Genomic DNA, 61107 nt, shown 5'->3' with positions numbered 1-61107 from the left:
GAAGTCTTTCCACAACTTGTCACCCTGTCACCCTTCCTTAGGCCCTTTTCAGGTGTAACTCCAGCCAGGTGGCAAAGATCCAGGAGGGAGAGTAGGCAAAGGCAAACAAAACTGCACATCACACCTGCAGCCATGCCTTCCTGCGATCTCCAAGAGCCCAAAGATGCCCAGCAGGGCCCATGAGCTGTGGGACACTGACATGGAAGCAGCCGTGATAATGGCAGAGGAGCTGTACTGTAACAAACACTTTCCACCTGCACAGGAGCAGAGGATCCCATCCAAGTTAACTCCAACAGTAGCACCTCCTAAGGCAGCTCTCCCACAGCTTTCTCCAGGGAGCCTGGAAGGAGCTCCAAAAGGTCTTATTGCACAAAGGCATGACCCAATCCCAAGGCAGAGATGAAGCTCACCTGGCCATCAAAGAGAACCTGAGGGGTACTGACCCCTGCCAGCGCACCGAGCTGTTACTCAGCTGTCATGAAACCACAGAATCACATTCTCCCAGCAGCCAGAAAATGTCCTGACACACAGGGTTTATTTCAAAGCCCAGAATAAGAAATAAGCAAGAGTCATTTCCAACTTCCACATAAGGCTTTACCCAAGCAACAGAGAAAAATATCCTATAGCAAAGGCCCCAGTGCTAGACATGCCCAGGAACAGCAACACCTAGTTACCAAGGAGTCAAAGGTTTCACTGACAGTTACTTAAATCTGGAGACCACTCTCTGCACAGTCGTCACCTGGCCTAGTAATAGCCTTCCAAGAAGGAAAAATCCATCTCTGACAAAAGGACATCATGTTATTCCATTATTATCTGCAATATTTGTTCAGGATTTTTTTTTTAAATCCGCAAGTTATTTTTTCTCCACAATATGTCTCATTTCAGAAATAAAGTATGACCAATTATGCCAAACTTAATTTTATTTTACAAACAAAAATATACATTTATTCTATATTTTCTCTCTTTGTACCACCCCCCACACACATAACACTCTTCTGCTCAAGAACTTTGAAAATGGCCCAAAGCATTATATATACATAAATATACAACAGGGGGAAGGTCAGTCCATGACCTAGTGCAGAAACTCCTCAGCAGCAGAATATGGGACACTCTAGAAATACTGAAGTCCTGCCAGCAAAGGACAGGATGGATGTGTAGACCACCAGCACAGGTGATCCTTCAGCACTGAATTCAGCTGGTAAAACGACAAATTCATAACCTTTCATATCACATCACCAAGGAGGGCAGATAAGTCCTCAGACAGGATGCTGAAAGTCAGCAAAAACTCCTTGGGATGAAAAAGTCATTGCTCCTTTGTTTCCCGACTGCTTTGAGACCTTCGTATCTCTTAGCTCTGTCCAAGGCCCACCAACTCCAGGGAAGCTTTACAGGTTTCCCCACCCTTTCAAAGGAACAGCAGCTTGGGATTAGTGTTGTAAAGCAGCAGTAGGAGCAGCAGCAGGACCATTCAGGCACCACGTCATCCATCCCTTTCAGAGCAAGCAGTCCAGCGTGGCTCAGGCCAACTGACAGCAGTGACAGAGGAGCCTGGATCACTTCTCTAACATGGCAAGGGCTGACTTGGCCAGTTGTTTGTCCAGCCAGCCCTTACACAGTCATTGCATGGAAGGGAAACGTGAAAGGCTGTGACCTACAGGAGACAACTCCACTCTCACACACAGACAAATGGAAGCCTTTTTTCATCAAAAATGAAATAAAACAAAAAAGTGTGGGGGGAAGCATTGTTTGTTTTCAAGGTGCTAGTGCTACTTAGAGGCCTGTAGGGCAAAGTCCACAGGCAGACAGAGAGGCTGCATTGCTCATTAACAAAATAAGATAAGAAAAGGGCCTGCATAGTTTTAGCAACCAATATGAACTTCTTGTTCTTACCCATGTTTTCTTTCCCTATGGTGGGAACACCTGGTAGCAAATGCTTTCCTCTACCTGCTCATGATCCAAACTAACACCTCCATGCTGCACCCCGCATGACAATTTCCCAGCAACTCTTACCTCAATATTCTTCATAAACAGCAGTAAGTTGGGGCAAGACATTCACACGGTCCCCAGTATTTCAAATTCCCTCTTTCTTCCACCTCTAGAGAAAAGTTGCTATTGCTTATAGCAGATCTCCACCTACCTAGAGGACTCAAGTAGGAAAGCACCTCCAAAACCAGAGAATACACATCTTCATACACAGCATGTCCCAGAAACCAAACTGATGCAGCTTTCAGATGAACAATCCCTGTGTTGGAACACACCATGTCTTGAAACTGCATGCCAGACAGCTCAGATGATAGTCCCTTTTCCAGCATGGAAGAGGTTAATAAGAAGTTCAAAACAGTCTTTAAATTAACTGCTTTCCACATGCATATATAAGTATTTTCAACACATTGAGCCATAAAACTTTCTCAGATCAGCAAAAATCTGGGGATCTGAACAGCAACATCAGAGGACACTCCCAAAGAAACATATCCATCTCCCACTTGTCTCCCACCATAGCACACCAGCCAGTTCGATTCTAGCACACCCAAGGTGTTTGAGAGTTTCTAGTCACTAAATACTGACAGCTCGGACTCATCATGGGCTTCTGCTCTGCCTCAAGCACCTGAACATCTCTAGAGCCTTCATCTGCAGAGTCAGCTTCCTCCTTCCTAGCAATCTCCAAGCCCCTGCCAGAGCCACGAAGCAGGGTACAAACGCACTTACGTCACAGGTTTTATTCTTGAAACTCAGCCCTGACTCAATGTTGTTACTTAGATTTTCCTGTGAGCTCAAATGCACAGCACTACAGCCTCCACAGACTGTTTCACAGCTCCTTCAGCTCAGCTAGACAGCAGCACTGTCTGTCCTTCTGTCTCCCTACTGTTCAGTCACTTCACATCCATGCTGTGAGCTACCAGCCTCCCCCAAATGCTCCCCAGGCACAGGGAACAGTTCATTCCTCTTCATACCTCTTTTTGCCCACGCACTCAGAACACTCCTTTTAACCACTAGCAACTTCAATTCACGATTTTCACCAGCGTTAGCTGCAACCAGGGATGAGCCCCAGTGATCAGTTTCCCTCTTCAGACACTGCTATCATCACCTGTGCTGTTGCATTATGGCAGGACACAGGCAGTCATGCTGCCTGAAAAAGCCCAGGAAGACCATCTTTGGTTTCAACCATCAAACTCTTTCTATATATGTACAATACAGCAGTCAAATCAACACCCTCATCCCAAAACAACATTCCCCTTATTGGCAGACAAGTGCTTTCAGTCACTGAAAAGGAAGAGGTGCCAGCCAGGGCTGTCTTCTGAATCATATTCACATCTGGAACATAGAGGATCAGGGAAGTTCAGTGTTTACAGGAGTACGAACAAAACTGTTCTCAGGTAGCAAGAGAAAATGTTCTTTCCAAAAGGGTTTGGGCTGCCAACTTAGTTCCACAATAGGTTTTGGAAATCCTAAGGAAAAGAAGAAAGCCATGGCAGATAGCCAAGGACAGATTTCCAGTGGACAGCTGTGGTATCAGGGAGTTTGGAAGGAAAGGAATGAGACAATCATGTGAAGCAGGTGCCCTGCCTCAGGCATTGATGGCTTTCCAGCGGTCACTGTCTATGCTGTTGATGCTGCCCACGTGGTATGGCATGGAGGCCACGTCATCCAGGTAGGCTGTGGTGTCAATCTGAGTGCTTGAGTAGAACGCAGAATCCATTCCTTCCTTCTTGGCAACAGCATAAGGGTGGGGTAGGTGCACATCCACATCCTCAGGTTCATCCACCTGACATTTGTAGGAGAAAAGGATCTTCGGTTCAGACCTGGAGTGATTAAAAATTTAAAATGCATGTTTAAGCAATGTGGTATCAAAGCCACCTATCCTTAACTGAAACTCAGCAGCATTAAGAAATTGGGCATTCAGACCCTAAACACTCCTCACATGAGCTTTCAGCATAGAAATTTATGGCAGAGTAACTGCCATAGAGTACTGCTAAACAAAGCTTTGGATGAAGACCTAAGTGAAATAAAAATGGCAGAATCCTGACTCTACTGTGGAAAAAGTGTCCTCATCTTTGGGAGTTTTCAATTACTGAGGGCAAAAGCATTCAAACACTACTGGACTCAACAGCAGCTTGGCTACTGACACTAAAAGGAGTCAGAACAGGAGCCCACCTCAAGTTCCATCTGTGCACATCAGGAAAACCAAAATACAAACACTGTGGATCACCAGTTTCCACCTCTAACTCCAGACAGTGTTCCCTTCTAATTTCAAAAGGAAGTAGAGGTTCATTTTTAGATTTTAAAAGTACTTTACGTTCTCAGTTATTTTTAAAGCCTGCTGTTTCGTGCTTATGGACGAGCCGGCGCTAAACCACTCGGGTTTTCTGACCAAGGTGCATTTCCCGTGAGTGGCCACAAGGCGGCAACCCCGGCCCAGGAATCGCCCTTCCCAGGGCTTCTCACCGGTGATTCTCTGGCCCATCACAGAGACCTTGCAGTCAAAGAGCTACCTGACCCCCAGATCCTTTCTACAAAACTATCCCAAAACCAACCGGAAGACCATTTAACCTTCCAGGACTTAATCTGTCACTAACCATTCAGCTACCAACTTCAGCAGAAAAACTTCGTACTACAGGGGATGCCAAGGCTGAAGAAATCTTCAAGGGCAGAAATTAAAACTGCTTCTCCAACTGGCATTGTGGTTGCTGTCTTTATTGCACAGATAGAGAAAACTTGTGTGCAAAACAATTAAATGACAGTATATACCCTCTAAACTCCTGTTCCTGGCTACTTACCCAAAGAAGCCTTTCAGGAATGCCACATAGATGAGAGGTGCAAAAAAGCTGAAGTAAAGGAACGTGGTAGCATCAACACAGCTGTCAACAGCAAAAGGGAACATGAAGGGATTTAGCATTCAAGCATAATACAGCTGGCTAAAACCAGCCACATTCCCCCAGAATGATCCAATTTCCCTCTAGAGTGTCCAGAGAACATAAAAAGTCCTGTGCTAAACAAATTTAAACTGATGCAAAGTATCAGATATTGTCATCAGAATCTGTCACTGCTCCTAAACACTCAGAGGGAACCATGACAAAACCCAAGGTCGGACCAAGAGCAGTCTCAAGTGCTCCCAATTTTGACCTGCAGACATGACACTGATCCCTGCAAGAACAAGACCCCAGGTATGAATAAGGGTGTCTCCACATTTCTAGCAAACAGACTATTTCCTCCCTTATTACCTATTAAATGTGAGCCAATGGCCAGACATCAGTGGATATAAGCTATTACTCTCACTCACCACCTCGAGACCACTGCAGCACATGAAGCTCCACAACCTCTCCAACTCTGAGTTTCCTGACCACTTAAGGTGATTTGGCACAAAACAGAACCAACAGGTTTATTCCTTCTTAGGAACACAGCACAGCTTTGTTTTCTTGGGAGAGGCAGTGCTGAAGGACACTCAAAAGCAACACAAGATACAGGGATGCAGACCTCCTCCCCCAGCATACATACCACAGTCCTTCTATGATATCCACACAGAGGAGGGCACTGCCCAGGCCCTGCACCAGGTTCAGCAGTGCCAGGATGGCAGCATAAATATAAAAACTCTTCCGAGCTGTGGGAAAGACATGGACACAGATGAAGCTCAACCCCAAACACCAGCCCAATGCAAATCTGTTTGACGGAGATGCCAAACCCAACACAAGCATCTCACCACCTTGTCTCTTTAAGAACTCCTGAAGAATTAAGACTGTATTTCCCCGTCCCGTGCCAGCAGGATTGATGGTGGTTTAATGGACTAAACCATAGCCTCCTGCACGTGTATACACTCATAAGATGGGTTTTGAAAACATACGGTTATGGCAACACATGCAAAGATTTAATTGGCAAGCATCTGGAACCAGTGTCAGTCACATAATTAAATGCAAGAAAAACAAACAAAAAAACCCAGCTGAGTCAGAAACTGTGCCCTTCCAACACAAAACACTAATAAAATTGCTCAGGAGACCCCAGCAGGAGCAGCAGGGCATTCTGGACACGAGGTAGATCAGGCCCAGAACCTGTGCCTGTGCCATACATACCCCCTCTCCCTCAGGGTACCCACACATAGATGCCAAGACTAGTTAGAGAGAGAAGAGCTCAATGCAAACACCTTACTAACAGCTCTGTTCAAGGATTGCAGATATTCTGCAACCATAACAAAAGGGAAAAAAAAAAGCATCATAATAAAGTAAAAGCCCAGATAAAGATTATTGAGTAGCTCCCATTTAGCCTTTCCTTCCCAGGGAATGACCAGCATGCACACTTTAATATCATGTATGCATTTCAAAGGAAGTTGTTATTAAGAAGTCCTTTCTTAGGTCTCTCAGAAGATTATATATTTACATTACACCTGTATCATTAACTGAGCAGTAGGTCTAGTTTTCTTAATGTAATTGTTTAGCTACTGAAGTTGCAGTGTAATTGCTCTTACTCTGCTCTCCAAAAGGCACAACATACTATTTTTTCCAGGGATAAGTTATCGGTCCTTTGCTACGTTATCTGTACCCTGAGACAGTGGAATGCATCTGCAGCACAAACACATACAGGAACCTCTTACTCCCACCTATCCTTTATCCTGGCACTGTCTCCATCTATACTATGGAAAACGCTACAGTTACTTACAGGGCAAAGAAATCCGGTCTTTCAGAGGAGTTTTTGGAAGAATCACCACCAAGGAATAGACCTGTTGAGATAAAGAACTAACAGTTCCAAGGCTGTTTGGCAACTGAACTCAGCAATCTTTGCAGGGATGGTCTATGGTATCACACACTCCCTAGATGTCTCGGGGCAGAGGCACAAACCCCCTGATATTTAACCCCATGCAGATGTGAAGGCCCCACAACTCACCCTTATCAGCACAAAACTGCTGGTCACTGACAAACAAGGGAGGGAAGAACATCTAAGCTGTAATTTAGCTGCCCCAGTTTATAGCACTCTCACTGCACTTTATTGCCTCAGCTTTCCTATCACATGAGAAGCATCAATGCTGCGCTGTATGAGGCAGGAGGGGGAGCAGGGCATTACTGTACACAAATCACCCTCCTTGCTCCATTTAGAAAATACAAAGCAGCTGTCACAGTGCATAACACATTCCCAGTACCAGAAAGAAGAAGCAGGAGCTGGCAAGCCAAAAGTGTCTCCCTCCATGGCCATAGATGTTGAAGTCTTCTGCTGAGAGGTGAGCATCAGGGTACAGGATTTCCAGGGTGCCCTAGGAGAGAAGTGGCACCAAATGATTCTGTTACAGTATCTTCACTGAAATGCATGTCTGGACAAGGGACACTGTGTTTAAAGAAGTTCAGACAACAGCTGGCCTGCCCCCCAAGACCCAACCATTGCCCAGCTTAGACCAAGTTAAGCTCACACAGAAGAGGAAGAAACTGAAGACAAAAAGTGAGGGGGGGGAAATGGCAGGAATTTGCATCTGAAGGAAACTGGTATCAATGACATTCCAGGAGACTGAGTGGATGGGGGCTGCAAGCAGTTGTCCATCTGAAATAGGCTGAGAGCTCCATTTCTATCTTGAGAGTAGACCCTTCTGTTGAAATATCCAGAACACAGACAACTTGGGAAAGGATACTGTCTCACTCACCTAAATTTCTGAAAATGGCATGAATAGAAGCTACCACTCAGAGAGTGAAAAGTGCTTGTAAGCACTACTGAACCCAGATATAGCTCGAACACTTGATATTTAATGAGGCTCCTCCAGCTTTATCATGTGGTAATGATCAGCTCACGGCCTGCGCAGGCAAGAGCCTCGTCACAGAACAAAGATCTGTGTGTTATTCTGGGGCTGCCCCGAGCACAGAGACACAGGGCTGACCACTGCCAAAGGGAGGAGAATAAACCCAGACACAGATTGCATTGTTCAGACACATGAAGACATGTCTAATAGACTGAGCTAGCAAGCCAGTTGCTAGTTTGAAGAGTAGCAAGAGCTCTCAGCTCTCAAAGAGTCAGCAGACAAGAGGTTACTGCAGTACCCTTACCTGGCAAGCACACCTCAGGTTCCTCCATCTAGTTTTCATGGCCCTTGAGGGCAGATTCACAACTTGTGGCTCAGATGTGGAAAACCTCACTCCTGTTCCAAGGTTCACTAAACAAGGCAATCCATGTAAACCTCATCTTATTTCTTCACCTTGGCTGAACTATTCATGCAGTAAAGAGGACAAGCAGATACCATCTGCTTATACATTGCCACAAGCATGCCATTTTCCTCCAAAACCTCATCCAGAGAGCAAAGCTGCCACTTCCAGATAGGAGTCACACACTTAACTGCTTACTCTTCAAGGAAAGTCCCCTCTTTTGCAAAGACTAATCCTTCTGCTCCAACATACTCACCTGGGTGACAGAATATGCCAGAGACAGCACAGTAGTGATTGCCAGTACACGTTTCACACTTGACTTGCTCTCCAGGTGACCTGTAATTAAGGAGTACAGAAGTGACTCAGGATGTAACGCCAACACTGGTTAAAATCAGGTTTTTTTCAGAACCAATACTTGTATTTGCAGAGGCCTTCAAGGGAAGGTAAAAGTTCACTTAACCCTGTTTGGAGAGTTGAGCCTTTTACAGACTAAGTAATATTTATAAAGCAAGAGATTTTAACTTGCTTTCCTCCTGTCCACAATAATATAGAGAAAAGGACTAAGTCTTTTTGCTGGGGTTAGAAAAAAAAAATCAAGAATGACTACAGTATACACTGAGATATTGTAAAGCTTCTTCTCAGGAAAAAGAGTTGATGGGAGTCTGAGTTAGAGAAATCTAACTCGAATATGCTGGAGCAGGTAAACCCCAGAAGTTCCTCAAAAGATGAAAAAGTTACTGCTCAGGTGTCCCACTGGCAGTAACCCACATTCCAATCCCTCTCCTCTACCTCTGATGCACAGGAAGAGGAATTTTTAGTTGCACAACTGAAAGAAGTAGAATTACAGATTGCAGGTACAGTTAAAGCATTTGAATGAAGCCAGGATGGAATCAAACCAACCAAGGATGCAATAGAGGGGATAGATGGGACCCCAAAGGAACCATCTTAACTACAATGTGGTTGAAGTAAAGATCAGACTGCTGATCTTGGCATAAGACTTATTTACCTAAGCTATGCACTCTCTCAGCATATGCATGCAGGACAAACAAAGCACATATAAATCTTTCAATCACACAAGCCATAGATCTGTAAATATAATCAGGCTCTCAACCACTTCTAACTAAAACTCCCCACTCTGTCCTTTGTATTTATTCTAAAGTTTCTTCGCTTTATAGAATCAGCATCTCCATGAACTTAAAGACGCAGCCTCTGTGGAAAGAAAGGGAATAGAAAACATTCAAAGCACTCGAAAACCTCCTGACACGTACCAAAGGCAAGGCCTAGAATCACCACACTCAGCTCAATCGCCAGAAGGAAGAACCTTGTGATCTCCCACAGGATCTGATGGATAACAGAAACCAGACAAACATGATTAGATGGAGCCAGGAACCATTTAGAAGTTAATACAGCAAAACTCCAAGGAATGGCAGTCTCTGAATGGAGCAGGTCACTTCCACAAGCCCTCCTCATGCTTTGTAGGGATACTGATCACATGCTTGTTGCAAGTCCTGTTCATGCCTGTGAAACAGAGCACTTGGGTGGGAGCGAGCAAAGAGCATGTCAGAGAGAGGAAGTGGCCACAGTTTGCCCCAGCTGAGGATCTGTCACTTGTCTCAGATGTGTTCTTTCTGCTGTGCTCCCAAGGAGCACAAACCCATGACGACCTCAGAAGTTCTTAAAGTAGCAAATATGCCTGGACAAACTCTGTATTCTTCCTCTTAAAAAGCTACTAATTCTTAAATCTAAAGCATATTCAAGCCTATCCCTCCTTTTCCACCTTGTTATTTGCAGTCTCATGTTTTATTTGGTGAAACAAGACTAATAAAACAGCAGGTGAGGCAACTTTCCAGGGAGTCATGCAATAAATCAGTGTCAAATCTAGAACAAGAATGCAGATTCTGGCTTGTTAATCCTTTTCCTCTGAATGCTGAACAGTACTCTCTCTTAAAGATACATAATATTTTAAGAGGCATTTGATGAGACACTTCTAATCTCAGCAAATACACTGTGTGTGTATATATATGTGAGAACACACAATGGACAGGACAAAACACATGTTTACAGGAAAAACTGACAGAGTATGTGTCTTGCTATATGACTTCCCAGCAAGCTGCACTTATCAGCAGCACCAGAGCTGAAGAAAAGCACTTTCCCACCTCTTCTTCATTATTCAAGTCCTGGACCTACATCTGTTCAATGGAGGTGAATGAAAATGCTACAAACATCCAGCCACTTACCACAAGCAGCACTTCACAATGCTTTGACAGGTAACATTAAAGGGAAAAGCGAGAGAATCACAGTGACCCCAGAGAATAAAGCCAGATGACCTGTACGGTGCGGATGGCTCCTCTTTCTCTAACAGCTCAAGAACTGCAGAGCTTTATGGTTTAAGCACTATTTTCCTACAAGTCAAATGACTACAAAGTAACAGCACATACAAAGCTATTTCCTGTTTGCTAAGGGTTCATCCTGTGCTCAGCGTCTGCAAGGACATTCAGGTGTCAGTGTCAAAAGGGAATTTAGTTTTATTTGCATTCAATACAAAAAAATTAAACATTTTCAAAGAGTCACTTGAATAATGCAAGAGTAACAAAGACCAGGTCTTGCCTATTCACTAATGTATCTGAATATTTACCGCTTGCAAAGCAGAATTGTTTCACCCCCGCAACAGGAAACTTTGGCTGCCACTATTTGTGCACCTATTTTAGGAAATCCATTGTTTTACAGCCCTGGATGTTGTGATGATTTCGGTGCAGTTATTAGAACAGGATTCCATAGTACACATAGCCATGAATACTGCAAAAAACCACATTCTTCTTGTATGCACATAAGAGGGAGGCCAGAGCAGATTGCTGTGATTAGAACTGCGCAAAGCAGAGCCTCTAAAGTCAGCGTTGCACCTACCTTGTCAGCAACTGTGGCAGCATCAGAGGCACTCACAGTCATGGAGACAACAGCACGGGCAATACCAACTAAAGCCACCACAAATACCTGCAAAAAAAAGATAACAAAAGTGAGCTCGTGTCAAAAGGCACATATGCAGTAGTGACCAGAAACCCTTCTGGAATACCATTTGCAGGTCAGCTTTCGAACCTGATAATGTGTACTAGGAGAGACTACAGTTAATTTCCTGAAAAAGATTCCTCAGACTTGTTAGATACAGGAGCGCTGACTTAGAATTTAGGAAGGAACAAATTGCCTCAACTGTCAGACTAAGCTCTGAATTGTTCTCACCCAGTCCTTACAACCATATCTTTACAGTCTTCCCACCCTTCACTCCACCGGGGCAGGGAAGGAGAAAAAAGAAGATACAAAACATATCCCTCCAAATTACAAGATCAAATGGTTGGTATGTCTGACTAAATCAATCACATCAGATAACAGAAGCCACTCAACACCAGCTACCACACATCAGATCTGTGACCAAATAAAACCTGCAGTTCTCTCACTCCACACTGACAATGCTCAGGAATGCAGAGGAAAGGTCACCTGCAGCCAACAGCTTAAAAACATCTTACCCTGCTGCACTGTGCAACAGAGATACCCAAGTCACCTCATATAACATTTAAGCATGACAGCTCAGCAAGGCTCATTTAGCAACCCCTGTGCTGTCACAGTCATACTACGCAATTAAAAGCTCAGTTGGATACATCCACCCTCTGCTGTGCAGACTTATCCTCCAAAAAATCAGATTTTTCCAGATAAAATTCTGAGCCACAGGCTGATCCTAACAATGCAGATATAAGACAGCTAAATCTATCAGGGAACCAAGAGTCCAAGTTGATTCTAAGCTGGCTAGAGAATGGAAATGATCAATAAGTTACCTACAGCTAAGTATCTCTGCCTTAATGGAAGAGGGGATGGAAAAGGCATGAAAGAAGAGTACAACAATCCCTCCTGCAGTGGAAAATACTGTGACAAGAGACTGACAAAAAAGAAGGATCCTTGCATATAATGGTGTTCTAGAGCAGCAAAAACTCATTGGAGAGGAACACACCCTTTTTGTTTCCTCTTTAAGCAGGTAGAGACCCTTCCCAATCTGTTAACATTAATCACTGACTTCACAGGAAAGCATTCCTTCAGGACATGCCAAACAGCCAACCGAAAGGAAATCCTCACAGAACACACTTCCATCCTCATTTCCCAATAACATGCTCCAGAAGATCAAACTGAATGAAAGCATTTTCCTCTCACACTGTGTGCTGGGTTTGGCTGGGAGAAAGTGAATTGCCTTCCCAGTATCTGGTATGGGACTGCGTTTTGGATTTGTGCTGGAGACTGTGTTGATAACACAGGGATGGTTTTGCTACTGCTGAGCAGCAATTACACAGAGTCTGCCTCTCAACCCACCCCACCAGCGAGTTGGCTGGGGGTGCACAAGAAGTTAAGAGAGGACAGCTGGGGCAGGTGACCCCAACTGACCCCAAGGATATCCCACACCACATGGCATCATGTTCAGTACATAAAGCCAGGAAGAAGGAGGAAGGAAGGGACTTTCAGAGTAATGGTGTTTGTCTTCCCCAGTAACCATTACATGTGATGGAGCCCAGCTTTCCTGGGGATGGCTGAACACCTGCCTGCCCATGGAAGGGGTGAATGAATGCCTTGTTTTGCTTTCCCTGTGTACGTGCCATTTGCTTTACTTATTAAACTGTCTTTATTTCAACCCATGAAATTCCACTTCTCACTTCTACTCTTCTGATTCTCTCCCCTGTCCCACCAGAGGGGAGTGAGCGAGTGGCTGCCTGGGGCTGAGTTGCTGGCTGAGGTTAAAACACAACCAGCTGTTTCAGCACTTTGTTTCTCACTTCATTTTGAAAAAGGTAACAGTATTAAGTCAGTTCTCTTTTCTTCCCTTTGGTTTATCAAGAGTTTTGCTTTTCAAAGCCTTTGGCACAAACTCCTACTGACCATGTGTATTACTGGAAACGTGACAGAAGACTTAAATTCAGACTGGAAAAGGCTGGTAATATTTTTAAAAGGTTGAAACATTTGTGTGCATACCTGGTTATCCAAAACTGTGCACAAGCCCAGTACCCATACTTTTGGCCTGAAAGAGCTAACAAGACTTCCCACCAAAGATTCAGTTGAGGCTACTAGCTCAGATTTGGTTTTGAGCTTCTTAGGTTTTGCCATGCCAGTCCCTGTACCTAGAGAAAGATGCCTCTATCTAACCCAATTCAAACACACATTCACTACACAACCTGTACTAAAGTCACTGAGGAAGAGCAAGTACAATGAGCCAAGCCAGGATGGCAAAAAGCACCTGTGATAAAGCTTCTGAATTACATTTTTGAATACATTCAGGTAAGGTCTCAGCTGCATTTATGACATAAGCATAAGACACTGGATTCCAAGACATGAAAGTAACAAAGGAAGAAAAAAGGAAAAGAAAAAATTAAGTCACCATGGGAGAATAAAATCCACTCCAATCCAGCAGATGTGGTCCCACAATCTATTAAAAGCTGAATTCAAACAGTGAAAAAAAAATATGTGTCTACTTCTTGTAGTAGACCTTTAACAAAAACCAGATTTTATCCCTGCAAGAGCTAGTCTAGGTTCTCTCCACTAGTTTGTGATACTGTTCATGAGTGGTAATAAAAAAAACACTCATCAATTCAAAGGCACAGAATCGTACTCACTAGTATGTAGAATGTAGTGAAGATTGGGCTGGAAGTGACCCGGATTTTGGCCCTGGCAGAGGGCAGTTTCCAGAGAAGAAACATAAAGAAAAGCACATTGGGAACCAGGAGCAGAAGATCCCAGTAGCGGACTCTGCAAAAAGTAAATAAGATAGGTTTTCTTCCTGTTCTTCAGCCTCTAGAAGGGAAGGCACCAGCCCCAGCTCCTTCTCATCTGAACTCTGAGAAAGAAAGCTCCTTCCCTTAGGCCAGGGTCAGACTGTTTTCCCATTTCCTCCGACTCACCTGGACTTCCCAATGTCCTCATAGAGCAACAACAGGCACTTGTGTGGCACAGTGATGTTCGTGTCGTTGACCGCCTGCGTTGTCATCGGGGACAGAGTTGTCACATTATCCGGTGCTGTCACGGGGGAAGTCGAATGTGTGATGTTGTCAGACATGGAGAATCTCATCACAGACATCATGGACTGGAACATCCTGTCTTCCCTCTGGTCCAGGTCAAACACAGGCAAGACAACCACAGCAAAGACAGAAAGCAACATTAAATCAGTTGTGAGTCAGAGGTAAAAAAACACATCCTTGACATCAGGCCCCTGCACAACTGCTTCCTGCTTGGTACAGCAAATTATCATCATCTGGAAGACTATTACACAATAAAAAGGCCACCTGCCCTTACTCTGCACACAGCCATTAGGGTGGAAAGTACAAAACCACTGTCTTGTATCAGAGTAACAAGCGCATTCAAAATGGTGTAATAATACATTGGATTAATTTTTGTGATTCTTTGAGCTTTGGCAGATTCCTAGAAGAAATCAAGACTCAGAAGCAATACATGGCATCATCAGATGGAGACAGAAACTCTGCTTTACCAGGATACTCATTATTGTTCTAGCTCCCAAGATCAAGAAGTTACAGACAATTATTTGAATTCAACTACTACACAGAAAGGATGAAGGTCCTTACCAAAAACCTGTTGCTGTTACCAACCCTGCAGTCTGAGAGCAGGGAGAGCCTCTCATGCTTCTACCTAAATGGACTGCATAGAGGCTTTATCTTTCAAACCCAACACTGGCAAAAGCCAAGATTCAGCATTTTTTTCCTAACCCTCTGCAAGACACCAGAACTACTCTGGTATTGAGCAGAGCAGTAAGGCTGGGAAAAGACAGCACCTGTTAGCATAAAGTTCTTCAGCTTCTTTACATCCACCAGTCTCAATTACATTGCCCTTCTCAGACACAAATCAGCATTGTCATCAGCAGTTTACAAACCCAGACGCAGATGCAGCCCTACCTAGTGGGTTTCCTAAGCTCAGACCCTCAGGCAGCAGAGCACTATGGTCGGGATCAGAAGATTCTGATGTCATGGCACTCTGTTCTTTTCCCTGCCCTACCTTCCACCTCTCCTGCCTCTCAGAAAGGTGACACAACAGAACTTCCTATTCCCCTGATAAAACATTTTTGCATGACCTACCCAAGAGAATATTCACAACTTTTCCACCATCTGTCCATCCTCCAAGGCCCTGCACTGCTGTGACATTAACTGTCCCTCCAGAAGTTAAAGGGACACTCTGCTCTGCCATCCATAAAACTCCGTGGGCTCCATGGCTTTGTTGGTGGCATTGGCAGAAATCACCCCAGCAGCAGTTCATCCCTGTTGGTTCTACAATTGCCTTGGAAGCTTAGGTGGACTATGGCACACAACACTTTAGATTAGGAGTTAGTATATACTAGAGTTTTGGCCTGATTGACCTTACTAAGCCTGCTCCTGATTTAAGGTACCACCTGGTGCAAATCTCTCCTTTTCCCACCCTAAAGCAGCAATCCTCACTGTGAAGGTACTTGAGTAGCTACCAGCTGAATACAAACACAGGGTCCAATCACCTCTCCTGGCAATCCCTAAGTGATCACAGACAACACAGATTCAAAAAGATAAATCTCTGTCAGCCAACATCTTAGATGCACATTGCCAGGGACAGCACTCGAGCAGCCTGTGCTATAACTAATCCAGGACTTATCTCAAAAAAATTCTCCCTGTTTGACTTCAGCCCTGGCTTGCCTGGTAAAAACTGACAGACCCATGACAGGGCTCAGAAGGTGTTTTCCCTTAGAGGTTCTGTGTGACTCACAAGTTGGAAGGAAACAGCAGAGCCCCGTGTCATCTGCTGAGCTTTGGGAGTTCAGTAGCACCTTCCCCACAAATTGCTTAAGATTGTCAGTCATGGGCTCTTATTTCTCTTCAGAGGCTGAGACTCTTCCCAGGTTTTCTAAGAGGCGAGGAGATCATACCACCCTCAGCCAACAAACCCTCCCTTCAATTCGTCCTTGCTGACAGAGACTCCCTGAGCTGGGATTTCCTTTCGTGACTGTGGTGTGCTCTGCTGCATGAGAGACATCACTGTAAATAAACACACAGACCTGGAAGGATCAGCTTTGCCTTTGGCAAATCCTGGGCCAAAAAATCCTAGTTCAAGTAGAGGTTCCAGTAAACAACCTTCACATTCCAGACTTATTTCTACAAGTGTCCTCTCTTCCCTCCAGCTTCTCACTCCTCTGAATTGACACTGTTGAGAAGGATTTTCTCTTCATAATTTTGCTCCATTCTCTTCCTCTGAAACAGCACTATATCTCAGTAGCAGTGACGGCAAGTATGATCACATTTACCAACATAGGAAAATTTCTACCCAATTTTTAAAAAAGGCGTGAAAAGGTAGAGAAAAACCTCACAGACCATGGGCAGAATAACATCACCAACTGTAAACTATCACAACCTCCTAATATCTCTTCTGGGACAAAGAATTCCATCTAGCTGTCACACTGAAAAGAACTCCAGTATAAAGCCGTAAGAAATTTATGTTAGAACAACTTCTTATGAAAAGAACAAAGTGTCTCCATTATTTTCACTAGAAACCACGACTATCACACCACAGCAGAGAGCTGCTGATAAAGAGAGGAGTTGGCCACACGTAACACAAGTCCAGTCACGAGGTTTCAAAGGGCAAAGAGGAATCAAGCTCACCTCTCAGCCAGGCTGCTCACTACAGCCTGGTACTTGTATTCCTCCCCAGATGAAGTGTACACAAAGCAGAGCAACAGAACATCCAACATGATAAGACAGGGCAGCCAAGGTCATCACCCAGACAGCACAGTGGTCATGCTTCTGTAATAGCTAAGGCCTACAGCAAAATGTGGAGAACTGGCCCATTCCTGGTCCAAATCACCAGGAAAAATCCCACAGCAACAGGACCAGGAGTGGATGGCAAGGATCCAGCTAGGGTTCATCATGCCCAGCCACACTGCTCCTTACAGCACACTGTCCTTGCTCTGTCCAGTCCTAAACAAATCCAGTCAGCTAAGCATATCCAAGAGCTCTCTCACCACACCCTGTCCCCACAGAACTGTCCCCCCCCAGCCAGCCCAGCCCTTCAATGGGGGCAAAATCATCCAGAGCTGCACAAAAAGAAATCAGTGCTGCAGTTGTGGTCTCCCCTTTTCATCCAGCAGGCAGATCTATACACCAGAAAACAAAATAAAATGGTTTTCTACACTCCAGCCAAAGTCAGGCTGACTTGGCCAGGGCTGATTCCTCAGTTCAAGCCTTTTCAGGCTGCATTTAGACCAAGAACACCCTCGTGGGCTGCAGTGACAGAGTGCTAGGGAAGGACCCACTGCACCTTCAGGAAAATGTTATCTCACCAATGGATTTTGCTCCTTGATTCATGGCACCATAACAGTATCAGAGCTTGGTGAAATTCAGAGCTTACATCGGTGGCAACTCTCTGTGCTCTCGAAGCCCACCCACAAAAACGTGAATTACACGCTGTCAGAGTTTCAGCTCCAATAAAAAAACTGAAACTCTTCTTTCTCTCTGCAAACAGTATCAGAAAGTCCTGTAAGTACAGACCACGCCAGGGTTAAGATTGCCCTTTACAACACTCTATTTGTGTAATAAAAACGACACTGACCAGATCCCTGCTTAAACACAACTGTTACTTCAATAATGGAAAATGCTTTAAAAAAAACTCCAAACACTAAAAATAATAAAAAAAATAAAAATAAAAAAGAGTGGTTTTTTCTTCTCTTCCTTTTTTTATACGGCTCTTCAACTCTCATTCTTGGTCACAACAGCTGCATTTTGCATCTCATCCTCAGAACTCACAGGAGGGGGATTTTCCCCCAGTGGCCCAGCACCTCTTTTTCTCCCAGTTTCATTCTCACATCCCGTTCTGAGCTAAGATTAAAAGAGAAAGCTACCGCAACACCAAAAACCGACCAAAGCAAAATACCAAAAGCAGAAGTACCAACAATAAGCCAAAAGGCTCACGCAGAGAACCGCGGTCCAGGGGGTGGATTTCAGAAACGCGTCTCCTAAGAATTCTTATTGTTTTGGTTTTGATTCCCCTGGAAGGCGGGAGCACAAGCGGCAAGAAAACTAACAGCGCGCGGCCAGCTCGTTCCAGGCAGGCGGGGAAGCGCTGCCCGTTCCCCAGGGAAGCAGAGCCGGGGCACAGCCGCGGTCACATCGCACCCTCAGCCGGGCAGAGCTGCCCCGCGGCTCCTGCCGTAGGGCGGCACGGGGAGGCCCCGGGAGGGCCGCGGTCCCGATATGAGGCGCCCCGGTACCTGTCCCTCCCCGTTACCCCCCTCCCGCCGGCCCCGCTCCCCCAGCCCTGGCCCCGCCGGTCCCGCTCGTACCCGGCCGGCGCCGCCGCCGCCGCTCAGCCCCGGGGCCCCGGCCCCGCCATCCGAGCCCCGGCCCTGCCGCTCCCCTCAGCCGGGGACCGTCGCTCAAGAACGGGCCGAGCGCGGCGCGCAGGGACCGGGCGGAGACGCGACCGCCAAGAAGGGCTCGTCGGCCGAACCCGACGCGACAATTGAGAGACGATCCCCGAGAGCGCGCCAGAAAGGCCAATCAGAGGCCAAAAAGGCCGAGAGAAATAGAGGCGAGAGCCAATGGAAAGAGGTGAGAGGCGGGACTAAGGGGCGCTTCCCGCCGCTGTTTAAGGGGCCCTGTCCCCGCCCGCGGGTCCCCAGGTGACCGCGGGGTTGGAATCAGATCTGTACCGTGCAATCTCTGTTATTTACAGCCCGATCCCACCTCCCAGGCCAGCCTGCACAGCCCAACATCCCACCCAACGGTGAGCGCTCCCACCGCCACACACTTCTGTGTGTGTGTGAAAACATGATACATCTGTGCAGGAATTCTGCAGGTGCGAGCCAGAGGAGTTAATAATTCAGGGAGCTCCGATAATAAGTCCCTGCAGAGGAGAATGATTAACAACCCGGGAGCTTGGCTTTTAAGGGAAGTTTAAAGCTGACTGAAGTAACTCGGCATGGCTGGGACAAAAACTGCTAAAGGAAAATACAATCAGTAATTAGCGGGAATTGAAGGTGCAAATACGGAGAAAACAGACGTTTAAGTATTGTAAACAAGGAAGTAACTGTGATAAATGAGCCAAGATTTATAAAGGAAATTAAAGGAAATAACCAGCTAACCACCAGCACGTTACTCTCAGCCGTAACAGCTGTCTGACAGGGAACAGAGTTTCAGGGAGAATTATTGTTATCTGAGTCACTTCAAGGACTGGAGGATACACTCTGGCATTGTTTTCTTCTACCCGTGGCTCACCTGTGGCTGCAGGGATTGCTTCTATGGGAAGCTGAAATTTGTTGTATAGAGTTTAAACCTTTTCAGAAGATCCCTGTGTTGGTCAGCTTTGCATGCCCTGCTCTAGCCAACAGCACACACAGAGGCTTCCAGGCCCACCTCCACATACATCTTTCTCAGCTTAAATCTGCTTGACACCTCTTCTCGGGTTAAATTTTCCAGCTACACCTCAGCAAGCCTCATGGAAGGGATGTACTCAGAGACTGTGATACCTGCCTCAGCCCTATTCCTCTGATTTTCCACTGAGTGGGAAACAGGTTTTCATGCTGGTGTCATGCCTTTGGAATGACATCTGGAGAAGCCAGTTCTTAGCTTGTCTCATCTCACAGTGTTGTTCAGGTTAATGATATGTTGCAATATTTTGACACGTTCTATTTATGGATCCAAGCTCAAAGGCTTCTGATCTCTGTGTTATAGAAGGGACACTTCTGTTTAAAGAGAGGTGGGGTGCTTCTGCCTAAAAAGTGCCTTGGTAACAGAGACAAGTGAAATCCATGTCTTCTCACTTGTAGCCTCAGGCACTAACTAATTGAAGTGTTACCTCCCACATTGCTGTGTCAGAAGGAGAGATTTTGCTTTCCAATCCACCTGCTTTTTCCATCTGATTCACTCTGAGGCTAGAGCCCAGCACTTGGGACACCAGATCCAAAAGCTTTTTCTTGGACAGAAGACTGCTGGGTGCCACTGCAAGGACCGTGACACTTTAGCTCCTGCCTTCCTCACTACTTATGTGAAACAGAGGAGGTAGGGGATCCACACTTATGGTTCCTTTGTATGAACAAGCCTTGCCTTTCAGCCTCAACATGGTGTGTGCAAACATAACTCTACTCTTCCCACCGCCAAGGACTGCTCCATGTCCTTTCAGTCTCTGCGTCATCTCCCCTGAGCAGGGCATAAAGATGGCAGGGCTGACTCCCTCTGTCCTTGCTGTGTCACTTGGTGTTGCCAGGCTGAAGCAGGACAAGGGGTGATACTCAGCAGCCTTGGCATAACCTTGAGGGCCCCAAGGAAAGCTGGCACTTGGTGCTGTACCTGCTGCAGTCTGCTGACACCTGCTCTCACCTGACTTGCAGGCGTCAGAGGTGGAAGGTGCAGACATGGTTTCCAGGACAGCATTACACTCTCGTATCATCAGCAAATCCCCCTCTTCTGGGACATTTTATCTCTCTTCAGTACTCTTTCAGCTTTTATTATATCAGTCTCATGGACAGGATATTACTTCTCATCTAAAACTGCTCTACTGTTCAGGTGCAGGGACAGATGTGCCTGTCTTGTTTCAGAGCTGCTCTACCAACCTACGGATTTCTAGTATTGGGCATAAATTTGCACCACAGGATACCATCTTAGCTGCACTCCTGTGTCTCTGCCCTTCTTTTCAAGGGGAATTCAATCCTCAGGGCTCCTCTTGTGCTATAAGAAGCCACCAGTCTGCAAAATCCTAGTGGCGTCATTGATAGTCAGGAGTTTGGTGCTCAGCTGAGGTCACCCCCGTGAGCAGCCTGGGCCCTGTCTGCATCTGAGCCTTCTCACATGCCCCAGTGCATCGTCTCTAGTGCAGCAGAAGGAACCCTGTCCCATGCATGGCAGCAGCCTGATTTTGGGGATGGTTTTATCTGCCCAAGCTCAGTTCTTTTCAGAGAGACTGAGTGCTCCAGCTCAAGCACAGGACCACTTGTTGCTGGCACACAAAGAGAGCAGTGAAAACATGGGCGTGGTGCGTGGTCTTCTGGGAAGGACAGCAGAATAGCTGTCTGTCCATCCAGCTGTTCAGTGCCTGGAGAGACAGTGGCACCCTGTGGTGACACCAGTTCATCACAGCGTGTCACCTGGGCCTTGTCAGACAGCAACACCTTACCCAGGTCCTGGGCTGCCTTCCCTCAAGCCATGGAATCATAGAATCGTTAAGGTTGGAAAATTTTGGATATTAGGAAAAGATTCTTCACTGGAAGGGTACTCAAGCATTGAACAGGCACCTCAAGGAGGTGGTGGAATCACTGTCCCTAAAAGTGTTCAAAAAATGTGTAGATATGGTGCTTAGAGAGATAGTTTAGCGGTGGACTTGGCAGGGCTGGGTTAATGGTTGGACTCAATGATCATGGGGATCTTTTCCAACCTTCATGGTTCTGTAATTCTGTGATTTCTGAGATCATCAAGACCATGGTGGTCTTCAGTATCCTACAAGTGGGAGCATTTTGGGGGGGTCTCTGTGCCTGTTTCACTCTGAGCACCAGCCAACTCCACGTCATGTGTCACAGAGAAGAGGCTGAGCCACCCTTTCCTATTTATATCATGATGCTCCTGCTTTGCTATATTAGTGCCAGTCTGAGTCATTCAGCTGGGCTCGTGGAAGAGCCATTTCAGATTGTCAGCTGCCTCTTCAGTCACTTTTGCTTCTGGTGTCTCCTGTTTCATGGTCGCTGTCCCACACTCAAGTGCAGCCAAGAGCAGAAATAGCCTGATACTAAATAGTGGTGAGAAACCCTTCAGAGAATGCAGGTCTCCAAAATCCAAACCACCTGCTGTTATGCAAGAGCCTGTGGGCTGGAATGGAAGCATGTCACCTCCCTGCCAAACATCAGCCCGTTTTTTGTCTTGTCTCTCTAAATTCCTTTTCCAGTTTCTATGTGACAGGTGTTCTTCTTCAGTTGCTCTCCCAAATGGCATTGCTTGCTGCACAGAACAGCTGGGGAGACAGATGTGTATGTTCTCCAGAATGGCTCCAATCAGCTCCCCTTGACTGTTATCACATACAGGCTCACATACAAAAAAAAAAAAAAAAAAAAAAAAGGCCAGAACCTTCTTCTCACCTCTTACAATTTTTGTGAGAATCAGAACAAAGGTGATTCAGCAGGGTCAGTGGCAAACCCGGTCAAGCCAGACTTGATTATAGCTGCTAAAGAGGCAGACACGAGAACGGGAGTTCCCAGTGGGATCTCTCCCGTGACTGGGGTTCCCGGTAGGAAGAGACCCCTCGAGCCCAGAGGGAAATGCCCAGATATTTGCCATTTTGCCGCTGCCGCTCACCAGGTGCCTGAGACCCCTTGGCCGGGAGTGACTGGGGACGTCCCAGACTCCCTCCCGCTCCAGGCTCCCGCCCCGCGTCATCCATATTCACAAGGGGGCGTGGCCAAACATCCACTCTATTCATTATTCATGAGGTTTCGCGCGCTTTTGACCACGTGGGCCGGTTTTCGCGCGGATTGCGGCCGGGCAGGAAGCGGCGGAGATGGCGGTGAGTGGCTGGGACTGGGACTGGGACTGGGACTGGGACTGGGACTGGGACTGGGACTGGGACTGGGACTGGGGAGCCATGAAGTTGGGGTGCGGGCCCCAGGTCCTCCCCGGGGAGACTTGGCGCTGCGGTCGTGCGGGGTCCAGTGAGGATTTCGGGGGGGGGGCGGTGGTGTTGGGGGGATAATGGAGGTGCTCTCGGAGGCGGACACCCGAAACGCCGACGGAAGTTTCCCCCGTGGCCTGCGCCGAAGAGGAGAGCCAGGCCGGGACAGGATCGGACCCTTCCCCTCCGCTCCGGCTGCGCTGGGTTCGGAGGATGGATTTACCCCCGCCCCCCCCAGCCCCGCCATGTGTTTCCATTGTCATTTGCGAGGAGGGTTAATTATTATTATAACTCACCGGTGATCCGTGCCCCCTTTCTGACCGCCGCCCCCCCGAAAGCACTGATCCCCCCGCGGCCCCGGGTCCCCCGGCCTCACCCCCTCCCTCCTGCCCTCGCAGGACTCCTCCGAGTCGCAGACGGCGGTGACCAGCCCCGTGCGGAGCTCCCGCCGCGGAGATGCCTTCACGTCCAGCCCCGGCCGGGACCTACCCCCCTTCGAGGATGAGTCCGAAGGGCTCCTGGGCACCGGGGGGCTCCCCGAAGAGGAGGAGGAAGAAGGGGAAGAGCTCATCGGGGAAGGGATGGAAAGGTAAGGAAAGCGGTTGGAGCCAGCTTCTGCCGAGGGTTGTGTCCGTGGATGGGGTGCTGGGCACCGTCCAGCGACGTGGAGGGGTCTCTCAGCCGTGGTGGGGTCCCTCTGTGTGCTCGTAGGTGGGGTGAGAGGGCTGAAGAGCTGCTGCACAGTGGGCAGAGGTCGGGGCATGTTGTCGTTTGAGTCCTGGGAGAACGGAGCAAAACTGGGAGCTAAGTGTCATCATGGTCCAGAGGGGTAAACCAGGATCTCCCTGGATGCATGATGTGCATTCAGCCCAGTTCTTTACTCTTGCAGGCATAAATTTTGATGCTTTTTTTACTGCCAGGCCTGTGGACAAGCTGAGGAACTTTACAAAAGCTTGAATGCTGGCATTCCTAACCATGATTCTGGAGCCTTGGCATTTGTATCAGTGCTGCTGGAGCCCTTTGCTGCAGGGCATCGGCCACTGTGAAGTGCCTTCCTGCTTAACACTTTTGTCTTGCTGCAGAACTGTCCTGACACTTGCCCAGCAGGAGCCAGAGAAGGGCTGAAGAAGGGCTTTCCTGGCCTGATTCCAAGCTCTGTGTGTGTCCTAGGGACTACCGCCCCATCCCCGAGCTGGATGTGTACGAGGCAGAGGGCCTGGCCCTGGATGATGAGGACGTGGAGGAGCTGACTGCCAGCCAGCGAGAGGCTGCAGAGCGAGTGATGAGGCAGCGGGACCGGGAGCTGGAGCAGGGCATGGGCCGCATGAGGAGGGGGCTGCTCTACGGTAGGTGGAACGAGCTGTACCAGGTGGGCTGCTGATCCTCCTGTGGTTGACTGTTACCTGGTCTGGGTGGACTCTCAGGTTTGCAGGGAGGTCTCTAGAGCTCTGGTGTATTTGGGCTCCCTGTGAAATCACTGGCTGTGGGTTTGGCTGGATTCACCAGTGCACGATCCCTTTCATTTGGGCTTCCTAGGAACTCATTTGGTGTGTTCGTCTGTGTTACCACTGAAACAAAGTCAGGATCCTGGGCCAATATCAAAGAGTTGGGATTCTACCAAGTATATGCTATAGGGTTTATTGCTGGTGTTGTTCCTGTAGAGACTTTTGTGGGCTGAATGGGGGGGCCTTTGATGCACTTAGAAGCCTGTGTCTTGTGTTTCTGTTTCTGTCCATTCAGTGCAGTAATGGACGTGAATGGTTGCTGTTGCATACAAATCTAACTATTCACACTCCTAAAGTCTTTAGCTATGTTGTGGAAGATGTAGGAGCCGGAATAGAACTGGATTTAGGCTGGGCCCGGGATGTCTCTTGGTTTGTATCCCAGGCTCTGACCTATTTGCTTCCACAGCCCGTGTAATCTGACTGTGACTAACCCAAAGAGTGGGAATGGGAATCCCAGCTCTTCAACGGTTTTTCCTCCCAACCCTTAGACAGTGATGATGAAGATGAAGACCGTCCCTCACGGAAGAGGCGGCTGGCAGAACGGGCTGCCGAAGGCATGGAAGAGGAGGATGAGGACATGATTGAGAGCATTGAGAACCTGGAAGACATGAAAGGTCATTCAGTGCGGGAGTGGGTTTCCATGGCAGCTCCCCGCCTTGAGATCTACCACCGTTTCAAGAACTTCCTGAAGACTCATGTGGATGACCATGGGCACAATGTCTTCAAGGAGAGGATCAGTGACATGTGCAAAGGTAGGGCTGGGTGATTAGAGGCTCTCTGTCTCCTCTTTATGTGGGTCACAGTACTTTGTGGCGATTCAGTCCAGAGGTGGATTTTTTTTTCTGCCTGCCTTCTTTGTTCCAGACATCGAGTCAGCACTTTAAGAAAGTCTCATGCTGATGGAGATAAATGAATAATGGAAACATGTCTACTATCTTCTTTGATTCTGGCTGACTAATTAGAAGGCCCCTGGCATCTGCTGCTCATTAATATTCATATTGTAGAAATGCTAGCGAAAGAATATGTGGGGCAGCAGACAGTGGTCTGCAAGTTTGTGATCTGAAAGAGACAACAATTGCTTGCTGTCTGCGCCACTAACTTTCTCACACTGGAGAGTGGATTATCCAGCAAGGGGACACAAATAGAGCTTGTGACTTTGGAAACCGTGTCAGTGTTGCAGCCTTGTATTCTGACTAGGCACTGCCAGAAGAAGCAGTCATTAAGGCTGTCATTGATTAATTTTAAAAGCAGAAATTGTCACATCTAGGAACAGCTCATGTAACTGTACTTGTTGTATTTCTTCTTTATATTGAGCAGAAGCTTGAGCCATGGAACAGGATCAGTTTTATACAGCTAGGAAATAAAAGGCATTTGTCTCATCCCTTTCTATGAACATAAGACACAGGAGGTTTTTTGCCAGCCATTCAGCACACATAATGTCTCTCCTATTAGCTTTGGTTTCCTGGAGGTCTCTGAGAGAGTTGTGTGTCGGGCTGAGGCTTTTGAATCTCAGGAACATTGAGCCTGGGAAGTATCTGTGCAGAACTAGAGAGAAACAATCACAAGCTTGGTACTGATGAAGAATTTTTTAGAGAAATCAGTTTGAAAGAGTTTTCCACCCATTTTCAAATTGTTGACTTTGAAACATTTTTCAGGGAAGGTGCAGACATTGCAGCCTGCAGGATACAGGCTTGTCTGTTCTGGCTGTCCTTTGCAAACTCCTTGAGTGAGCAGGCAGAAATTATAATTCACCCCATCTTTTTCTTAAGAGAACAGAGAGAGTCTGGTGGTGAACTACGAGGATCTGGCAGCCCAGGAACATGTCCTCGCCTACTTTCTGCCTGAGGCCCCAGCAGAAATGCTGAAGATCTTTGATGAGGCAGCCAAGGAAGTGGTGTTGGCCATGTACCCCAAATATGATCGTATTGCTCAGGAGATCCATGTCCGCATCTCCCACCTCCCTCTGGTGGAAGAGCTGCGGTCACTCAGGTAAGCAGCAGAATTACCAGCAGTGGCTGTGGGGCCTGCAGCAGGCTTTGAGGGGCTTGAGAGGGCTCACCTGTGAGCTAAACCTCTGGGCAAATCTGACAGGATGACTGAAGTTATCACAGGAAAAAAGTCATATTAAGGATGAACTTCCAAGATAAAACACAAACATTGGTAGAAAACTTGTGCTTTGTAGCAAGAGTATTTCTGTAGGGTGTTTTGCCTTCTGTGCCCTGCATCCAGGGCATCAGTGTCCTCTCTTTCCTCAGGCAACTGCACCTGAATCAGTTGATCCGGACCAGCGGAGTGGTGACAAGTTGCACAGGGGTCCTGCCTCAGCTCAGCATGGTCAAATACAACTGCAGCAAGTGCCGCTTCATCCTGGGACCCTTTTTCCAGTCCCAGAACCAGGAGGTGAAACCTGGTTCCTGTCCAGAGTGTCAGTCTCTTGGCCCCTTTGAAATCAACATGGAAGAGGTAAGAGATGATGTGCTTGCCTGGATGGGCCTGGCTGCACGTCCTGCTTCATTGCCTGTTCCTCCCAGCCCTGCCTTGGTTCCCACCCTTTGAACAGCTTGGTGTAGGGAGAGGGGTCTGCTGCTGTATCCAGGGGTCTGTGAAGATAGCTCTTGTCTATTTGAGGTCTTGACCTGAATGTACTCAGTTTAGCAGCCAAAAGTAAGTTACTGTCGCATTGTGTTTGGATTGAATCTTTTGCCACAGTCATCTCTGTGGTACACAGTGACTTATCCATATTTTAGAAATGCAGACACAGACTGCCCAGCTCTCCTCCTTCCTAAGTTAGGTCAGTGTGTCCTGAACTGTCAGCTTAGGAAACCAGAAGACAGTAGCAAAATCATTAATGTAGAGCTTCTGACTGTCATTCTTTGCTTTGACACCTTTAACCATCACCAGTGAAGCATTCTCCTCCCAGGAACTGGTCCAGTATTTGGGTGGACAAACACTGTGGAGGCTGAAACACAGTGGTGAGATGCGGCAAAGTGCTTTCCCATCCCCACTGTTGTCTGTTGTATCCTGGAATTGCTCCTCACAACCCCCATCCTCCCATGCCTTTAGTTTTCTAACCAAAGTATAGTAAGTCTTTGAATGGACATTCTCTGATGAGGTGAAAAGCATCAGCTGTGCTGATGGCTGCCAGACCTGCTGGGTAACTTCTGTTCTGTTCTGCAGACGGTCTATCAGAACTACCAGCGCATCAAGATCCAGGAGAGCCCTGGGAAGGTAGCTGCTGGCAGGCTGCCCCGCTCCAAGGATGCCATTCTCCTCGCTGATCTGGTGGACAGTTGCAGGCCAGGAGATGAGATTGTGAGTACATTGTTCAAGTGTGGGGTGAGCACAGAGCACTTTTAAATTCTGACAGTGACATCACCGGAACATCTGTGGGGATGTGGGGAGGGATTGTCCTTGGGTGCATTTGGGCAGGCACTTATCTTAAAATGGAGAAGGGGCTGCGTTATATTGTGCAGGCACTGACACAGCGTTTCCTGCTTCCCAGGAGCTCACAGGGATCTACCACAACAACTATGATGGCTCCTTGAACACTGCCAATGGGTTCCCAGTGTTTGCCACTGTGATCCTGGCCAACCACATTGCCAAGAAGGACAACAAGCTGGCTGTTGGAGAACTGACTGATGAAGACGTGAAAGTGATTGTGGGTCTGTCCAAGGACGAGCAAATTGGGGAGAAGGTGGGTCAGCTTCAGAGATCCCTTCTTTTCCTTTTGACGGCTTGCTGTGTCAGCTGGCCAAACAGTGGTTAAAGGAATCTTTAGAAATCCCAGTTCCCTCTGAATGGTCTTCTGTAGCTCTCAGACAGCTGTCGATGAGAGTCAGTTATAAGATGGAACTAAATAAGAAAGTTTCTTTGTACTTTCGGAGGTCAAATTTTCTGTTTCTCTCCTTCCTTCTCTGAGCCTTCTACATCCCAACAGGACTGGAAGACGGGAGAGAGGTACTCCCACTGCTTATATCTGATCAGTTTTCTCTCCCTGTATCTTGAAAGCAAAGCAGGGGAAGTATTCTGAGAGGCCAATGACTGCGTCTCCAATCCCCCTAAGAGAGTGTTATTACTTACTTTAAGCTCTGGTAGAGATCTTAGCTTTGTTTCATGTGTATGCTAAGGCCTGAACCCAATACTTGAAAGAACAAAGCTCCTGGATTGGTGCATGTTCAACCTTACTTGGGTCAGGTTTAAACTCTGTAATGGGAGACTTTGTTCTGTTGCCTTAGATGTGCTGTTCTTATAGTAACAGCTGTTGTAGTGGATGCAGAAGCTTCAGTTGAGCCAGGACTGTTTTGACATGAGTATTCTCCAGCACCTGGTTATTTTCAGAATACTCTTGAGAAAATAAGCCAGTTTTCCTTAGTATCTGACCATGATGACAATTCATGTGTGGCATAGCCCATTCAACTACTATCATGTGCAGTGAGTAAGCCTCTGATCAAGGTCTTCAGCTTTACAATAGCTGATAAAAGCCACTGTGATGTGTGCTGTGTACAACAGGGTTGTGGAGGCAGTGGCAGCAGCTTCCAGCACCAGACTAAATAATCTGCCATGCTCCAACAGCACCATTTTTGTGAAGCTCCTTTAGGGGACTCTGGGTGGGTAGTTACCTTTGAAAAAGCCCACACACCCTGGATAATAAAATACTCTTTGGAGAAGCAGTACTTTAAGAGTGGCTTTAGATGTGGCACTTTGCCGATTTTCATGCAAGATTCTGCCCAGAATGGGAAATGGACAACTCATCTGGCTTTCCTTTCAGATTTTTGCCAGCATTGCTCCATCTATTTATGGACATGAAGATATCAAGAGGGGCTTGGCTTTGGCTCTCTTCGGTGGAGAGCCCAAAAATCCAGGTGAGTGTCACCTGTATCACTTGAGCCTCACTCAGGGGAGGGCAGATGGATCTGAGTTTGTCTGTGCTGTTGCAATGAGAGTGATTACAGTTGTCTGAATGGCTTGGTGACAGACAAGGTAGCAGATGAGGGATATCTGCGATTGAAATGGCTGCTTTTATCACACTGAAAACTGTTGTGACGGTAGAAATGCTAGGACTGAAAATAGCTCCTGCTGCAAACTTGGGCAAGTTTTTACCCCTCCTCTAGGGGGCATCATGTTTGATGCCCCTTCAGAGGTTAGACCTTTTGGCACCCTGATCTGTTATAATCTTCTGAGAAGGATGTATTCAGCAGGGAGCAGGGTTAGAAAGTGTTTTACAAACGTGACCACCTGCAAAGCTGACTTTCCTTTTCCCTCAACTTTCCCTGTAAACCAGTTGTCCTGCCTGCTGGTTGCCCTCCCTTCAGCTTTGTGGTGCTCAGGGCAGGGTTGCTGTCAAGCCATGCACTCAGCTGCCAACATGGCTTTCCCATGACTTTTGCAGGTGGCAAACACAAAGTCCGTGGTGACATCAATGTGCTTCTGTGTGGAGATCCCGGTACTGCGAAATCCCAGTTTCTTAAATACATAGAGAAGGCATCGAGCAGAGCAATTTTCACCACTGGCCAGGGTGCTTCTGCTGTGGGCCTCACAGCCTATGTCCAGCGGCACCCAGTCAGCAAGGAGTGGACTTTGGAGGCAGGAGCCCTCGTGCTGGCTGACAGAGGTGTCTGCCTGATCGATGAATTCGACAAGGTGAGCCCAGCTTCCTCTCTGTGGGAGGGATTAGTTGTGAAGGCACCAGATATAACCTCTGCAGTGAGGACACAGCATAAGTCCTGGGGACACCACCCAGCTGACCAAGGTTCCTGCAGTTTGCTCAGGCCCTTGCTGGTCCATAGTGCAGTTTGCTGCCTTTTCAGAGCACTGGGAGCCGATTCCCCTTGGTGTGTTGGGCAAAGGGGTGTAGACACAGATTCACTCTGAGTCACTCTTGCTTTCCTGTAGATGAATGATCAGGACAGGACCAGCATCCACGAAGCCATGGAACAGCAAAGCATTTCCATCTCCAAAGCAGGCATTGTCACGTCCTTGCAAGCTCGCTGCACCGTCATTGCTGCTGCCAATCCCATAGGTAAGTGCTGAGAGTCTACAGGACCGTATCAGGCTTCCGGCGTCAATCCACGGTCACGAGAACTGTGGCAGAGCTTCCCTTCCCTCTGTGTGATTCCTTCAGTCTGGAGCAGTGATCAACTGAGCAGCAGAGTCTTGAGTAAAGTGCTGAAGGTCTGTGCTTGCTCCGAAGCTTCAGCCTTGGTGCCCGTGTTTGACTTGGGTTGTCTCTGTGCTCCAGGTGGGCGATACGACCCGTCATTAACATTCTCAGAGAATGTGGACCTGACAGAGCCCATCATCTCTCGATTCGATATCCTGTGCGTGGTGAGAGACACAGTGGACCCTGTGCAGGTACAGGCTGTGCTGTGAATCTGAGCTTGGCTGGGCTTGCAGTGCTGCTGTTGGGATGCTCAGCTGCAGTTGCCCATTGAGTGTGTTCAGTGTCTGTTAGTCTACTCCTCTCTTGTAGGATGAAATGCTTGCCCGGTTTGTTGTTGGCAGCCACGTCAAGCACCACCCGGGTAGCAAGGAGGCAGTGAATGGGGACGCTGATGAGGTCATTCTTCCCAACACGTACGGGGTTGAACCCATTCCTCAAGAGATCCTGAGGAAATACATCATCTATGCCAAAGAGAAAGTCCACCCCAAACTCAACCAGATGGACCAGGACAAGGTGGCCAGGATGTACAGTGACCTCAGGAAGGAGTCCATGGTGAGAATACTGAGGAAAGGAGGGAAGAAACATGTATCTAGTCTGCAAATCAGCCTGAGACTGCTCCAGCATATGTTGACACATTCTTGCCTTTCCCATCACAAAAGTCTGTGCCACTGTTTTGTGAGAGACAGGCAGATCCTGCAGTGTCTGCTGAACAGATGATTCTTCATCTAAATGCAGAGTCTCGCCTGTTGGTGATGTGTGGACTGATGAGCTGGACACATGTATAGTGCCTGCCATGGCGAAGTCCTCTTGTTGTCACCCAGTCTGGCAGGCCCACAGGAGACATTTGCATTCACTCAAACCCATATGCTACTTTACAGGGAACCATTCTCTGTAGAAATGCCCTTCTCTTTTGTCTGTGGGATCTCTCATGCTCATTTCATGCTCTTCAAGTGGAAGAGAGAAATTTGTTGAGGTCAGAGGGAGATTTTTGGAGCTTGGGAAAACTATAGGTTTTCTTTTTTAATTGGCTTTTTGTTTCCTTAATTCCTCCTAAAAGTTACTGGAGAAAACTGGTTTGCTGATCCTGGAAAGGCCCCAAACAGTGGCAAAGAGTGACCCCACAGCACCCCCTCGCACTGTGCTGAATTCAGATGAGTAGTCTGTGCCAGGCTCTGTGGCTGTGCCAGCAGGTGGCAGAGCCTCCTTAGCCTGAGTCCCTGTCAGAGGCCCAGAGCAGCTTCCTGCAGTGTGAAAGGAGTGGGATCCTGGGCCAGAAGCCACCTGTCTTGCCCTGTGTCTTGTATCCTCCAGTAAGGTGTTGCCTTCTCCTCTCTGCCCTCAGGCGACCGGCAGCATCCCCATCACGGTGCGGCACATCGAGTCCATGATCCGCATGGCCGAGGCTCACGCCCGCATGCACCTGCGGGACTACGTGGTGGAGGACGATGTCAACATGGCCATCCGGGTGATGCTGGAGAGCTTCATCGACACGCAGAAGTTCAGCGTCATGCGGAGCATGCGCAAGGTGGGCACCGGCTGAGCCGAGTGCTGGAGCTGCACCCCTGACCCCCAGCTTCAAATGCAGCCTCCTTGCACTGCCCTGGCTGTGGGAAGAGGCTCTTCTGTGCTCTGTCCCATAGAGTCAGGTGCTGAGTCCATGTAAACGGAGTACTGTGGGTCTGAAGTGTTAAGCTCCTTGCCTGACCATCCAGGAGCCACTCTGGCAGTCACACTTGCACCACCTAAGCTGGGACCGAGGCCCCTTTGCAGCTACACACCCCACACTCACACATTCACACAAGGTTTCCTTAGCAGCTCAATCCCAGGTTTCCCATAGCAGAGTCTCAGATGTCTGGATCCTTAAAATAATTTAATCATGGTGCAATAACAAAATAACAGCTCAAGCTGGGTGCCTCTGAGGGACCCCAAACAAGGCACTGTTCCATTACTGCTGGTCATTAGACTCAGGTGGGGCAATGTTTTTGTTGGGCCTGAGAAGGAAGTGTGCCCCGAGCCTCTGTATTGAAAGCACTGCCGTATATCTTCTTTTTTTACACCTTCCCTGATATTTTGGCACAGGGCTCCCACTGCTGCTGCCATCAGGTGATTGAGCTGAGCAGGCACTTGGTTTCTGCACATTTTAGTAGGGTCCTCAGGGGACATTTAGCCACGGGGCAGCACTCACTGTGGTTTAGTGTGCAGTCTGCCCTTTTCTCTGAGTAGCAGGGCCTGGCTCTGAACAGCTCTTGGCTGGCCACAGCCTGGCATTTATCCACTGTTGAGTGTCTGCCCTCTGTCTGGACGACTCGTGGCCTCTCTCTTTGGCCGCAAACAGCCAGCCAAGTGTGAGCATCTGCTGGGGAGACCCAGGGCAGTCTGGGTTAAGGGAAGCTGCTCCGTGCTTTCCTCAGGACCAGCCCTCCCACAGCTGTGTCCCTGTGGGCAGCACACCTCCACAGCAGTGCACTTCTGGCCCCCAAGAGGCACCAGCGTGCCCCCAGAGATTTCAGATGGAAATAAGAGCAGTCAGCAGAGGAGTGTTGTGGCTGTCGGAGAGCTGCCACTGCATGTGCAGGTGGCAGCTTGTCAAGGCCAAAGTCACTTGAGAAACACTAAGGGCACAGGTGATAGCAGTGTCATTTGGTTCCCCTTGTGCTCTGTGGGAGGAGGGGGTTGGTTGGCGTTGGGCATGGGAGACTGCAGTGCATCACTCTGTTCCTGGTCCTCATGGCTCACCTCATCCTTCCTCCCAGACATTCTCCCGCTACCTTTCATTCAAGAGAGACAACAATGAGCTGCTGCTGTTCATCCTGAAGCAGCTGGTTGCAGAGCAAGTGATGTACCAGAGAAACCGCTATGGAGCCCAGCAAGACACCATAGAGGTCCCAGAGAAGGACCTGGTGGACAAGGTACGGGCATATAACAAGCTGCCTCTGGGGTTGGTTCATGATCTCTCTCTGCAGCCTCAGAACCAGAGGTGTTCTCAGACTTGTAACTTCTTTTCCTGCATTGTGATACCAAAAAAAAGACTGGTGTTGATCAATTTAACCCAGCATCCTCTCTTGTCTGGAAGCACCATATTCTTCCCCCTCTGTTCTCATACACCCTTGTAAAACTTCGGGGTTGGAGTGATAAATCCTACAGTATGGTGCTTTGCAGGTGAATGACAACTCAAGTTCCCTGACATCTGCATTTGAAGAAGCAAAAAGCAGAAAAATCTCTGTATGAATTTTTTCCAATCCCTCCTGGGGCTCGCTCACCTTCTCCTTAATGCATCCTTATCCCGGTCCAAAGACTGCACTCCTGACTCGGCCTTTCTGTGCAAAGTATTGACCTTGCTTGGCACTAAAGCAGTGTTTGACTCCTGGGTTGCTGCTTTTCTGCTCCTTGCATGGAATGTGCAGAGTACCTACTTCCAAAGCCACAGCTTGGTGCTGCTGGTGTGACCACCCCCAGTCAGGGATCTCTTGCAAAACTCTTACGCTGGGTGAGGTACTGGGGGCACTTTTGGATAGGAGTTACATTCTAGCTATAGTGGGAGTAAAAGGACGAGCTGAGAGCAGGCAGATGCTGAGCCAGCATCTTTTCTTTGCTCAGCTCAGCTCTGCCAATGCTCCTTCCTCCTGACCTGCAGTCTCCCCTGCTACTGCAGTTCTGGTTCCTGCTGAGCAGAGCAGAGATTGCTGACTGTCAAATTTTATGCAGCCTTTGCTATGGAAAACCACATGGTTCTTATTTTTATTAAATAAACATTTACCTCTCCCCTCCCTCCTTCTCTTCCTCCCAGGCTCGTCAGATCAACATCCACAACCTCTCAGCCTTCTTTGACAGTGAAGTGTTCAAGATGAACAGGTTCAGCCGGGATGTGAAGCGGAAGCTGATTGTCCAGCAGTTTTGAGGCTGGCAGCAGAGTCTGCCACGTGCTTCTGTGAGATGAGACCTCTGTCTTCCAGCCCTCCAGGAATGCTACGGAGATCCTGAGCCAGAGGGACTAGACTGCACATTCTCTTGCTTGCTTTGTGCCTTATGGATTAAGAGAGTGCTGAGCTGCTGAAGACCTTGTAAATAGAACAGAATTAAGTAGTTAAATGCCCAGTCGAGTCTGTTTAGCAACTTGGTTCACTATTTTGCCTTGTAGCTAAGCACAGCAGGGAGAGAATTGCTGGCCGTATACATGGCATGTTTGCTGTTTGTTTGTCACTAGTTGTTACGGGCTCCTCTACAGGAGGGACCGAGTGGGAGCATTTGAAAAGCATTATCCACACCCCTTGGATTACAAGCACCCTCAGGGATTCTCTGTTCCCATCTCTGGCGACTGTACAGCCTGATGGGTGATAATTGAGACTGCTTTCAACTCTCCATGAACCAGCCAGCCTCTCTGCTCCAGGCCCTTGTGCCTGACACTTGACATTTCCCCAGGTGCCCACATGGGCTGACCTTGTGCTTGGTTTCTGCAGGGGAGGAGCAGGGAGGCAGAGGAAGATGAGAACTGAAGCAAAGCGTAACTATTTCTGATATTAGTGGTGATCTGTGTGGGCAGTGAAAACTCCTTCTGTACCTACTGGGGAATGTCCAGAAGCCCCAGCAAAGAGGCTTCCCTTGCCTGACTGGGTGTTATCTCTGTGCAGGTGTCAGCAGATGTCAATTTATGCTGGATCAAAGTGCTACCTTTGGCACCTAAACCACTCTCTCTCACACCTGTTTCTTAAGGGTAAAGAACCCATAGTGATGATTTTGGGCATAACAATGGAGGAGGAGCCCTGAGCTGGATGTTTTCAGGGAGGACAGGATGGGCTCAGTATTCTTATGCAATTTTCTTGCTGTATGTGTTTTAAATACATTTTTTTCAATACTTTTGTGTTTCCTCCTCTTTTGGGAACTCCTGCAGCCAAGGGGGAAAGCAAAAGCATAAGCAAGCAACTTGGATACTGGAACAGCTGTTCTGCAGTTTGTGGGATTGGGTTTGGGTACAGACACACCCCCATATTTGTGCTTCAAGTTAGTAGGACAGTGCCCAGGAGACGGTTGCCCACAGGACAGTGTCATGAACACTGCCTTTCCCACCAAAGGCCTGCCTACAGTGTCTCTTTTCCTGTCTTTCCTGCTTATATCTGTATCCCAAGATACAGACTATCCTGTAACAGTATGTATTTCCCGCCTCCCTTCTGTATGCACACTTGGGTTAGACAGCCTTGATCTCATGTCTTGGCTGCCACTTGGATTCCAGTCTGGGCAAGGTGCAGCTGAGGTCTGCAGCGAATGTGCTTTGCCTGGCCAGAGCCGCGGGACCGTAAGGCATCTCCAGCCTCCAGCCTGAGCTCGAGGGAATTTCTCAGCTGGCTACTGCAGTTCTGTGCTGGCCAAGCAGACATGTCCCTGGCTGCTGACACAGACACCATGGGGTTTGTCACGGTGATGTGCCTTCGTGTGTGTCCTCTCAGCCTGGTGGTTACTGGGAGCCAGCAGTGCTTGAACCCTGCTGGGGGCTGAGCACATGACTCTCAGCCTGAAACTGGCTCGGCATGTTGCCTTTTCTGTCTGCCAGCTCCCTCCTGTGTATTTGTTTAACTGTTTTGGCTGTTTTCTTCTCTTCCCACTGGGTCTGTGTCTACCAGGGCTTTCTGCGGGCAGCCCATAGAGACACTTGCCTGGCATTCCCTCCCTGCCCGATTGAGCCCTTTGCCCCTGAATGTGTGCCTGGGTCAGGTCTGCACTGGGGATGGCTGAGCTACTGTGTGCCTGAAATTGCCTGGTGTGGTCCAATGTGGTTCCTCAGGACTGGGCACAGAGCTGTTAGCTCCTCACCTCCTAATGCCAGAGGCCATGGGCAGAGACATGGGGAGAGCAGCTGCCAGCACATGCACACTGTGCCCAGCTCCGTGGGAACCCACACACCTTAACAGGGAAGGTGCTGGTCCTGAGAGCGCAAAACCAGTGATAATGAGGGATGAAACAATCTTGTCAAGCAAACTGGTGTGTTGTGATGAATGTTGGGTGTGGGAGAAGAAAGAGGCTTTCTGTCACACTGTAGAAATACAAAATGCTTTGTAAACACTTGCAACCTTGTGAAGCCTCTGCTATGCCTGTAGTGACCCACAGAGTTAAATAGGTGGGCAAATGTCATCACAAACCATGAGAGAATACACAGGAATGGAGCTGGACTCCTGATTTTCCCAGCTCCTTGCCCTGCTGCTGGACGGGGCTGTTGAGAGGCACCAGTCAGGTTTGTCCTACAGCTTTCTCCTGCCTCCTGTGCTCTGGTCCCACCTCACTGGATACACAGGGGGAGCAGTGGCAACAGAGAGGTGCCATTGTTGGAGGCACTTGTTTGTCATTTTGCTCACTCTGCCTCCCAAATCCTCACCACAAAGGCAGTTGTGCCCTCCCACCGTGTTGTGTTGCCAGCATCCAGCAGCGCAATGAATTCTTGCAGCTGCGCCCTTGCTAATGTTGGCATCAGCTGCTCAGTGGAGTGTTAATGCCAGTCTGAAGGCATGTTCCTCCTCTCACGGCCACTGAGCTTTTCAGGTCCCCTGGAGCAAGTTTTGGCTGTTCACAGCATCAGGTGTCTGGTCTGGACAGGGGTGCAGACAGGGGTGAAAACAGATGCTGCTCTGAGCAGGGACTGCCTTGCCAGGAGGCATGTTCCAGCTGAACGTAGCAAGGATTTTACTGCAGGGCTCTGGAGATCAGCGAGCCAAGCCACACTCATGAAGCGAGGAGTTGCTCCCCTGACAACCCCGAGTTTAGCCAAGCTTGAGCACTTGGCTTCCCACTGCTGTGATTCAAACACTGCACAGTGCCTCTGACAGCCTGGGGCAAAGGCAAGAGTCTGGGGGAGGTGGGGTCTGTCCAAAGCAGGCTATGCCTGGGTTTGGATGGAAGATGATGAGGGTGCTCCTTGCAGAGCAGACAGAGTTTGTCGAGCCAGGTGGTGTCCCTTCCTGTGGTCGTTGTCCCCTTGGGGCTATGGTTGTTGGCAAATGCTGGGTCAGGCTGGCTTCAGAGAGCATCTGGATTTGAATAGGGCATGATGGGCCTGATCCTGATCCAGTTTGATTTGAATATGCTGTGTGCACTGAGAAAGCAGCAGGGCTCTCTGCATCTCATAATAAGTTGTTTGACCTTAGCTCAGCATGGAGCAAATACACACACACACTCTCAAAAACAGCACATACATACCTGCTTGGGGTACGTGAGCAGGTGCCAGCAGATACCACCTTACAGGTCAGGATGTATGATCTAGGGAAAAGGGGGAGATAAGCCCCTTCCTGCCAGCAGGGTTTAGATTCTTGATAGCTTCTGCCTTTACTGTGATCATAAACCAACACACTACATCTGGAAGTCCTGGGCTGTATCCAGTGTGCTAGTGGCTGTTTCTGAGCCTGCCTGTCAAATGGTAGATGCCCCTTGAATAGGGGAAGTTTTATATTCAGCAATGTGTGTTTTTCCTCAAATTAAGGCCAAAGCCTCTTGGAAAAATTAGCATATGCAGCATTTCTGGAACAGCAGTGTTTCACTTTCTCCCATGCCAGACCTTGGCTGATACCCGCTCTGTCCAACTCCTCTGTGTTTACTAACGAGCTGCCTGGAAACCGGTTCACAAGAACTTTCACAGTGTAACTGTGCTCAGGATGTAGCAGTTGTATTGGGTAGTGTCACCTTCCTGTCCTAGAGCAGTCCAACCAACTGCAGTTCAGTCAGGAGGGCTGTTTCAGGTGCTTACAGCTCTGCCCTTGTGGACCTCAACTGACCTGAATACCTGAATTCCATCTTATGAAGACAGCATGGGAATATGTTTACAGAAGATATGTGTCTACAGATAGAGGTGAGTCACTGCAAACAGCTACCTCTCCTGCTGTGCTGCATGGAGGATGCACTCTAAACTTTTCAGTGTTTTTCTGTCTCCTAAAATACTGTTCTACTTAACAAAGCAGAGCCAAAACTGGATCAGACTTCTGCTGTATTTTGCATCTATTATACAGTTCTCGCTGCCATCACTGATTTAATGTCTCCATTATCATGGAGCACTGCTCTGCCAAGGACTCCAGCCATCCAGCATGCTTCTTGGCCACAACTAAACATCTGTGAGGAGCCTTGACAGACTGCTGAGCTCCGCATCTTTAAAGCAAAAGCACCTTGGAAGGGCTTGTGCTTCTTTCTGCTCATCTTGGAGGTCACTTCCCTCTAAAGGTGAGGCAAAGCTGTGGGGGGAAACCAGGGGCAGCATCAAGTTTCTTCTTTGGCTGATCCAGTGCTTAGGGAGATCTGAAAGTAACTGTCCTTTGTAAAAGATGCTGAGGAGCTTCAGTCCCATCAAAGCACATGGAAACACAAATGTGGGAATGCCAGTAGTCCCCGTGAGCTGGTGTGTGCCTCTCCTCAGAGCCAAGAGACACCAGCCCTCTTTAGATACAGGCTGCTCCCTCTGCTCTGAAAATACCTACCCACATTTCAGTTTAGCGAGCTATTAAAAAAAATAGGAATTTTTCCAAAAATGACATTAGCCTTTTCACTTTAGCAAGGAAGGTAGAAACCACCTCTGGGGTCTACCCGGTGAAGATACTTTGGTCGTTAAGGGATAGAAACTCCCCTCCAATTTCTCAAGTTACTGTGCAAGGAAAGAGGCTTTTGTTTTCTGGGTGCTGAGGGTACTAACAGGCTGTAATTATCCAGACCAGGATCTCCTGAGTCTCTCTCCACACCCACGGCTTACTGCTCTATTTAAGCTCAGCCTGGGGTCCCCTCTGAGCTTTGAGGTAGGAAGCATTGATTTGTGACTTACTGTGCCTGGTCACACTCCCTGCTGCTTTGGGCTGTGATGTGTGGACTGCCTTCTTTACCTTTGTTGTCTTCTGCAGTTATGGAGCTGCCAAGTGGTCACTGGATGGTGTCTTACCATCAGCAGACCTTGACTAACCTACAGACTGACTGCCTGGTTTGCTGTTGGTCTGGCTTCATTACGATGAGCTTCTCTGAGGATCTGGACTCCTGGTTGAATCTGGCTGCCATGTCTGAGCTGCTTCGTTCATCTGCCTTGGGTACTGGGGGGCCTGTCTTGCTGGCTGTGGTACTCAGCTCCCTGCTCCTCAAACCCAGCACAGTAAGGGCTTAGCAGTCACTTCTCTGGGCTCTGGTCATATCTCTAAAACAGGCAGAGCTAAGACCAAACCTTCTGTGCCTTGTCACTGATCTCTTGACTCTACTAGGCTTTAGCCTGCTTATCCTTTTGCCCTAGTCAAAAACTTCAGAAGTTCTGAGGCTTGCTGCCCTCATGACATCTCCATTTCTGCAAATTTTTCATCCCTTCCAGAAAGGCATTTGCTTAGTGTCTGAGTTGATGAGCTCAACACAGAGATAAAGGGGTTCCCTAAGCTGTGCTGTACAGAAGCCCAGATTAAATGATGTGAATAACCCCAAACAGATATAGTCCTTTCACCTCCCTGGCTGGGAGCTCAGAAGTGACCCCTTGTGCAAGTGGAGGGCTGCAACCATCCCCCTGCGTGCCAGCTCCAACAGAGCAATGTGACAGGGTTACCATTCCCCTCCAGTGAGGAGCCCTGGTCTATAAGGAAACCTGCATGAGCTCTCAGCTGCAGAACTGTCTGCTTCCTTGCCCCAGGTGGCTCTGTTAAAGGTTATTCTGGCCCCTTAATCAAATTCAATATAGCTCTGTTTTGCTCTGCCCTCTAGGAATCCGCTGAGGTTTGCTGTCAGACTGGCTATTAATGCAGCAATCAGCTCTGCTTTGGTGAGAAGAGAAAAGTAAACCTTCCGGGATGGGAGACAGCAGGGGCACATGGAAACTGGAAAAGTAAAGCACAACTCATGCTTGTTCTTCTGCACTTTACAGCAGGGAATGGGAAACAAGCAGGGCTGGTGGCAGCACTGTGTCCCAGGTGGGCAGCATGCCCTCCCCTAAGGGGAGCAAGCTGATGCAGAGAGATAAAGAAAGACTCAAACTGATACAGAAAATCTTGCTTGGACTCTAAATAGAGCAGAATCTGTTCCCTTCTAATTACAGCCTATCCTGGAAGGCATTAGTTGCTCCAGGTCACTCCTCTTGGAAGTGTTTATTATACATCTTCCCCAGCAGGATTTTGGATGAGAGCAGGAACTGTGTGTTTTGCCCAGAGAATGGCTGCGTGCCTGGGCTGCGCAGGAATAGAGCGGGTACCCGCCCCTGCTTGGTACAGTCAAAATGTTTCACGGTGTCCCAGCATTAAAAAGGCTAAGTCAGCAAATAAGCTTATATAAAGCTTGTCGGAGGCTCTGAAGTAAATTCACATATTCTAGAACAAGGGAAAGGTTAAATCTTTCCTTGTGCCTGAGGAAGGAGGGGCTGGGCAGGATAAGGAGTTTTCAAGCTTTCCTCTTCTGGAGGGATGAGATGCCAAAAGGCAGCACAGCTTGATAGAAGATGGAGTTAAATTGCATGGTATGCCACAAGCCTGCTGTGTCACCCAGCCTCTGTCCCAAAGAGCCAGCAATTGAGGTAATGGGAACAGTCTGAGAACAGGTTTTTTCCTTCTGATCTAAGAATCGGCACAGATCACCTTCTGCTCCCCAGACAAGTGTCAGGGAAGAAAGGTTAAACCCTTTTCCTGGTACTAGTGACATCTTACATTTTCTAACACTGCAAGAACTTAAACATCTGACTGTTTATTTGTTTTGCTTATTGTTTATTTTCTTGCTCTGCTGAGCAAGGGCAATAGATCACTTTCACCTTTGTAGGTGAGTTTAATTTTGCTGTATTTAGAAGAATAAAACATCTCACCAGCATATTTCAAGTTAATGTGTTGCTATTTTTTTTTTAAAGTGGAGTTTCAAAATAAATTTCTGTTGAGACTAGACTTTGTGGTTAGTTTCTTTTTAATTGACAAGTCCTAGGCACCAAATTCTTTCCTTTAGCTATCACCTCATTCCTCTACCTCAGCAGTATTTGTTTGCAGGCATCTTGAAAGAAAATGTGACCCTTACACTGAAATTGGAAAGCTGGTTAAATTTCCTGAAGGCAAAAGCTGTTACAGTAACTCACAGGGGGAGATGGCAGAAGGATTTTCAGTTTTGCCAGCCTAAAATACATGCTTGCTTTCTGATTCTGCCTAACAGACGTAACTGTGAAATTGAACAATTTTGGGGAAGAACAGAAAAGCACAGATAATGGTAATACCGAGAAAAATTTCTGAACAGCTTTGATGCAGCTATAAAAAAGCATTTAGTGCAATTGTAAAGCCTCTGTTACCAGTGCTCTGAACATCGTTGGAGAATATACACCAGGTAGGGAGGCTGGAGGAGATCAAATGAGAAATGACAAGCTTTTGACTATAAAGCTGTCAATGCCTCAGAAGAGAGCCAAGCCACTTGCACCTATTCCAGGGAGCGTAAAATGGAGATGCAGGGGCTGTGCTGGGTTTAAGTTCATGCTGTTTTTAAAAAGAACTGGTGTTGCCCATCTCTGCTGGCTGTTTTCTTCTCCGCTGGCAGCGCTGACCTGGCTGATCGATGTTGCCACTAATTTTATTTAATTTTCTTGCCTAAGATGTGTCTTCTCCTTTCATACTCCCCCTTTGTTGCTCAGTCCGAGATTGATGTGTAACGTCAAAATAAATCCAGCGAGCACCACGAGATTCTAAGATTTGGGAGCTGGATATGGCAGGGTCAGGAGATCTGAAAGGCTTTTAGTTACCCACTTGTAGTAAGCCACCTGCATGTGAAGACAGCCAAATTACCAGCAACAAAGTGAAAAATGACAAGAGCATTCATTAAATGCCATGCCTGGGCTAGAATCTGAGTGCACTGAAGTGTTTTTATCTCATCTAATGGGTAAGCGACAGCTCGGTAGTTCCTGCTGCATTTCCTGCTCGGTGGGGGCTGGGGGCTGCATTGATTCAGGGATAAAAAGGACTTTCAGAGCACTGGAAGGATGTGGTCTAAAAGAAGCCAAAAGCAAGTACTTTGGTTCAAGCCTGTTGGCTTTGCCTTGCTGCGCTGGGTAATGGGTGCAGCCAGTCTGTTACCTGCCCTTGTCACACTGGGGGGAGCTGCTGCTGGGGAGCAGATGATGAAAGGAGAGAGCTGGCAAAAAGAGGCCGGTAACTGCACAAAGGAGTGGCGTGTGCCAGAGCTGGTCTGGTAGAACTGTAAAGGTCAGTAAGGATAGTACTGAGTACCCTCTGTTGGCTGTTTGATTCATTACAGAGTTCAGCAGGCTTTGGCACGTGACACCTTTCTTTAGTCGTTGAAAACCAGCAAGTTCTTTCCAGAAAAAAATACCGTCAACGTTTCTTTCAGGAGATTCACTCTTCAACCAAAAATACATTTGATTTATTACAGGGGGGAAAAAAAAGACTGGAGTATTTTTAGTGAATGCTTCTCTGAGGAATAAGAATGTTTGAATTCAAAATCCTGATCACCTTCAGCCCTACATCCTGCTGTCTCAGGAACATGGTGTATGGGAGAGGTAGAGCACGGGGCACCTGGTACAAAGCACTGCAAGCACAAAGACATTTGGCGAGGCCGTGACAGTGTGGCTGTTTCCTCACTCAGAGCTTGCAATGTTGGATTTTACCATCTCCTGCCCTCCTAGAGTATGTAATGAGAAAATTGTTTTGAAACCAAAGAAAAAGACTGTTGTTAAGGAAAGCTTGAAAACATGAGCCAAGTGCCTAGTGGGAAGGGACAGATACATTTTTTGGTCCTTTGGAGTCATGTTTGTAGTGTTGTGATACTTGACTGGGTCTCTCAAATATTTGTCTGGGGATGAACCAAGAGCTGCACAGCTCTTTTGAGGGGCCACACTATGAGAGGGGAGCAGAACGGCTGCAGCCCATCCAGTTGGCAAGAGGGGTTGAAGCACAGGGAGCTGGCACATGTTCTGTCTCAATTGCTGTGGTATTACAGGACCTGTTGAGCCTTATTTCTTGGACACCTGTCTGACAAAGCCCTTGCTTGAGTCATTTGCAGTAATGTCGTGCCCTCAGGCCACTGAAGATGTGTTTAATTTGAAATTGAGTGTAATTGGAGCAGTTGGCCTTGTTGCTGCAATAATGATTTTCGGTAGGATATTCAGCATGTTCCTTTGCTGTGCTATCCACCAGCACCGCTCCAAGAGCCACAAACCCACGAACTGCTGCAATATACATTTATTTTTTTTTTAGTAGACACAGCAGTTTGCACAGAAGGGCACCAAGAAGGGGGCATCAGTTGTATTAGTATCATAGTGACAGTCTGGGATATGGTGGTGACACACCATGGAATGGTTTTCCCAGCAGGTGCGGGAGCAGCTGTCCCTGCTAGGACAGAGACTCTAACACAGACCCAGCTCCAGATAACGGATGCAGCCCTACAAGTCCCAGGATACAGTGAGTGCCTGCGACTTCTCTGTGGTGGCAGGAGAACTGCCCCATGTCCTGCAGAAGGTGTGCTCTCTTGGAGGAGCTGTGGCATCAAGAGGAAGAATTACAGGGAGAAGTGAGCGAGCTGCACAGCACCAGAGATGAAGGAAGACAGGATCTTCTCTGAGACAATACAGCTCAAACAGCTCCCAAACCCAGTGAGGGTAGAGAAGCAGGCAGCGCCCATCCCTAATTTTGAGGTAAGTGCAGTCTCTGGAGAAGGTGAAGGATGGAAACTTATGACACCAAGAGGAAGGCTCCTGCTCCCCCTGAGGACTTAAAACTACAAAATAAGTTCATCTCCCTCAAGACCTGAGCCAGATACAGTCCACATCAATATCTGCTGAAGCAACAACACAGAAGGACATAAGCAATCCAGGAGGATCCTGGAGTGTATTGACAATAAATTCCTAAGTGATAAAGGAACCAACAAGAAGAGATGCTCTGGTGGACTTCATACAAAGCAGCAGTGAGGGGCTTCTTTGGGCTATGAAGCTCAAAGGCAGCCTGGGCTGCAGTGACCATGAGATGGTGGAGCTCAAGATCCCAACTCGAAACTGAGAATAGCAGCTGACAAATCAGAGAGTCAACCTTCCATCTAGAGGGACCTTGACAGGCTGGAGAAATGGGCTGACAGGAACCTACTGAAGTTCAGTAAGGCTTTCAAAGGGCTGTGCCTGGAGAGGAACAATCTCACACACCAGTATACGCTGGGGCCACCCAGCTGGGGAGCAACTTGGCAGGAGAGGACCTGGAGGTCATGGTGACACCAAATTGCATGTGAGCCAGCCATGTGCCTTTGCCACAGAGGCCCTGATGGTATCCAGGGCTGCATTAGGCAAATCACAGCCAGCAGGTCAAGTGAGGTGATCCTGCCCCTCCACTGGGCACTGGTGAGGCCACACCTGGAATGTGATGATGAGCTCCCCAGTAAATGAAAGGCATGGACATACTGTAGAGAGCCCAACGAAGAGCCACCAAGGCGATTAAGGGACTGGAGCATTTCCCATATGAGAAAAGGCTTTGAGAGCTGTGACTGTTTTTTAGCCTGGAGAAGTCTCATGGGGGATCTTATCAATATATACAAATACCTGAAGGGAGAGCACAACAAAGATGAAGTCAGGCTTCTTCCAGTGGTGTCCAGTGAAAGGGCCAGAGGCAATGGGCACAAACTGAAGTGCTAGAGGCTCCCTGTGAACATCAAGAAACACCTTTTTACTGTAAGAGTGACTGAGCAGTGGCACTGGTTGCCCAAAGAAGTTGTGGAGTCTCACAAGCCATCTGGTCATGGTTCTGGGAAACTTGCTGTAGGTATCCACCTGAGCAGGGGCTTGGACCAGATGGCCTCCAGAAGTGGGGAAATGAAGTTGCCCAGGGGGGAGAAGTTTTTCCAGGTGATGAAGTGAGGCAGGAGCTGAGGAGTGAAGGAGACACAGTGGCCCTGTGGGTCATGGGCAGTTGACGAGAGGTCATCAGGCAGAGGTGAAGGGTCTCTGGTCTGGGGACCATCCCTGCCGGACCTCGGTGTGCCGGCTGACAGGGAGCCGCCGTCCCGCCGGGCTCTGCCCGTGCCGCCGGCGGGGTCCGGCGCATCCCCCCTTCCCACCCCCGGGGCTGATCACCCGCGGCTGGCGCAAGCAGCCGCTCCGCCGGCGCTCGTTGTGGGCGCTCGGGGCGGCGTGCGGGGCCCTGCGGCCGGGGGGGCGCCGGACCGGGCGGGGGGCGGCGGCTCCGCAGCCAGAAATTAGGAGCTAAAGCGAGGGCTGCGCTCCGCCTCTGCCCCGCCGCTCCGTCCGCGCACCCGGCGGGCAGCTCGGACCCCCCCGCACCGGTTCCCCCGCCCCCGGAGCGGCGGCGGGAGGAGGCGGTGCCGGGCGGCGGGATGCGGTGCGGGGCCGGGCGGCGGGCGGGCGCGGCGGCGAGGGGCAGAGCCCGGCGGGCGGCGGGGCGGCCCCGCTCCCCGTGAAGAGGCGGCGCGGCAGGGCAGCGGCCGCCGCCATGCAGCCCTTGCACCGGGCCCCGGCGTTGCTGCTGCTGCTGTTTCTGGCCGCGGGTGAGTGAGGCTGGCGGGGCTGGGGCGGGACCCCCCCGCGGCGGGCTGGGCAGAGGGTGGGGGTCGGTCCTTTTCGCGGGCACCGGAGCGCCCCGAGCACCGGGACCCCCAGCGGGGGGCGGGTCTGACCCCCCTCATCCTGGAGAACCGCAGTCCGCGGAGGGTCCAGTGCTTCGGGGCACCGGGACCTCTGCAGCAGGCAGGTCTCCATCACCCACCCCCGCACAGGCACCGTTGACCCCGCGTACCGGGACTTGTGCGGATCCCCGTCCCCTACCCTGGAGCTCTCCCTGGGTACCGGGCGCTGCCCCCCACCCGAACATCAGAGCCCTCTGGAGCGGCCGGTCTCTGCCCCGGGACCTCCGGGGGTGACAGGGGACCCCTGCGCTCCCGGCATGGCGGGCTGGATGCACGTGGGTTTCACCCCGCGGGGACGGGGGTTCTCCCGGGCTCTCCTGCCTCGGAGAGGGGGCACGCGGCGCTGGACCCTGCGGGGACCCCGTGAGCACCGGCAGCGCTGGCGGAGCCGGGGGTGGGTGGTCGCGGCCCGGCCGGGGCAGCCCCGGCTGCGGCAGCCCCGGCTGCGGCAGCATTGCCCCAGACCGCCCGCCCGGGTATCGATGGCTTCGTCTGGCGTCGTGGTGATTTTGCGAACTACCGCGAAACTGGTACAAAGGAACGGGGAACCGCAAATTGCTACGCGTTTCCCCAAGAGCCTCCTCTTGAAATTTGGAGGAGAGGTAGGGTGCCAGGGAAAGGCAATTAAGCGCGCTAATAATTATACTCGGAATAGTTGTGAAGGCTCTGCTTCTATTTTTAAATAGTCTAGGGAAATTTCCCAACAAAGGGATCCCCTAAAGACCTGTGAGGCTGAGATTGCCCTTTTCCTCCCTGCACCATCCCTTTGTACAGAAATCTGGTTAGTGTGGAACAGGAGTTCTGAACGGGGACATTTAAAGTGTGGGGGAGCCTTTGTCTTGAGTCATTCTGGCAGGGAGGGAAGGGCTGAGTTACCAACCAGTCACTGTCTTCCAGCACGACCGAGCTGTGATACAGTGACATCCAGCCCCCTGGCACATCTCTCTTATTACCCCAATCTCCTGAAAATGTTCATGGGGGAATGTGTCATCTGTGGAGCCATTCTGTCCGTGAGCTGTGAGTCTCTGCCGTCCGGGACTCCCTAAAGAGAAGAGATAAAGCCTTTTAGGTTTGCAAACAATAGTGAGCTTAAAGAGCAAAATGGATCAGAAAACCTGTTGGGGTTTTGTGCCAATACTCAGTGGCACAGAAGCAATAAGTCTTTCCAGAGCTGAGCAGGGAGCCAATTTTGTGGCTTCCTCCAGGCAGGTTGTCCACATTAAGGGAAAACCTCGGGCACAGCTGGCAAAGGTTCTTTAGCCGCATTTCAGCAGGAAACCCGAGTCTCCAAATTCAGCCAAACCTCTACCTCCTCCACAGTGGAGGGCAAGATGCATGGACGGGGGGTGGGGGAACTGCCATATTCCCACCCTGCCCAGCTGCCAGCCCCATAGCCAGAAAGCTGCATTTGCTCTGCATGGGAAGGAGATGGACCTCGTGGTGGTTTTACACTGTGGCAGCCAAAAGGACCACCACTGGTACGGTTATGCTGAGGGGAGGGTGTGTTTCCTATTCTGCTGAGGCTGCTGGAAACTCTGGTATTGCTGTCCAGCTGGTGGTGATACAGAGGATTTGGGTCCTTGGCTTTCCCTCTGATCCTCTCTGCTGTCCTGGCAGGGATAGGAGTATGGCTGGGAGGCACGTGGCAGCTCCGAGGGACAGCTCAGTTCCTAGTCTAGTGAAACTGATAATCCTGGTGGGCTGTAGAGAAACTGGAGGGCTGGACTCTATTGGCCAGACTTCTCCAGATGACTGGACTTCTACCTAGATGGGAGGTCAGAAGTGGAGATACAGATTACTGGGAATTTATACATTAAGGCCTGTTTCGGTTAGTAGCTTTGTTCAGTGGTTTAGGATCTGTTCCAGTCTGAAATAACTTGGTGCACTCTGGCTTCGCTTCTCCAGCCCTGCAGGACAGGAATTGTTAATCCCTGAAAAAGAGCTTCCCTCAATTGGGAGCCTCTGCAGACCTGCAGGATGTGCTGAAATGGGACATGCACCTCATGAGGGTCCCATCAGACTGCTGAGCAGCACAAGTCTGCTGGCAGAGCATGGAAACATCTCTCCAGGCTCTAGGGTATCTAAGCCCCTTTGGTTTTGCAAGTAGGAAAATTATGTGATTAAAAGCAGGGGGACAAGGAGGGAATTGGTCTCTTTCCTCTTTTTATCTCCCCAGGTGCTTGTCTTCATGTGGGCTATTTAAGGGGTGTTTTTTTCCCTTCTGCCTGCTTAGAAGATGCCTTGTTAGCATTGTGTGAACAAGCCAGAGATGAGGGAGTATAGATCAGGATGGATGAAAATTCCCTGTAGTCAGTTTTAGCTTGGCCTCCTCAGTGCCATAAGGAAATGTTCATTTAATTATAGGCATCAGGGGTAGAAATAACTACATTAAGCCCTCAAGGGGAAGCTGCTGGCGACGAGCTACAGATCAGAGCGCACAAAAGTTTTTCCACTCCCTCAGTGTGGGAAGAAGCTCCGGCATTTTGTGGGTACCTGAGTGAGCAGCAGCAGCTGCCCTGGCAGCCCTGCTGCAGGGCCAGGAGAGAGGGGCTGCAGGGAAGGTGCATCGTGGCTCGCAGCTGGTGCTTGAGTGAACTTGCTTCTTGTTCTTGCTGGCTATTTGTTGAAACCAGGACACTGTTGAAACACGTAATCCCCAAAGAATGGAGAGGCTATTTGTCAGCCACATGAGCACAGCCCACACCGAGGCAAAGCAAACACGTGTGTTGATTTGTTCAGAGGGCCAGGGATGCTGGCAAGGAAGATACACCCTGCTGGGGCTCAGATCAGCCCCTCATCGTCCCTATGCCTGGTTAAGCCCTGTTGTGGTTGCCAGAGTTTGGATGTACATTCTTGTTCTGGTGAATGTAATTTGTTACTGTTGGGCAGCCAGCTTTGCAGCCCACCCTCTGTATACCAACTGCAACCACTCTCGGCTATTTCTGTCCTGCCTGATGTGTTGGGAAGGTAGTCAGGACCCATACATGTGCCCTGGGACCACCTAACCTTTGCATGAGTTTTTTTTGCCGGGGATGCGTGAGGTTGTTTGCAGAGTGGAGACTCTTGGGGGAGAGTCTGCTATGCAGCATGTGGCAGGGTGGTCGTCACTGCTCTGCTGCAGGGTCTGGAGTGGAGTGTAACCATTTTGTGTTCAGTGTTGTGCCCAGTGAGTTTTAAAGGCCTTATGGGATGTCTCAAGGGAAGCCCCTCCTGCATCTGAGGTAGTGCTTGCTCTGCCTGAGCAGGGTGGCTTTGAAGACGAAGCAGCCACAAGCCTTTATTTGGTGTGCTAGAAATCAAACTGAGCACCATGGGGTACACAGTCCAGGCTGGGACAGAGCAAGAAGAGGAAGCACAGGCCTGGCAAGACAGATGAAATGCTTTGGGCCTTTGAGAGGGCAAAGAAGTCTGTGGGCTGTGGTTTTTCTCTTAGATCAATGGCTTTCATCCTGTGGTCTGTTAACCCCTGGGGGCCTGTGGGCTGTTTGAAGAGGCCTGTGAAAGGTAACTGAGGAAAGAAAATTGACTTCTGCTGTGTACAACTGTCTACCTGATGCTGTTTCCCCAGGGGCTGCATCTCCCCTGGCCCTGAGCTGGCAGCTGCCATTGTCAATAGCGAGAATCGCGAAGAGGAGCAGACGTTGCAGCAGCAGAGGAGGGAGGTGTGAAGGCTACGAGACAATCTGGGGAGGGAGTGAAGGCAAACAGTCTGGGAGACTGAAACCAAGTGAGATTGTGACTCCCGGCATGAATGGTTGGGCGAAGGGGGAAGGACAGGCAGGCTTGTTGGAGTTGCTGTGACCTGCTTGCATGGAGTGTCTTGTGTGCAGGCGGGTGGAGGTGTTTAGAGCAGTCGTGATGTTACTGATTGTAAGGACAAGAGACTTGACTCACCTCAGCGCTGGGCTGAGGGTGCCTGTCACCCCTGGAAGGCAGGCCTCTGCTGTGCTTGTGCTGACAAAGGGCACATCTACAATTTTCTGCAAAAGCAGGTGCATCTTCTGGCAGTGCTGTGCCATTTCCTAGGATATACTTGGGCCCGCGTGCTCTGGATGTTCTCTTCTGAAATGCCAAGGGAGCAGATGTTGGCAGTCTTTTGTGAGGTAGTAGCCACTCAGTACGTGCAGACACACACTCCCTGTAGCCGAGTGTTGGAGCTCTCTCATTATGCTTGCTGTAAAGAGCTGTAAAAGCTCAAAGATGCTGGCACAGCATCCCTTTAAAAAGCTGTCCCGTTGCAAGGGCTTCTTCAGTTGTGCCTCGTCCCTCTTGTTGGTGCAGGTTGGTAAGTATGTGCTCCCTGCTGACCCGAGTGCTTTTCCCATTGCTTTCTAAAATGTACTGGAGCCGTGAGAAGGTGGATAGTTTTAGAGGGATGCTCCGTAAGGGACCTGATTGCTGGCAGTACCGGAGGAGGATGGCAGTCTGATCTTATTTTCCGAAGCCCTAATTGGAAATGATCTCAGAGATTAGGGACATGGCTGGATGTGTAAGTACTCTAGTGCAGCATGGGAGAGCAGCAATAAGGCCATGTGGGAGCTAGGCTGGGAGAGGTCTTAGGTAGAGGTGTCCCAGAACAGGTATGGTCTGTAAGTCTGAATTAGCATCAAAGGGACTTGGTTTGATATACGGTCATCCTGTGTGCTTCCCTGTGCAAGCTGTTGAAGGTTTGGTGTGCAGAGACTCCAGGTGACTGTGTGGGAATCAGCTTGGACATCCCTCAGTCAAACGACATTTTCTTCTCTTCCTCCACTGGCCACGGTTGGGATCCTTTTTTGTTATTTAAATTGGTCTGTGTTTTGTTATGTTCTGGAAGTGGTTTGTGCCGTTGGCTGTTCTGCCCTGAGGCCTCTCTCCTCTCTGCCCTTGGGCCTTGCTCCCCGGCCTTTCCAGGCGTGGTGGTCTGGGGGAGGGAATATCCCTGGCAGATGCTTCCCTCATCTGGTCATTGTGTTTCTGTCCTAACCGATTATCAGTAAATGACCCATTCCTGACCCAGCTCTCCTAGGAAATAACATTGTTGGGTAGCTCCTGGGTGTGGGGTGGGCTTGAAAGGAAGGTCAGCGGTAGCAGGGCCAGATGGACATTGTTGCGGCTGCTGCATTGGCAACACCAAGATGCTCTGACCCCCCTCCCTGGTAGCCATTGTGCAACTGTGCTTGGGAGGAGTGTGCAGGCTCTGCTAGTTGGTGGTGAGAGACAGGTAAGTCAGAGTGTGCTCCAGGCAAATATTCTTCCCTTCAGCAGGCTGATCCTGCCTCCGTGGCGCTGTGGTGTAGCCACAAGACACATGAAGGAGAGGTAAAACCAACCTTCTGTTGGGTAAACTGAAGAATATTCCATAGATCAAGCCAATGTGATGACATCTTAAGGGATGGTTGTATGTTCCTTGGAGAGAAATTGAAGTTTGCTTGTTATTAATTAAAAAGCAAGAAAATTTTGACATAGTCACAGCCAGGTTCCATTTCATCTCCCCAAATCCCTCCTCTCATTTCAGCTGGACACAGAAATTACTTATTTCCTCTTTCACTCCTAGTCCTATTCAATAGGCCAGTTGGGAGCTTTTAAACAGCTGCCTTGTCCAGTGGAGAGGTGGCTTGCTTTGTGGCAAAGGGATGAAGCAGTTCTTGGTCAGCTAATGTAGAAAATATTTTGAGATTGTTTTAGAATTGTTTAGAACTGTGGAACTGCTCTTATTCACAGCAGTTTGGGAGAGAGATGGCAGATAATTTTTTGTCAGGTATTTTCTTCTGCTGTTGAGCAAAACTCCCCCATCTCCTTGTCCTGTTTTCTTGAATCCTCTGCTGAGCTGAACAGAGCAAGCTTCTCTACTTTGAGTTGGAACTGTTTGCTGTGGGATCAGTGGGGTCAGCAACTAGAAAACTGGCCCCACCCACACATCGGTGTGTCCCCATGGCCAGCTTTTTTCCAGTGAACTTGGAAAGGTTACAGTATTATTCCCTGCTGTTGGAATTGCCCCATTCTGCTCCTTGTAGAGGTGAAGCACCTTTTGCAAGGCCATTGTTACCTCCACGTGTCATCTTTGCGGGTACCAGCAGCAGGACAGCTCGCAGCCACCGCGGAGCTCCCATGCTGGTTTCGGTGCTCTCTGCCTTTGTTCCCTCTCCCCCCTCCAGCTACCTCTCCCACTTTCTCTCATTTCTCGCTCCTCCTCTGTCTGTTCTGGGGAGGGCTTTCCTCCGGTGCTCACAGCCCTGCTGTTTCCCTGAAGGCTGGCTGCCCTCTTTAGCATGCAGAGCCTCATCTCCTCCAGGTTACGCAGAGGTGCCGCAAAAATAGAAATGAGAGACAAACGCCCCATTGAAGCAGCTGGCAAGCCCTGGCTCCGTTCCCTGCTCCCTCCCATCTACAGTTGCCGGGCTTTATTCGTTTGTGTTTCTTTATTCCTATCTCTTGATCTGCCTTTTAGAATACAAAATTGGGAGACTGATGGTTGATAGAAGTTGTCTAATCCCTGTTCCCCATCCAAGGAGGAAAACGGCCTGGCACCGAGGTCTTGGGCATTAGATTTCCTCTCTCAGCTGTGCTCCCCTGCCTCCCAGCTCAGCTTGTGCTTTGATTCTTTCTTTGCCTTGGACTTGACAGCTGCGTGGAGCTCCTTTATGAGACGCTTGGAAGAGAGGGGGAAGGTGCCAAATCTTGGGGCTGCTGTTTGGCACCTCAGCCCATTGAGTTTTTGCTGCTGGTGCAGATGGTATGAATGAAGTGGTGTCAGGATGCTGTCTGGAGAGGTACTGATTTTTACCCTGGTGTGATAGTGCTGTTAGCCCTGTGGCATTTGGGCTGGTGCTGGCACAGAGGGTTCCCCCAGGCCAGTCTCTGCATCCTGTGCCTGTGGATCAGGCCCCAAGGTCTTACTCCAGATCCACCCCAGGAGAAACCTGGCTTGCTCAGGCTGTGCATGACTCATTCTTATCTTGGGCTGAGGAAAGCACAGCATCCCAGTAAACCAGATAATGCAGCTTAGGGGGTTTTAACTGGGTAAACACTTCAGAGTTAGAGGAGGGTAAACAAACTCCCAGCATCCAAGCTTCCTTCATGGATGGAAATAACTCTCTGGATGCCCAGGTTCACTTGCCATGAGATGTCTGTTGAGAAGTGGTGGGATGGACTGTGGCTGAGTTCTGGAGGCAGCCCAAACATGGTGTAGCTGATGGAAAAAAAGGCCTGAGCCAGCCTGGGAGCTGGCGCAGAATTACATTTTGAGACTTTGCCTTGCTGCCTGGGAGACCCAGGATGTGTTTTGTAGTGTGGCTGGAAAGCCGAGGTGCCACACCAACCATGTCTGCTAATGGGAACTGGGGGAAACTGAAACATTGGGGCATATAAAGAGCTTACTTAGGATCCAGGCAGTTAGTTACAGTCACAAATATATCAAATATTCCGTGTGGTCTTGGACCACTTGGTGTCTCCCTGTCCTTCTGCTCTCCTTTGGTGGATAACTTTGAGAATAATGTTTCTTTTCTCCTTCTTGCTGCTCTCTGTCATGTTTGCTTAAGCTGTAAGCTCCTCAAGACAAGTGCTCTCTCTGGTGGGCTGCACAGGGCTCAGTGCTCTCTGTCAGTGATGCAGGTGTCTTGTGTCAGCTGGGGAAGCCCAGCCTGGGCATTGTCGTGTTGGAGCTTGCTGAGCACCACTGGATTGGCATGGGGGCCTGGCCAGGTCTCTCTGGATCTGTGCTCACACATAGGAGATGTGTGAGCTCTTGTTTCCAGCTGTGGACTTCACTGTGCGTGCAGGGCTCGCAGGGAGCAGGCACATTCCCAGGGATGCCCTGAGGCATTTTGGTTGGCTCAGTGATGCTGCAGTAGCTTCCTTCCCCTTTGATACTCTGCTGTTCCCTTTTTTGTTGCCGTGCTGGCCTCAGCTGATCTTGACTTGGATCAATAGAGCAAAATAAACGAGACTGAGAAGTGCTGAAGCCTGGCCCAAGTGCATATAGGAAAGGGTAACCAATATTGGATTTTGCTCAGTTCAGAGAGTAGTGGAAGAAAGTGGAGAGTGTCAGAGCAGGCAGACTTGAGAAATTCATTTCTGGATTTTAATGTTCCCAGGACTGCTTTGGTAATCAGTCTGGCAGGTAAGCAGCAATTCCCAAACTTTGTGTGCCAACAGGCTAATGTTTTCAGCAAAAGCACCAGGGCCAACCCATCTGCCATTGCCCCACAGCTCATCTTAACACTTGTCTTGATTTGAATTTGCCCTTCTGGGATGTGAAATTGTAGGACACAGTGGTGAGAAGCAACCTCAGGAGGTTGCCTAGTCTGTGCCCTTGCCTCAAGGCAGTTCAGCTCTGCTTAAATCATTTCAGGCCACGTGTATCCAGATCTGTGTGCAGCATCCAGGTGATGTCTCAGCACTGCTTTGTAAAAGCTCTCTATTTCTAATACTTCGGGACTCTGCAAGGATTTTCACATCTGCATTCCAGTGATATCTCAGAGCTGTTTCTAATACAGGAGTTTCGTCTCTTAAGACATTTCTAATGGATGTTTTCCTATCTTGTATCAGAAATGTTTTGTGCTAGTTCTCAAGGGGATGACTTATCACTTTGTACTATTTCTTTTCATACTATTTCTGTTATTCCCATTCTCAGGATCACCTAGCTGTACCTACAGTCTGTGCAGTGAGGATGTCTCCTCGCTTTGTGTCCTTGGCTAATTTCGTTATCATGTTCCTAATTTTAATTCCAAGGTCACTTAGGAAAATGTGAAAGAACAGCAGATCCAAGGACAAACCTCGAGGAATTCCACTAATAGCCCCCCTCCAGCACAAGCCTCTGTCATTTTTTGTATAGCCAATGCCATACAGTTTTCCTGCTTATTACTGTCTTTTCTTGCGTCTCTGGTAATTCTGCGTGAGACACTCTATCAGATATTTGACTAAAGTCCAGATGGATTAGATCTGCTGCATTTCTGTTGTCTAGAAAATCGGTTATCAAAGAAAAATACCAAATTAGTCTTAATTTCAGCTTATTCAATTAATTCAGTTCAGTGACTAGTTCATTAAGAATTGAGAAACTGAGTATGAGCTGAGAAAGCGAGAAAATGTGTCCTTTTTTCTTCTAATCTATGAATAAAAATCAGCTGTGAGAGGATGAGATCTTCTAGTTTTGATATGCTGAAGAACAGAGGACTGGGAAGCAAATTGTTCAGTTCACCCAAATTAGTTACTTTGCTTGCTTAACAAAACTGTTTTAAATGTAAAACATGTTTTGGTAATTTTATTTTTTCCTTATGTCTCCATATTTATCATGGTATTTATCAGCTGAATAAAGCCAAGTTCCAGGTGCTGTTTTCTTGCATTTTGATTGAAGTTCAATATGCATGTGAATGTACCTTGACACAAATCACAATTAAAGTCTCATCTAGGAATCAAGAAGTGTCAGTCAAACCTTCTAATAGATAAAATGGAAATAACAAGGGTATAACGTTGAAAGAAAAGTGTAAAATGCAGCCTGCTTCCTTCCTTAGTGTTAAGTAGATGTTTGCTGTTGTCACATTTTAATTCTTACCTCTGATGGTCAGCCCTTTCTTATGAAAACCAACATTGTGAATGCAAAATGAAGTTCAAGTTAATGACTTAAAAATAGATTTTCAGCTTCCTGATTTAAAATATGATTAATATTGGAGTTGTAAATAATATTGGTTTGAATCAGTCCCCCTGCATAAAATATAGCTGTGGATCAGGACAGTTGGATAGGAAACTATCATTGTCTTCACAAGGCCAGAATTTCATGGCTGAAGTGTAAGACATTCCACCTCCTCTCCAGGATGGATGAATAACAGGGCACCCCATCCTTTCAGAGGCAAAAACACCTTGGAAAGAGTGAACCATCAGTGCCCTATTGAAGAGAGGTGCCCCAGGCTAGATGGCTGCTTGCCGCTGAGACTCCTCCATGTGAATGCTCATCTGCATGGTTGTGGATGTTTCCCAGAATATCCTAATTTTCCCCATCAGCTGAGAGTACAGCCCATCTGAGGGGTAGCTTGGTTTGGCAGGAGCAGGCTGCAAGGGGAAGACAAGCCTAGTGAGTGTCAGTCCGAGCTCTGATGTGGTTTTACTGTCATTATACAGGGACCTTGTGCCTTTGTCTTGCATCCTCGGAGGACCCAACTGCCGATGGCCTCACATCAACTTCCCTGCTGGAGTTTGCCATGATGTCCCACCTGGAGGCCATGAATTCCCATGAGCAAACCAGCCCGGAGACTGCAGAGCCAGATCTTGCCCCTGGCTCTCTGCATGCTGCCCCAGGGTCAGGCTTTGCCAGCGAGGAGAATGAGGAGTCCAAGATCTTGCAGCCCCCGCAGTACTTCTGGGAAGATGGGGGAGAGCTCAACGACTCCAGCCTGGACTTGGGGCCGGCAACAGGTAGGTTATTTTTACCCCATACTTCCTCCCCACTCTGCAGGGGCTCTGGGGAGATGGAAGAATGCAGGGATCTGTCTTCCTGCTTTGACACAACTCTTGCTAAGAGGGCCTGAGATTAAACGTCAGCTCTATTTTCTCACCTCAGTGCCTGATGTGTCCCCAGTGAACCCTGAGCAAGCACAGGCTTTAGAAACCAAGTTACAGTTGAGCCTTTATTCCTGAGCTGCTATGAGCTGGGGAAAGTATTGCCCTCCACCTAGTTTCCCATTGCTTCACGTCTTTCTTTCTCTCTCTCCCCCTTTTATGCTCTCTTCTCTCTCCTTTCTTTCTGTTGCTGTCTATTAAGCACAACTTTAGGGTCTCAAGAGCCTGACTCAGAGATCAAGGCCATTTTAGGGTTTGAGTCAAAGCTGGGTTGCCTGGGTCAAATTCTGGATTCCTCAGTCTATGAATTCAGTGTGGACTTGGCCAAGAGAAGACAGTGTTGTTGTCTACCCTGCCAAGAGAAGACAGTGTTGTTGTCTACCCTGTCCTGCTGCTTCCTGAGGAGTCATGACCAAAATGGGTTTCATTAGCATTTGAACTTGCTTTCCTCTGTGGAGTGGTTTTTTGAGATCACTGAGCCCCTCAGTGGTCTCCCCCCAAGGCCCTTGTTGGCTTTGAGATACTCTCAAGAAGGATGGGGGGAAGGAAGAGGAGCATTGCAGGGTTTCCAGTAGCTTAGGAGATTATTTCACATGCTCCTGCTCTTAAGTGTCATGTGGGGCATGTATTAAGTGTTACCCAAAGGCCAGGATTCAGCCTTACCCCTCCTCCCTCAGCTGGTATTGCTGCCTTCCTCTCAGCAGATCTGACTGCGGTCTGCAGTTAGAAAGCACAAGTCTCATTTTATCTTCATTCCTACTTCTGTGACCTTAAAAAACACCTGTGCTCACACAGGGCTGAGGCTGCTGCAGAGCTACGGCTGGGGCTGCCCACTGGGGCACAGTGCACGCTATGGGGGCAAGGGCCATCCCAGCTTAGGTCTCCAAAGCCCTTTGCTCGCTGACATTGCTGCTGAACTTATCTGACCGTGCTGTTGCTGCCCTGTGGCTCCCTGGCCCCCGGGGCGCTTGCAGACCTGACCGTGGGGCAGCTGTGCCTCCGCAGGGATGCCGGGGGTGGATGGTGCCCGTTCCTGCCAGCGCATCCCTGGGACAGGCTCTGGCTCAGCCGCTCTCACGCGGTGGCAGCGCTCAGCGGCGCTTTTATTGGTGTGCCAGCAGGCACCTGCGTGTACTCACAGATCTGGACGTGACTTGGAGAACAGCATGTGCTTGTGCATTGAGAGCGAGATGACTGGGTACCGAACCCAGCCTTGCCTCTTGCACGTGCCTCGCCCCATTTGCATGCAGAACACGCTCCTCTCTCCTTCCGTTCTTGCCTGCAGTACTTTCCTCCATGAACAGATGTGCTCTTTCAGCTGTCCTTTTGCATACCCTGCCCTATCCGCTGCCCAGCTAACTGCTGCTGTGCTTCCAAGCACTGTTTCTTCCCCTGACCGTTGCTGTGTCCAGAGCTCATGTCTCAATGGCATTTTAGAACCTTGGTTAATAGAACATTTTGAATTATTCAAGAGCTGGGAGCACATTTCTACTTAAAATTTAATTAGAAACCTGCTGTGTGTCATTTTACAATAAAGGATATTGTAATAGCATCCCTAAATTGGGCAGCCTTCTCCTGTCATGCAAGGCCTCTGTATGAGAGAGGCACACAACCAGTGAATCTTACGTGCTGCATGTGTGACAGATGCCATGTGATACCTTGTGGAACTGTGTGATGACATCTGTTAGGTTATTTTCAATGTCTAAATCCATTAAACAGTTTTCAACAGCTGCTGTTAAAGGAGAAAAAAAGTTTATGGTGTAAGTTTTCCTTATGTGAGATTTCTTTCTGTGTAGTGTAACCCAGCATAGTTGGTACTCTGTCCCAGGCACACATCAGAGATGTTGCATCAGTCAAGGCACAAAACAGCATTGTTGTAACTACTAGAGAGTGAAAATTCCTTGCTATGAAAGGAGACCTGTGCTGGCTTCTTTCCATGTTTGGTGTAAAGATATTGGGCCTGGAACTGCTGGTGGTCTTGCAGATAGGCCAGATCTCCTGCTATTTCAAAGCTGCATTAGTCATCTCTTCTTTTTTTATGTCCTTCTGAAGCCTATGTGGGGAGACTCCCCTGCCTTTGTGTGACTTTGACGCTGCAAGAGCTAAAGAGTAATAACAATCTGCAGCTCTGCAGCTGCTGCTCTTTTTTTTTTTTTTTTTTTTTTAAGCGCACTCGAACATCCTTTAAAAATATTTCTGGAAAACATGTGGCATATAGGACCACCTGTTAGTCCATTAGAAAGTGAGAACAAACCCCCACTGGCAGAGCATAGCTCAGCCTGGGGCTCTGGTTCTCCTGAATAATGTGCTTTTGCAGATTTATGCTACGGAACAGTGAATCTATATTGACATCAGTGAGCACCAGCCTGTGGAAGGGCCCTGACATTTGTCTCATTCTCTCTGAGGGTGCAGAGAAGTGTGCACTTGCATGTGTGCTACCCCATGCACAGCTGCTACCCAGTGGAGCCGCATGTGGAAGAGATGGATTAGGTCTGGTGGGAATGTGGATGCCATATCCTTATGGAAAGAAGCAGCGTGTGCCTTGTACTTTAGCCAGAAGGCAAGTCAGTGGAGCTGTGAACCTGTTACTTCTGCATCCTTTCAGGCTTCCAGGGAACCTGGAAGCTTCTTAGGTTGTAATTTGGGTGTGGCTGCTTTGCTTCACCTTCGGTAGTAAATTGGCCCAAACCCCAGATCAACTCTGAAGACAGAGTGAACCTGCAGGGACTCACATCTGGCCCTTCCTGTCCTCCTTTCCTTTCTTCCCACCTTCCCCGTCTTATGTTGCCTGGAATCTTCTGGTCTATCATGTCTCCTGCTACCACACTGGGCAACAAATGCAAGATGTCATCTAGCTTTAGGGCTAGAAGATGGGAGTCATTAGGACTGTAGGTCTCTTTGAGTCCTGATTTTTAATGAAAGAGTTACCTGGTGGTGTATCCATCCCGGAGTGCTCCCTGATTTGCACCTCTTGGTGCTCTCCTTCGTTTTGGTCAGAAAGCACCATCCCATATGTTCCCCTTCCAGTGAAGGCTCTAGGTTGAGGCAGGCTAATCGTTAACTGCTGGGAAGTGTGAACTTCTGAAAACTAATGCAAGGCCTGTGAGTCTCTAGTGGATGAGGTCACTTAGTCCCTCTCCTCCCCTGCCCAACAGGTGAGCCTCCAAGGACTGGAGTGCATCTTCCAGTGTGATGGTGGACTGGCATGAGGCTCACTTCATTACAGCCAAGGTCTGCTCTTTCAGCTCCAAGGTGCTTGAAGACCAAGGCATGACTGTGCTGGGAGGTATCAAGTCTGGTCTTATAGATTGGTGATTCACTAGGATGGCATGTGGTGCTTTGGGGGGTGGGGGAGAAAATTGTAATCTTTTAATTATTCATAGTAATTAGCAGAAGGGAATCCCAGGAGAGCTAGGATGGGGAATAGCAGAACAGACAACTTAGGACTGTATTCAAAGAAAAGTAAGTTTTCTGACAAGCTAATGGAATCAAATACTTTCCATCTCCTCTGCTAGTGAGATTCACTCCCTTCCACGATGAATTACTTGCTTCTGGCTAGAGAGATCCCAGTATCTTTCAACCTTACTGGAATCTGCTGCTTCTTCATCCAGACTGACAGCAAATCTGCGGTTCTTAATACCATCTTCAACCCAAGCATTAATGAAATGAAGCACCTGGTAAAGACTGTCTACATAAGCAGCTTAGCGCTGAGCAGCCGCCTGCCGAGCTCAGCTCCCGGGATGCCTCTTGTTTATGCCCTGGTTTAGAGTACACTGACACATTGGGTGATCTGCCTTGGGACAAGCCATGTCGGTCAAGACATTGCTGGCAAAGGCTGACCTGTGACAGGAGAGTTTCTCTGTGCATAGTGTTGTTCTGGTGCAGCTGTCCCTGACTGTGTTTGGATGAGGATGGCTTATTCCAGCTTTATTGCAGTCCTGCACTCAGCAGGAAAGAGGTATGAGGCTATTTGGGGAACAGCTGTAGCACTTGGTTCCCGGTGTCTGCCTCAAGCAAATTCCAGTCATAATGATACCTAACAACTTTGCCACCCTGGGTGTCTCTTTTGATTATGATCTCTTCTGTGTGTGTGGACTTGGTGTCTTAGAGTCGGAGATAGTAACTTCTCCAAGCTCTTCTGGGAGATTAGTATATTAGCCCCAACTGGCTCAAGTCCAGCACCAGTAATTGTATTTTGCCTCTTTGAAATCCCCCTGCAGTTTCAATCAGCTGGAGTATGACTTTTTGCAGTAAGTCTTGCTGCTTTATATTGCAAAAAGGGAAGCAGATACGGCCTCAGACCTGGCTGCAGTTTTAGCAGTCAGTAGAGTGCACCTTGTGCTTCCAAAAGTTGGCAGGTGCTTTAGTATGAATGGTGCTATGTGTTGTGGTGGGAGCCCAGGAATGTTCTTGTTTTTATTACAGTGCCCTCTAGTTATCAGTAATTCAATCACTGGTTAACATGTTTCAGTTAATCCAATAAAGACCTTATGGTCAGGTTATGTGTACTAAAAACAATGAGGATCACCCTCTTCCTGAGCTGTCACAGTTGCTTTAAACTGTTAATAGC

General features: G+C 48.6%; 3 protein-coding genes across 4 annotated transcripts in view; 2 read left to right on the top strand and 1 right to left on the bottom strand.

Annotated features, from left to right (window-relative positions):
- Positions 1-516: 516 nt before the first annotated feature.
- TPRA1 (transmembrane protein adipocyte associated 1) lies at positions 517-18500 on the bottom strand. The gene is made up of 11 exons (XM_027729345.2): positions 18442-18500; positions 14036-14238; positions 13751-13883; positions 11013-11099; positions 9377-9449; positions 8365-8444; positions 7124-7234; positions 6646-6706; positions 5494-5596; positions 4776-4856; positions 517-3800 (listed from the first exon to the last, which is right to left on the bottom strand). The coding sequence occupies exons 2-11, from the start codon at positions 14224-14226 to the stop codon at positions 3566-3568; spliced, it is 1155 nt and encodes a 384-aa protein (XP_027585146.1). The 5' UTR covers positions 14227-14238; positions 18442-18500; the 3' UTR covers positions 517-3565.
- Positions 18501-22640: 4140 nt separating this feature from the next.
- MCM2 (minichromosome maintenance complex component 2) lies at positions 22641-35268 on the top strand. The gene is made up of 16 exons (XM_027729619.2): positions 22641-22646; positions 23150-23340; positions 23922-24097; positions 24745-25008; positions 26026-26245; positions 26512-26719; positions 27434-27568; positions 27759-27950; positions 29025-29118; positions 29646-29896; positions 30149-30275; positions 30495-30607; positions 30726-30968; positions 31759-31941; positions 33170-33325; positions 34204-35268. The coding sequence occupies exons 1-16, from the start codon at positions 22641-22643 to the stop codon at positions 34312-34314; spliced, it is 2670 nt and encodes an 889-aa protein (XP_027585420.1). The 3' UTR covers positions 34315-35268.
- A 10489-nt stretch (positions 35269-45757) lies between these two features.
- Positions 45758-61107, top strand: part of PODXL2 (podocalyxin like 2) — a 32484-nt gene continuing 17134 nt past the window's right edge. The window contains exons 1-2 of one of the 2 annotated variants that reach the window (XM_027729363.2): positions 45758-45866; positions 56100-56393. In XM_027729363.2, coding sequence (XP_027585164.2) covers positions 45812-45866; positions 56100-56393 — 349 coding nt within the window. In that variant the 5' untranslated portion in view covers positions 45758-45811. Of the gene's footprint in view, positions 45867-50156; positions 50290-56099; positions 56394-61107 lie in introns of those variants that run through there. The other variant, XM_027729355.2, reaches the window with a different exon arrangement.

The sequence above is a fragment of the Pipra filicauda genome, unplaced genomic scaffold (genome assembly GCF_003945595.2).
Source record: "Pipra filicauda isolate LSUMZ 115617 unplaced genomic scaffold, ASM394559v2 scaffold165_size2600900_pilon, whole genome shotgun sequence".
Taxonomy (NCBI): domain Eukaryota; kingdom Metazoa; phylum Chordata; class Aves; order Passeriformes; family Pipridae; genus Pipra; species Pipra filicauda.
Note: the sequence above shows the minus strand (reverse complement) of the source record. Positions and strands in the feature narration are given on the sequence as shown.

Bases quoted from the DNA above. Each gene is read 5' to 3' on its own strand.
- TPRA1 (XM_027729345.2), bottom strand. From the start codon at position 14,226: ATGTTCCAGTCCATGATGTCTGTGATGAGATTCTCCATGTCTGACAAC. The intron at 11,100-13,750 runs GTGAGTACGATT...TTTTTTTTGCAG, and splicing joins TCACTACATTCTACATACTA to GTATTTGTGGTGGCTTTAGT. The intron at 7,235-8,364 runs GTGAGTATGTTG...CTTCTCTCCTAG, and splicing joins TGGCATATTCTGTCACCCAG to GGCACCCTGGAAATCCTGTA.
- MCM2 (XM_027729619.2), top strand. The intron at 26,720-27,433 runs GTAAGAGATGAT...TCTGTTCTGCAG, and splicing joins TTGAAATCAACATGGAAGAG to ACGGTCTATCAGAACTACCA. The intron at 30,276-30,494 runs GTAAGTGCTGAG...TCTGTGCTCCAG, and splicing joins TGCTGCTGCCAATCCCATAG to GTGGGCGATACGACCCGTCA.